This window comes from Phascolarctos cinereus, unplaced genomic scaffold (genome assembly GCF_003287225.1).
Source record: "Phascolarctos cinereus isolate Bilbo 61053 unplaced genomic scaffold, phaCin_HiC Scaffold_8;HRSCAF=390, whole genome shotgun sequence".
Classification (NCBI taxonomy): Eukaryota; Metazoa; Chordata; class Mammalia; order Diprotodontia; family Phascolarctidae; genus Phascolarctos; species Phascolarctos cinereus.
In genome coordinates this window covers 23040580-23101527 of record NW_027556291.1, presented here as the reverse complement: position 1 = coordinate 23101527, position 60948 = coordinate 23040580, and the positions used below count along the sequence as shown (strand labels likewise).

At 43.7% G+C, this 60948-nt stretch overlaps 1 protein-coding gene across 1 annotated transcript; it reads left to right on the top strand.

The window, feature by feature from the left end:
• Positions 1-14571: 14571 nt before the first annotated feature.
• Positions 14572-45970, top strand: LOC110193032 (transmembrane protein 182-like). The gene is made up of 5 exons (XM_020964587.2): positions 14572-14724; positions 18530-18647; positions 22350-22448; positions 24693-24830; positions 43905-45970. The coding sequence occupies exons 1-5, from the start codon at positions 14572-14574 to the stop codon at positions 44135-44137; spliced, it is 741 nt and encodes a 246-aa protein (XP_020820246.2). The 3' UTR covers positions 44138-45970.
• Positions 45971-60948: the final 14978 nt, after the last annotated feature.

Below are 60948 nucleotides of genomic sequence, written 5' to 3'. Positions count from 1 at the left end.
GCCCTGGATTTAGTGGGATAACTTGGCCATTTTTTTTTTCAGCTAGTAAGTGTCAAGTGTTTTGGTCTGAGGCTGGATTTGAACTCAGGTCCTCCTGACTGCAGGGCCAGTGCTCTATCCACTGCACCACCTAGCTGCCCCTGACCTTGGCCTTTTTAAGCTAAAGGTTTTAACAGGTCTCTGTTTGACTGAGGCAGCATCATTCAGTGATTAAGGTTAGGTGAAAAATGAGGCAGAGACTGGCTTCTTTACCTAGTCAAAAAAATTAATATGAGAGGCAAAGATCCTCAGCGTTTCTGGCCAAAACAGAAACAGTTGCTATTTATATTCACTCTGAGCCCATCAGTGACCAAGTGGGGCTTGACCTGGGACCTACTGTTGGCCAATCAATGAGAGCCAGAGTGATTTGGATTTAAGGCTGGTCCTTAAGGGGAAAAAAAATTTAGAGATCAAAATTTACATTCCTTTGGAATAGCACCTGCAGGTAAGGTATGCTATGTGGACAGAGAAAAGGAAAGAAAAGAAAAGAAAGGAGCTGTGTTGTCCAACTGGCCAGTTCCAGTTGGGTCCTCACTGGGCAGCTCCTCTTTCTACTCACTGAGGTTTCTGTTTGTCCTTCGTTGTTGAAGAGGACCGTGACGTCAGGGAGGTGATGCCACGACATGTAAGTGAATTGGATTTAAGTGAAGGAGGGCTGTGCAAAGGCACCAGCCTCACTTTGTTTTCAAGCCAGGTTATAATAATAATAGCTCATATTTAGATGGTACTTTACATTATTTCATTTGATCCTCATTTACCTCATGTGAGGTAGGTGATAATTAATAGCTTGTGAGTGTTGGAATGGAACCTAGGTTCTTAGATTCTACTGTTCAGTCAGAGGCAACTAGGTTGCACAGTAGATAGAGTGCTGGGCCTAGAGTCAGGAAGACAGTCCAAATTTGACCTCAAACACTAGCTGTGTGGCCAGGGGCAAGTCATTTAACGTCTGTTTGCCTCAGTTTTCTCCTATGTAAAATGGGGATAATAATAGCATTTACTTCCCAGGGTTGTTGTGAGGATTCATGAGGTAATAATGAGGTAATAATATAGTTATAGGAGGTAACAATCATAAAGCCCTGAGCACAGTGCCTGACACATGGTAGGCACTATACAAGTGCGTTATATATACATATATTTATACGTACATAAACACACAACATGCTATCAGCACCGTTGGGCTCTCAAGGAAACCTGCTCTCCCGTTGTTAGTGAAAAATCATTCTCGGGGCGGCCAGGTGACGCAGTGGAGAGAGCTTTGGCCTTGGAGTCAGGAGGACCTGAATTCAAATCTGGCCTGAGACACTTGACACTGACTAGCTAGTGTGACCCTGGGCAAGTCAATTAACCTCGATTGCCCCACCAAAAAAAAAAAAAAAGAGAGAGAGAAAGAAAAATCATTCTCCCCTGCAGCCAGAACCTGAAAGGGAAGTCTCAGGAGATGTTTCCCTCCCTGCAAGGATATGCAGTGAAGGTGGCCAGTTGTGACACAGAAATGGAGGGTGGCAGTAGATACATCAGCTTTGGAAGGGGGAAAGGAAGCAATTGTAGTTAGGTAAGTGGGTAGGTAAAGTGCTTTGCAAACCATAAAGTCTTCTCTAAATCTGAGCTGCCATTATCAGACAATACTTCTCTCTGTGATAGCTATGAGCCTCTGAGACAGTCGGCATGAAGCATGCTTGGGGCCTAATGAGATCTTCCAGCCACATGTCTTTTCTTGGACAGACCACATTCTTGTCCAATTAAGTCCATTCAGTTCTACCACTGGAGTGCTGGCAGGCCCATTTGACTCAGGGAGACTGTGGCCAGCGCTGGGACACTGTTCCCAACTGGCTTCTTATCTGAGGCAGTGTCCTGCCCACTGAGGCCTGGGTCCAAGGAACAGTTTCTTGTCTGTGTGGCAGTGAGTGGGGGGAAAATCTGGAGACCTGGCTTGGGAAGGTTGGGCAGGGAGCCCCCACTGATGGAATCTGGTTGTGCTAAGAGCCAAATGGGCTCTCCTCTGGGGGAGGAGCTTGCAAGGACCCTGTCACTGCTCTTTTAAGGATGACATTTTGAGGGAGAGGTAAGAATCTCAGGGTGAGACAGCATTGTGACACAGCTGCTCCCATCATTTTCCAAAAGGCTATTCCAAAAGAGGTGTTTCAGTCACTAGGCAGACAAACACTCACATCTGTAAAACCAGGGTGCTGGAAGGAGGGGAATTTCCTAATTTACATCTCTGAGGTAATGAGAATTGATTTGTTCCTGAGAAAATGAACAGTAGTGAGGCTGCTTTGAAATGGTGGAAGAAGACAGAGCACATGGCCCTACTGGGGAGCTGCTCTGTAGTTATTTGTGGTTTTATTTGCACCCTTGAACAATTCACATTACTCTTTGAAGCAGAAAGCCCTCTAGCTTACCTCCTGGCCCCTCATTGGTCATGATGCCCATGTGAAGGGAGCACAAAGTGGGGCCTGGCCCTTCCAACCCGCACTCACTGTGTAAGTGAGGGGCCCCTCCTATAGCTGTAAAGATGGAACTGTCTTTGCCATTGGGCCCCTCTGCTTTTCTTGGAATTTTCATGTTGAAACAACTTGCTACACTTGTCCTGCTGGTTGGTTCTGGACAGTGTCTCATTTGTGAGGAACTTGGGAGGGTTATGCAGGCGAGGCATCTCTTTGACGCATCCCCAGCATGTGGCCATCCAGTCTTTGCACGATGACCTGCAGGGAGGGCGCACCTACTGTCTCACTGTCTCCCAAAGCAACCCACTGTACTTGGTGGTCTAGGTGGATGCAAAGTTCTTTCTTATGTCTGCCTCTTTGTGATTTCCACACGTTAGTCATAGTTCAATTTAATAAACATTTCTTAAATGCTTACATTATACAATGCACTGTGCTAAATGCTGAGGCTGCCCTCAAGGAGTTTATATTCTCTTGTGGAAACATAACACGCCCATAGCTAAGAAAATACAGAATATGGCCACTTCGGCTACAACACTTGTTTTTAAGATGTAAATTTGTTCCACTGCAATTGATATATAAGGGAACAATTTGAGTATATTGCAACTTGAGCATTTACTTATGCTCGATTTCATCAGCAAGAAAGAGAAAAGAATACCCAACCGAAAAAAGCCCCAAATGCACACGTGGCCCTCAGATGTCTGCCAACGACGTCATTCACCACATGTGCTGGTTATCCTACATAGCACCACTTTAGAGTAACTCACAAGCTGCAGCCCTTCCCACACCCACTTCCACAAGCAAACTTCAGGTCTCTTTCAAGGTAAAGTGTCATATTTGTTGTTTTAATATCTTCTGGTGCTGAAGGAGCTGTGGGCTGAGGGAGACTAGGCTGACCCTGCATATTTTACGCTTCCCCCTGCCCACATACACACTTTTGGCCTGACCCTGCCCTCTCATCCCAATTCCTAGAGCCACGGTGGCCACCCTCACATCATAGCCATAAACTTTGCCAGCCTGGTGCCCATGGGAGCCAGGGTGCAGACTCAATGGTAACCTGAGGCCACTGCCATTATTATTGCAGTATTTATGCATTTCTTAACCATTTAACACGGATTAAACTGTGCTACCATTTTCATTTGGTTCCTAACTTTTTTATGTATCACTGACAAAGTTTTTGAGTGTTGTGCCCCTAACCCCATTCCCCCCCCACAAGTCCTACAGCTTTTATTGCATGATTTTTCATGGCTCAGTGATTTTTAGGAACCCATTTGTCAAATTATAACAGAACTGACTGTATGTACCAAGTCATTTCAAGATTGAGATTAGAGGTGAGGCAGGGTGAATCAGGAAAGTCCTTGTATGTGAGGTGGCATCTGAAATGTGTTTTAAAGGAAGCTAGGGATTCTACTAGGCAAAGGTGATGAAGGAGGGAGGGCATGCTAGGCTTGAGGGACCAATTGGGCAAAAGTGCAAAGGCAGGAAATGCAATGTCATATACAGGAGGATAGCCAGTAGGCCAATTTGAATGGGACAGAGAATATATGAAAGAAAGTAACCTGAAATTTGACTGTAAAATAAGGGATTGTGGAGGACTTGAAATGCCAGTTGGGAGAGCTATTGGGCCACATCTTGAATTAAAATTCAGTGGATAACCTGACTAAATGTAACTTATTCAGTTATGACCTTTAAGGTCAAATAGAAAAAAGTTTAATCATAAATGTCTGTATGTGTATATATGTATATGTATATACTGTATATGTGTATATACATCCATGCACATATGTAGATTATATATGTATATTTCTAGCCATTTATCTACTTTAAGTGCTTGAAGGCAGCTGCCACGTCTACCGCCTAGAAGGTTAGATAAGGTTGAAATAATGTTTCCTAGAAGGTGGTGCCCCAGATAGAATACAATACTCTAGGTATAGTCTGACCAAGGAAGGGTGCAGGAGGACGATCACCTTCCTCATAACGAATGATATTTCTGTCAATTTCACTTAACGGCGCAATAGCTCTTTTGGTGGCACAGTGCCTTGTTGACTCATATTGAGCTTGCATTTCCACCATAACTCCCAAGATCCTTTTCACAAGAACTGTTATTTAGCCACGTACTTGTGAAGGTCCCATCGTGTACCTGTGAAGTTGATTAAGCTGCAACATAGAATCGTAGAAAAGAGCGCCGGACTCTGCGTCAGGAAGAACTGGTTTCCAATGGTATCTCAGATAATTCTCTGTCTCCTTTGCTGGATCTTCTTCCAGATCATGCCCTCTAATCACAGATGCCCCTCGAGCTTTTGTCCTGGGTCCTCTTTTCTTCTCCCATACGACTTCAGTTGGTGATCTCATCAGCTCCCATAGATTTAGTTACTATCTTTATGCTGATGATTCTCAAATCTAGCTTTCCTGTCCCAATTTTTCTGCCGACTCTCAATCTCACATCTCCAACTGCCTCTCAGACATCTTGAACTAGATGTCCAGAAGACAACTTATACTCATTACATCCAAAATAGAACTCTTTCCCCTAAGCCTTCCTCCTCTATTACCTTCCTTGTTCCTGTAGAAGGCAACTCCATCCTTCTGGTCTCTCAGACTCTAGGCTCACAATCTAGGAGTCATTCTGGACTCCTCACTATCTTTTGCCTCTCCACTCCATATGCAATCTGTTGCCAAGGCCTGTCGATTTCAACTTTGCAACCCCTCTCAAATAAGCCCCCTTCTCTTCTCTGATACTGCCACCACCCCAGTGCAAGCCCTCATCACCTCATGTCTGAACTATTGCAATGGACTGGTGGTGAGTCTGCCTGCCTCCTCCTACTCCAATCCTTTGTCCATTCAGCCATCAAAGTGATTTTCCTAAAATACAGGCCTGATTATGTGAACCCCTATATTCAGTAAATTCCAGTGACTTCCTATCACCTCCAGGATAAAATACAAAATTCTCTGCTTGGCATTCAAAGCCCTTCCTTACCTAGCCCCCTCCTACCTTTCCAGTCTTCTTATACCTTACTCTATGACACATAGAGTTCGAGTTACATTGGCCTTCTGGCTGTTCCATGAACAAGACATTCCATCTCTCGGCTCTGGACTTTTTTCTGACTATATCCATGCCAAGAATGCTTTCCCTCATCTCTGTTGCCTGGCTTCCTAGCTTTCTTTAAGTCCCACCTAAAATTCTGTCTTTTACAGCAAGCCTTTCCCGAACCCGCTTATTTCCAGTGCTCTACCTCTCAATTATCTCCCATTTATCCTGTACATATTTGTTTGCTTGTTGTCTCCTCTGTTAGACTGTGAGCTCTTTGAGGACAGGAACTATCTTTTGCCTCTTTTTGTATCCTCAGCACTTAGCACATAGGAGGCACTTAATAAATGTTTATTGCCTATTGGCTAGATCCCACCTCCACCAGACATTGTTAGTGGTCCCTTCCACTTTAGTCTCATCTGTGAATTCAACAAACTTGTCATCTATTGGCTTTATCCATGTCACTGAAAAAAGGTTGAGCCAGGGACGGATCCTCAAGGCATTCCGCTGGGGACCTTCCTCAGTTCTTCATCAGCGTCTTATGACTGCTCTTTGAATCTGCTCATTAGTTCTATTTTGGCTTTACCTAACTTTGCTCTACTGTAGCTCGCATTTCTCTATCCTGTCCACAAAGAGAGTGTGACAGAGATAGTTGAATGCTTTGCAGAGATCCTGGTGTACTACATTTATGGTCTTCCCATCCTAGTGACCCAGTCCCCTCTCCAACAAAACAAAACAAAATGGGAAATGAGGTTATTCTGGCATTACTTGTTCTTGAGGAAGCCTTGCTAGCTCTTTGTGATCATGGCTTCTCTTGTTAAATTCAACTGAGGCATACCTTAAACAATGTATTCTACAATTTTGCTAGTAATTGAAGTCATGGTCTCTGACGTACAATTTGTATACTTCACTGTTTTCCCATTTTTGAAAATCAGGATATTTGTCCTCTTCAATCCAATGTCACCTTTTAACCTTATGGTCCTTTGTTCACAAATGAGATGCTGATGGATGGTGGTTCGTTTGGTGTTGATGATTACTACCACCATTACAAGCTTGTTTTTCAGGGGCATGATTGATATGAGTTAGATGCTGCTGCCCATGATATTTGGGTCAATGCGAAGCATAGTAGTGTGGCACAAGGGGAATGAACAGGTCTAGGACTGGCATCCAGGTCCCAAGTCTCAGCTATGCCACTAAGTAGCTCTGTGACCTTGGGCAGATCATTTCCCTTGAGCCTCACTTTAATTTTCTATAAAACAAGGGGAATGGACTAAAATGATCTTTAAGAAATTTCTTTCTGGCTTCACTACTGAAAATGTGAGAATAATGAAAGAGAGACTTTGGTTTGACCTTGTGACTACAATTCCTTTTGGCCAGATATAAGCTTGGAGCTGGTTTCTGCTGTACAGTTGAGCTGGGCCAGGTAGCAGGACCTTTGATGCCTTAGCTGTCCCCATCCTGACTAGGTTACCACCTGCAGGACTGTCAGAAAGGCAGACAGGAATTCTCCAAATATTAAGGAGAGCCAGCCTCTATGGCACACATGCAAAGAACTGTACCCACACTATCACTGCCTCGGAAATGAACAGTGTTCATCTAGAACTGGAGAGAGCACAGCAGAACTTTTTCCCTTTAATTAAGGACAACATTATTATTTAAATTAAATGCCTTAAATTAGGGTTTAATAGGATGCTACTCAGCTACATACAAATGGATGTAAATGGCTTTCATTTTCCCAAGCTTGCACTAGGAGGTAGCAGGGGTAGGAGCTGAGAAGGGCAGATGTCATGGGAGTACCAGAATCCCAGAATCTCAGTTGGAAGAGACCTCAGAGGTCATCTCATTACCCTCCCCCCACCCTACAAAGCCCCTTGCTTCAAGACTGCCAATGAGGAGGGAACCCCTCACCTCCCAGGGCAACCTGTTCAACCTTTTGGGAATTTCTTCTGGACATCAAACTTCTGAGCTCCCCATATTGCACAGAGGCTCAGGCTGGGAAGGGACAGACAGATGCTGAGGGAGAGGACCTTCCTTTCTCTCCAAAGGCAGTTGTTGGGCAGGGCATAGATATTCATTGCTGGATGGGACCATGCCAAGAGCTAAAAAGAGCTCCAGGCATTTCTCCTGCTTCCATTGAGGCAACCACACAATCCATTATCACTTATGAAGATAAGTAAGAGAATGGATGGAAAGTGCTTTCAGCTTTGAAAAAGAAAACACTGTTTGATAACAGAATGTTCAAATAGTTTCCAAAGAAATTCTTTCAGTGACTATGTAGGCTCAACCCAGAAAAACAGTGGAAAGACTACTAGGTTTAGAGCCAGAGGATCTGGGTTCAGATCTGGTTTCTGCCATGTATTACCTATATGACCTTGAGGTGAGTCACTTAACTTAGCTGGATCTTGGTTTCTACCTCTAAAATGAGGGGGATCAGACTAGATGATCTTTCAGGTCACTTTCAGCTCTAAGTTTATGATCCTAGGAACAAAGAGCAGTTTGTAAGAAGTGAGATGTACCATTTACCCAAAGAGAGAGTTCATGGCTTTGCTGATGCTCACTGGCTGCCGTAGAAGAGGAGGACATCTGTCTGGCATGCCACCATCAGTGCATATACCACATATCATAGCCTCTCCCCCACTCTTTTAGACCTGTCAGAGGACCCGGATTCAGGTCTTGATTCTGCTCCCTATTAGCTGTGTGACCTTTGGAAAATGACTTTCCCTGTCATAGTCATCAATAAATGAGGGCCTTGACTATTTGGCCTCCAAGGGCCCTTCCAGATTTGGCATTCTGTGCATCCTTCAGTTTTGTCATCTATAAAAATGGTTAAGAATCCTTTCACTTCTTTTTTTCTTAGTATTGTTAGGAAAGGGCTTTACAAATATTAAGATGTCCTATCAACATGAGCTATTCATGGAGAAGGAGCACATATGAGAGATATTATAAAGGTAGAATTGACTGGATTTGCCAAATAATTTCATATGGGAGGTGAGAGAGAGTGAGAAGTTGAGTATGACACCTATATCTTGGAGCTTAATGACTCTATTATGTAAAGTTTATCTGTGATTTCTTGTCAAGAACAGAATGCAGAATAGATTTTGGGAAACTTTCAAATAGATGGTCATTGTCATAATTCATTACTTTGATGGGTCTTCAAACTCATCAATATAGGGATTCCCTCTATTGAAGCAGATGACATTCTGACTGTGCCTTCTTAGCCTATGCAATTCTTGTCCATGTTTTCCCATAAATCCTCCATAAATGGTCTACCTGGTTTATTGGAGGACTACATCTAGATCAGATGTTCTTAGCCTGGGGTTGGTGTACTTACAAAGACTTTGATAACTCTATTTCAAGATAATTGGCTTACTTTGCACTCCTCTATATTTTGTTTTGCGCAATTAAATACATGATCCTGAGAAAGGGTCCATAGGCTTCACCAAACTGCCAAAGAGGGGCTGTGACACAAAAAAGGTTAGGAATCTCTGAACTAGATTATTTAACATTCTGTGGGTTAGAAGGTGGCATTGTAGTGGAGACTTGAAGTAAGCCATAAGCCAGGGAAATCAGAAGGCGGAGATGAGGAGGGAGAGCATTCCAGGCATGGGCAACAGCCAATGAAAAGTCACAGTTGAGAGATGGAGTGTGTTGTGGGAGGAACAGCAAGGTGGCTAGTGTCACTGTATTGAAGAATACATGGTGGGAGGGGAGTAAGATATAAGAATACCAGAAAAGTGGGAAGGGGCCAGGTTATATGTTATCTAGATTATATATGGGTCATATATGCCATATGTGTGTGTGTGTGTATACATACATACATACATATATATATATATATATTATATATATAAAAAACAGTTTATATTTTATTGTGGAAGTAATAGGAAGCCATTAGAGCTTATTGAATGGGGGGGTGACATGTTTAGACTTACATTCTAGGAAGATCACTTTAATAGCTAATTGGAGGATGGACTGGAATGGGGAGAGACATGCGGCAGAGAGATAAAAAAGTAGGCTATTAAAATAGTCCAGGCATGAGGTGATGAGAGCCTGCACTGTTGTGGCAGCTGTTGTCAGAGAAGAGAAGGGGCATACAAGAAAACTATTATAAAAGTAGAATTGACTAGATTAAGCAAATGATTTCACATGGTGGGGTGGGCATGACAGAGAGTGAGGAGTTGAGAATGACACCTAGGTTGTGAGTCTGGGTGACTGGGAGGATGGTGTCCCCTCAACAATAACAGGGAAGTTAGGAAGAGGGGAAGGCTTGGGGAAAGACATTGAATTCCATTTTGGGCACATTGAATTTAAGATACCTATGGGATGTCTAATAGGCAGTTGCAGATGGTAGACTAGAAGTCAGGAGAAAGTTTAGGGCTGGACAAATGGATCTGAGAATCATCTGCATAGAGATGATAATTGAATCCATGGAAACTGATGAGCTCCCCAAGTGTGATTGTATAGAAAAAGAAGAAAGGAGGGCCCAAGACAAATATTCATGGAGTACCTGTAGTAATCCGGAGTGAACTGGATGAAGATCCAGCAAGGGAGACTAAGAAGGAGTGGTCAAACAGGTAGGAGAACAACCAGGAGAGATCACCCTCAAAAAACCTAGAGAGAAGACAGCATCCAGGAAAAGAAAGTGATCAACAGTCTCAGGCTGTGAAAGCTCTGTCAAGAAGGGTGAAGATGGAGAAAAGGCAATTAGATTTGGCAAGTGAGAGATCATAGTTAGCTTTGGAAAGAGCAGTTATATTTGAATAATGGCGTCAGAAGCCATACTGCAGAGAGAGCTTAGAATAGAGAGGATAGGAAATAGAGCCACTAATTGTAGATGGTTTTATCAAGAACTTTAGCCATAAAAGGAAGGAGAGCTATAGGATGATACCTAGCAGGAAGGGATATTCAAGTGAGGGGTTTAAGGATGTGGAAGACATGAGACTGTTTATAGGCAGCAGGGAAACATCAAGTAGATAGGGAGAAATTGAAGATTAGTTAGAGTGTGTGGTTGATAGAGGGGGCAATCTACTGGGGAAGATAAGATGTAATGGGATCAAGGGTTCTTGTAGATTGGTTCTCCTAGGTAAAGAGAAGGGCTATCTCTTCATGTGAAATAAAGTAAAAGGGGAGGTAGTAGGGGAAGAGATCTGAGTGATGTGAGATGAAGAGGAGGGGAGAAGAGGGAGCTCTTGGTGAATGGCCTCAGTTTGCCATGCCTCTCCACTTTGTAAGAAGATCGAGCATTTGCTAGTTAAGATGGTTTCTGGGTTCATTTGGCTTCCTCATTGTAGTCACTTTTATATCATTTTGACTTCTCTAAGAAGCCATTCAGTGTCTTGACTTTCACCCTTTTCCTTTTTTAAGAGTAAACAACTCATTTAGATAATTTAGCTTAGAGCTATTATAATTCTGTGTAGTGTCTTCTCATCTTTTTCATTTCTTCTAATCTAGTGTTGATTATTTACTTTTGCTTTAACTAGTAGAAAGACAGCTGATCAACAACTGAGCATCCCCTCAATAACCAGTCATTTCCTATCTGCTAAGATAGTTTACATTTCATTTTTTGATATTTTGTGCAACTGGTGTTGGCAGATAAATTGCAGTAATCTTCCAAGCGGCCTTTTGGCATGTCTGCATCACAAGTAGTAGCTGATAAATTAATTTTTGTGGGATCATAGATTTAGGGCCAGTAGTGTCCTTAGAGACAGTTTACTGTATGTGCTCCACTTGTTCATTTTACAAAGGAGGCGACTGAGGCACAGAGAGGTTCAGTGAGTTACTCTAGGCCACCGAACTAGTAAGTATTACAACGGGGATTGGAACCCAGATCTCCATGCTCCAAATCCAGGGCTCTTTTTACTAAATCAGATAAGAGGAAATTGGCCCTCTTGCAACTAAGTCAGAGTCTGATCATTCCAGAAGAGGCTTTAAGTTGAGGTCTAGCTTTTGTTAAATATTTAGGATTTGAAACTTCAGCTGTCACCATCAAACTTTATCAGTGAAATTGGCCTTGGCCTTTAAAAGTGTAGTGAAATCAGATCTGACTGGCTAATTCTCCCCAGGCTGCCAGCTACTCAATCCTCACAATCTTATTTTAGTCACCAGCTCTTTGTCACTGATGCAGCTTCTTTTTATAAAGACTGATTAGCACGCTCAGCTGGTAACATAAGCCACCCAAGGCAGGGCCTTTGTGGCATATTGATAGATGCAGCTTTGTGTGGCAAAGTCAAGGTGTTGGGCCCAAGAGCAGCAAAACCTGGAGCCTGGTGAGGTCTCAGCTAATTGGGAAGCTTCTGGTGTGGAAGCTCCAATCTCAAAGAAGGCAGTGCCCAGGGAAGGCCCCTCTCTGCTTGTGGATGGGAGTAGTGAACTTTTAGACAAGGAACTGAAAACCCATCCCCTCCCCTCCCTGGGCCTCTTGGACACACCCTAGTGGGAAGCTCTGCCAAGCCATGGTGATCTGGGGCCATGTCTCCTTTTTCACGTAGCTTTTGCAGCTGACTCTCAGGCTTCTGGGAGGGGAGAATTCCTTCACTGATGTGAGCAGGTGGAACAGTTGGGGGACAAAATCCCTCAAGGGCAGCTGCCTGGGGAGGAATGCCCTCTCTTTCCATTGCCCCCTTCTCTGTTGCCCAGTCCATCAGGATCTGCCTTATCTGTGCTTAGTCTGGACCATTCAGATGTCACAATTCATCTGCTTCTCCTTATATCATTGTTATAAGAAATCAGAGACTCTCAAAGCTAGAAGAGATGTCAGATTATCCATGTACATGCAACCTGGAGCCTCTGTCACAACCTCTTCAAGCAGCCTTTCCTGAAGCTGGCTGGGGAGGGACTTTTCCTTGGCAGGCAGCTCGTTCCCTCTCCTTTGAGATTGGCCTAAGGGTCAGGAGGTTTTCCTGACATCAAGCCTCAGTGGACTTTTTGGCCCAGGCTCCAGCCACTGGTCCTGGTTCTGTCTTCAGGGGCCAAGGAGAACAAAGGCTAATCTCTCTTTTGCAAGATAGCTTTTAGGTATATGGAGACATCTGTCACATGGCCCTTAAGTTTCCTCTTCTCCAGGCTAAACATCCCTGATTCCTTTAACCAGTCCTCCTATGGTGTGGTCAGTAGTCACCTCTCCATCCTGGTCACTCTCCTCTGGATGGATTATGGAACATCTATGTGTTCCTAGTGAGCAAGGGATGGATATTCAACAAATGCTTGGTGCCTGAATCAGTAAAGGAACTTATTTCACAAGCTCATCTGCTACTCCAGCCCAGAGGTGTCTTTCCTGTTTCTGCACTAGCTAAGTGCCATATGTGCTATACAACTCAACCTTTGATCACAGGTTGTTTGGTTTTGTCTTCAGTTTTGTGGATAGGTTTCATTTTCCCTAGTAGACTGTAAGGTCTGTGAAACCAAGGATTGTGACTCCATGTGTCCCTGCTCTCCTCCTCCCACTTCCCTGCTTCCCTGCTTCCCTGCTCCCCTGGCCTTGGATATATTTAGGATAGGGCCTGGACTTCTTATTTCATTAGTAAAAGGAACTCCCAGGTGAGGCAACTCTACCAATGGGGGCTGCAACAATCTGCAGCTGTTGCATATGTCTTAGAGAATTGTCTAGAACAGTGCTTCTCAAACTTTCTGGTCTCAGAATTTTTTTACATTCTTAAAAATGACTGAGGACCCCCCCCCAAAGAGTTTTTATTAATGTGGGTTACATTTATCAGTATTTACTATATTATAAATTAAAATGTCTTAGTGTTATTGTAGAAATAGTTTTGACCTCACAAAACTCCTGGAAGAGTCTTTGGGATACCTTTGTGTCTCCAGACTTCATTTTTTTTTTCTGGCTAGGCAATGGAGGTTAAGTGACTTGCCCAGGGTCACATAGCTAGTAAGTGTTATGTGTCTGAGGCCGAATTTGAACTCAGATCCCCCTGACTCCAGGGCCAGTGCTCTATCCACTGCACCACCTAGCTGCCCCTCAGTCCTATTTTCTAATGGATTCCCCCAGGGTTTCCCTTTCTCTTGTTCTTGTTCTTTCTTATATCTTGATGATCCTGTATTTTCCATGCTGCTGCTTTTCTTCTTGTAATTCATTCCCCCCCCCCCCATTAGCAAACATTTATTTTTCCTCTTTCCCTCTTCCATCCGTCTGGAAAACAAAATCTTTATAACAAAATGCATAGTCAAGGAAAACAAATTCTCACATGGGTCATTTCCCGAAATGTTTGTCTCATTTCACGTAAAGAATCTATCGCCTATCTGGCAGTGGTGGGTGCTATTCTTTTTTTGAATTTTTTTTCCTCTTTTTTGGGTGATATTCTTCATCAGTACATCACATTCGTCTGTCTTGCCTCAAGTCGCTTCCCACTCCAGTCCATCCTCCATTTAGCTGTCAAATGATCTAGCACTTGTTTATCTAGCCTTCTTCATTTAACCTAATTCAATTCAACAGGCATTTATTGAACACCTGCTATGTGCACTGTTCTAGGTAAGGAAACAAAGCAAAATCCAAGTAGTCCCTGCCTTCAGTGAGATTACATTCTGTCGGGGAAGATATCTGGATTCCCATGTCCAGATGAGTAAACATACAATACAGTGTATGTAAGGCAGGACAAAGTCATTTCAGGAGGTAGAAAGCATCAACAGTTGGGGAAATCAAGGAAGATCATTCGCATTTAGGACAGACACTTAAGCTGTGCCTTCAAAGCACCTGTGCAAAGGTGTGGATTGTAGAGGTCATAAAGGGGAATAATACACAATCAGACTGCAAAGGTGTGTGGGAGCCAGCCTTCATTTGGGAAATGAATGTGCCTTTTTCCCACTGGATTCTTTGGGCCACACTTGTGGAACCTTTTGGCTAATACTCTAATGACTTGGCTGATCAGGGTCATCTTCTTTTAATAGCACTGCTCTTGGAGCTCTCCACAACTTGGACCAATCCTAAAATGATATTCATCTGAGTCTTAAAATAGGACCCCTCCTCGCTGTATCCCAATGCTGGGCAGTCCCTGACAGCTGGTCACTTCAGAGCTTCTCTTGTGGGGCATAGGGAGCAGCAAAGCCACTCATTCGAGCATGAAAACTGGAATTGGTGCCCTGGTTGCAGGAATCGTTGGTGTTATTGGCATTCTTCTGTTCCTCGTTGCCTTTGGAACCGAGTACTGGCTGCTAGCAACAGAGGCCTGTGGAGAGTTTGCATCTAAAAATGGAACTCTGGACATTGAGATGGTAAGCAGTGATCAGATGAACCTTATGAAAAGCTACTGGGGTTCCCTCTAACGGCCTAAGAAAGAAATTTGGATCTGAGGAAACTGCCACAAAAATGCTACAAGATGGCTCTTAGGCTCTTCATTTTAATTTGTGTTTTTAGTACCTGGCAATGATTGAAACTATTGGGTATTGTCAAAGCATCTCCTGAAAAACACTGCCCTTGGGAGGCCCAAGTGAGGCCTGAGAGGGAAAGAGAGGCCCAGTGGTGTCCTGGACTTGTAGACTTGCTTGGGAGTCAGGGGATCTGGGTTCTGTTCCCAGCTTCACTGCTCCCTAACATGTAAGTTTGGCCAAGTCACTTGTCTCTTTTGAGCCTCGGTTTCCCTGTCTGTAAAACAAGGGGATTGACCTAGATGTTGAAGTGTCAGGAGAGGTATTTTACTTACTTGGAGGTGATAGTCTAGGTTCTCCAAATGTTTAGGGCTCTCATTACCTTTCTTATTTCAAACGAAATGTCATATTTTCAAAATTATTTTTGGTCCAGACCTGAGATTTCATCAGTACAGGGAACTCTTTGTGTGGAAACTCTCTCCGATTGTGCACAGTGGCAATGTGTCTGCAGTTTGCAGTCTTACAGTGTTGACTGGGGCATTGAGAAGGTAGGTGACTTGGCCAGGTCCACAGTGCTGGTCTGTGTCAGAGGCAAGCCTTGAAGCCAGGTTAGCCTGACTCCAAGGCTGACCCCCTCACCGTTGTCCCACATGGCTTCTCCTCAGCTATATACCTTAAGCAACAGGTCAGGGATTTATGCATTTGAGGAATTTGGCAAAGTAAATGTCCAGGAAGGCTTACAGAGAAAAACGTATCCATACATTCCATTCATTCACTAAGGAAATGGTTTCTAGAATTAAGCTCTGAGGGAGAGCTTTCTCTCTCCAGACCTCTGAAAGCAGCCTTTGTTTGGTTTGAACTGTGGTCTACCCCAAAGGGCTCTTTCATCGCGGAGCTCAGATGCAGACTCGCAGCTTTATCTCAACAGTTCTATGGCCCTAACGTTTAATGGTGTTCTAAGGCATGGTCAGAAAGGCAGCATGGCATAGGAGGAGATCCCAGAGTCAATGAGAACTGGGTTCGAGGCCTGCCACTGGCACAATCTCACTGTCATCTGAAGCTTCACACCAGGAGGTGACCACAGTGATGAAATCATGGGTCTGGGTTAACAACAACCCGAGTCAAGGCTACTATCATATATATTTGGGGTACATATCTGTATGGGTGGCCTGAATGTCACCATTTTTCCCCTTAGTTCTGGGTGAGGGAGCTATCTGGTCTTACTCCATGGAAAAGGGAACTTAGGGACGCGGAAGTATCATAGACTTGATCCTCAGAGAAATTGGCAATCAAAACCACTGTCTCTGCTGTCTCTGTTTCCCTTTTCCATGCCATTGGGATCTTTCTGCCATATAATCTGATGCCTGCCTAACTGCAGAATTCCAGGTAAAAGCAAACCTGGTAGGGAAGGTATTTGGGAGCAGAGGATGTGGGGAGGTTGGGCTTTCCTGGCAAAGGTGGGATCACAATACTAAACACAACACCACAAAAGGATATCTCTCTCTGGTCTCTAGCTGGGGACTGTCAGTGTGCTCGAGGAGGAATTCCAGGGAATCTATACAGAATGGCAGACTCCTCTGTTGGGGAATATTCTTAGTCTCTGAGCTTCATATGTATCCTTATGGAACACAATATGTATGTAGCATACTTGCTCAAATATAGGTTGTACTTTTCCCTCACATCTGTCTTGTATAAAACCTGATTGTGGCCTACTAGCCATGGTATTTTTTAACGTCTGTATCTGTTTTTTCTTTCAAAGAGATCTCATTTTGGGTGTGCAGCCTGTTTTTAGGAGAGGCCAGTATCTAGGCAAATACAATAATTAAACTTCATTTTAATGAAAAATAACTCCATAATTCAAACTTGACACTAATCCAGTCTCACCTCCCTCCTGGTCCTTCGCAATTAATGAAGTTTGACTGTATTTTATAATCCAGCCTTTTATTCAGCCACTGCCATCCTGGCCAAGGAACTTGGAAAAACAAGCTGCCAACCCGCACTGGTGGCCCATTTTTCCATGCATCAGACTCACCTGGAACCATTCTACCCAAACGATGGGAACGGTATATCAAGAGACTAGGGGAATCCTGGATCTCTGCCCATTGGACGACCATAGAGACATAGTGGGACAGATGGTTTCACAGAGGTTTGCAAGATGTTTATTAGTAGGACTGGAGCATTGCGGTTAGTTAAACTGAAAGCTTGTGTCCAAATGGTTTTCTGATATAGCTGTAAGAAAAAAAATCTATAAATCTAAGTTGATAATGGGAAAGATATTCAAACAAACTAACATCCCAGTTTGGGAATAGAGTGTTTTAGGGAACTGTTTTTTTTTTTAATTTCCCAGGAGTTTAACCATTTTTTTAACCAGGAGTTAAACCATTGGTGGGATCGTACTTATTCTTGTCTGTAATTAAGTAGTGTTTGTGACTCCCATCTCATATTTAAGTCTCTGTGAATTAGTCATTTGACAAGTATTTCTTGATTTATAGTCACACAATCTCGGAATTGGAGGGGACCTGGGGGCCACCTAGGCCAAAGTATTCCCATCTCCAACTTCTATCCCCAGCAAGTGGGCATCCAGCTTTTGCTTGAAGACCTTTAATGAGGGAGTCACCACTGCCTCCTGAGGCAGCCCTCTCCACTTTGGGGGAGCTCCAATTCTTAGGGACTTTTTCTCTGACTCTCTCCCACAACTGTCCTAGTTCTGCCTTCTGGGGCCAAGTAGAATACTTCCTTCTTCCATACAACCACAGGTTCGATGGCATTTTGCTCCGCCCCCTGTCTCCTCCCCAGGTCTTTTCTCCTCCAGGCTATATGCCCCACATCTCCATGCTCCTTCACTGGATCCTCATATGTCATGACCCCGGGGTCATTTCTGATCCTTCTTGTCATCATCTGGACCCCCTCCAGCTTATCGATGTCCTTCTCCAAAGGCAGCACTCCAAAGGTCACACCTGGTCCAGGGCAGGGCTGTTGGCTCCCTGGGCCTGGTGACCCCAGGTCTCCAAATGCAGACTGACAGGCTCACAGTAGCTTGGGGGCTGCCATAATGTACTACTGATTTATTGAGCTTGCACTTCGTTAGCATCTCCAGAGAATTTTCAGGCAAGCTGATGTCTAGCCATACCTCCCCTGGGTTGTACTTGTAAAGTTGATTGTTTTTCAGTCCAAATATAAGACTCTCTATTTATCCCTTTTAATTTTTACCCATTGTTCCAGACTGTCAAGATCCTTTTGGATCCCATCCTTCTTGTCCCATGTGTTAGCTGGCCGTCTCAGCTTAGTGACATCTGCACATTTGCTAGGCCCTCACCTTTGTCTCTGTTACCTATAAAACAGCTAACCAGCAGAGGGCACAGTGGGGATGCCTGGGGGCCCTGAACTAGTTGACATCGAGCTATTACTAACTGCTCCTTGGGTGTGCTCTGTTTTCAGAAGACCTGGGTTTAAATCTTGGCTCTGCCAAATTATTAGCTCTGGGGCCTCGAGAATAGTACTTCCCTCTCCAAGCCTTCGTCTCCTCATCTGTAAAATGACTGGGTGATTTCTCAGGGTACACTCTGGGCCCAGTCCTGTGCATTTAGCTTGCTTCCCCCTTGCTGGAAAGCTAAGGCAGCCTTCCAACTAGTGTGAGAACTCCATGTCCAAGCTGGACTTTTCCAGTGGTAGGGCCACAGCTTCAAACGTTGCTATGTTTTATTTCTTGTAGGAAGGTGTTTCCAGAGACTCCTCAAGAGGTGTCCTCACATTCCACCATGAAGGCTTCTTCTGGAGGTGCTGGTTCTCAGGAGAGGGCACCCACGGGAACGTCTGGAAATTCTGGTTCAGTGAGTGCAACTGAGAGAGACTTGCTCATGATTTCTGGGAAGCTCTGATATATGGGGATTATAAATTGGAGGGTAGTGAATACAAGGTGCTGAGCCTGAGTTCTAAGAGGCCTGTGCTCAGAAGATACCACTTTATGTTTTCATTTACTGGTTTCTACAGAAGGCCTGTGGCCATTTGAATTCATCAGAAGGTCAAATTCTGGCCTGGCTACTCACTACCTGGGTGATCTTTGGGCAAGTCACTTAACCTCTATTGGTCTCAGTTCCATCAGTGGTCAAATGAGTGGGTTGGACTAGATGACCTCTAAGACCCCTTCTATCTCCAGGTTAATGATCCTATAACCTATAAAACTCATTCGTCCATTAATTGACCGGTAAGCATTTATCAGATTCTTACTGTGTGCCAGGCATTGGGCTAAGCCAATGTTTGTTAAGCTGGGGTTGATGGACACCTTGCTCTGTGGACAGTTCAGAGGGTTCATGAATTTGGATGGGAAAAAAGTACATCTTTATTTCAATCTAATTGAGTTTCTTTGTAATTCTATGCATTTTATTTTATGTATTCAAGAACGTTATTCTGAGAAGGGGTCCTTAGGCTTCACCAAACTGCCAAAGGGATCCATGGCACAAAAAAGGTTAAGAATCCTTGTGCTAATCACTGGGGATAAAAAGAAAAAGACAAAAATAATTCCTGCCCTCAGGAAGCTTACATTCAAATGAGGGAGCCAGCTTGTATATAAATAGGTGCATACAGGATATGTACAGAGTAGATACCCAGTATCTACTGGTTAATCCCAGAGGCGGCCTTTGAGCTGAATCTTAAAGGAAGCCAGGAATTCAAAGAGGCCAAGGTGAGGAGGGAGAACATTCCAAGCATGGGGCACAGCCAAGGGAAAGGCGCAGAGGTGGGAGATGGGATGTTGTGTGCGAAGAACGGTAAGTATGCCAGTTTGCCTGAATGTGAAAGAGGACTGGAAAGGGAGAAAGAGGCAAAGTTTGCAGCAATTTAAGTAACAGAGAAGTTTATATTTGATCTTAGAAGATAGGGAATCAGTGGAGTTTGGCAAGCTGGGGAATGGCCTGCCCAGATCTTTGGTCTGGTCAAATCACCTTGGCTACTGAGTGGAAGATGGATTGGGGGAGGGTTGGGGCAAAGAGACCAATAGAAAACCATTCTAATAGTGCAGGTGAGCAGAGATGAGATCCTGATCTTGAATGGTGGCGAGAAGGGGAGCTTTGCAAGCAATGTTATGAAGGGAGAATAGAGAAGATTTGGCAACTAGCTTAATAGATGGGGTGAGTGCAAGTGAGGGGTCAAGGATGACACCTAGGTTGCAAATCTGGGTGACTGGGAAGATGGTGCCAGTCAGAGGGAAGTTTGGAACAGAGGTGGATTGGGTGGGGAGATAAGGTGTTCAGTTTGGCACATGTAGAGTCCAAGTGCCCCCAAGTCTGGGCCTCATTTTCCTCATCTGGAAAATAAAGTACCTTCTCACCCTAAGCTTATGGTCCTCCAATATTTATTAGCTATTATGTGGCCAGCCTTCTGCTAGGCATCATGGGAAATACAGGGGAACCTAAGGAGCATAAAGCACTTATAGTCTAGTTTGGATCCAAGCTGTGAACAGACAAAAAGGTCAGCAATCCCAGATGAGGACATCAGAGGCATTGCTGGACAGCGATGTTTTGTATGGGAGGTAAGATTTATGGAATTTCACAAGAGGGCTTAGGAAGGAAGATGGTGGAGTAGGAACTGAGCCTGAAGAGTGGGCAGGGGGATGTTCCAGGACAGGACTTTGCTCATAGGAGGCACTTAAACAAATGTATCTTGAATTGAGTTGAATTCCAGGGCATGAGAAAAGATACCAAGGTGTTTGGAGGACCTGTCCAAGTGAAGCAGTGACTTTATATTAGGGAGTAATAGGAGATTAGGTTGGAATGGTAAGTTGGGACCAAATTGTGGAGAGCCTTGAATGCCAGGCTAATGAATGAGACTTTATCTTGTAGGTTCTAGGGATCCAGTGAAGGCTTTTAAGCAGAATCACAGAATTTCAGAGTTAAAAGAGGCTTTGGAGTCCTTCTAATCCAATCCATTTCTGAAACAGAATGCCCACAATGCCCTTGATAAGTGATCGTTCAGTCTTTATTGGAAAACCTCCAAAGTAGAGGCATACCTATTGTCTTTCAAGGTGGCCCATTACACTTGGCCCTCAACTCTAATTCGGCTTCTTTGTGACTTCTACCCATCACTCCTCATTCTGTTTTCTAGGGCCAAACTAAACCAGTCTAGACCATAATCCCCATGACTGCCCTTCACATACTTGAAGATATCTGTCATGTCCTCTGGGTCTTCTCTTCTCCAGACTAAATATCCCCACTTCTTTCAACATACCTTTCTGTGGCGTGACCTGGAGGCCTGATCAGGGGCATGACCTGATGAAAGGGACGTTTTAGGAAGATTAGCCTGCCAAGGGGTAGGGGTGGGATAGAAGAAGGAAAGCCTGAGAGACAGTTAGCAGCAGGGGCCAAATGCAAAAGCCATTAGGAAGGAGTTCTCCAAGGGGCTTGAAACCTTTTGGGGGTGTGGAGAAGGAGGTGTCAAGGAGGAATTCAGTTTCAAATGAGGGTGAGGAGGAGAAGGACAGTGCAGTTGGTGGAAGTGTTTCCTGTGTGAGGGCCTGGCATCCTGAGAGCCTCCTTTTCAGGTGGGTGTCTGAGCTGGGCACGTGCAGAGGCGTACTAAGAGGAAGGCAGCCTGCACACCCCATGTTTTCCATTGCACACTTCACTAGAGACTGACAGATCCTCATTCCCTTCTTTGGCATTGATTAGAATAGAAGCAGATTAGGTCCAATTATTTTGATCCCCTTGTACTAATGATAATCAATTCAATAAGAGTTTCAGAGGCATTTGGGTAGGAACAAGTGTGCCTTTATTATACTCTGCTCCTCTTAACTAGGGAACATTGGAAAAGAAGCGGTCTCTCGTCAATGCTAATTGCAGCAGTCTCATTAATCACTCAGCACTTCTCATGGCTGCAGACACTGGCCAGTCCCTGCAGCAGCCAGTGACTCAGTTCCCTTCCAGATGGTTTGGCACACGTGCCGCTGTTACGGATTCTATTTCAGAGTAGGCTACGGCATGCTCTTATCTCTTGAGTTGGCTATTATCTTGGCTGGAAGATACATAAACTGTGAACACGTCCCATTGTACTTCATGGCCAATCTGGAGTGCCGGCTTTGGGGACTTCATTGGAGGCTGCTTCCTTCTGAGCCTCAGTGTCATTGCTTCCTTCCCTCTGTGAGGATGTGTAATCAAGGGTGACTGCATTAATCCCAGCCCTGCAGTGTCTTTCCAGCTTCTAGTTACACAAATGTGCAAAAGGAACTCTGGATATGGGAACTCCCTCCACCAATGCAGATTGCATGTATCTATGACGCAGTAGATAGTTCTGCGGAGTTGCCTGAGACACGTAGAGGGTGTGATTTGCTCAGTAAGTGTCAGAGGTATGATTTGAATCCAGGTCTTCCTGACTCCAAGCCCAAGGTACTCTCCATTATACTTCTACTGCCTCTATAGTCAGGTCCTAACTAATTATTTCTATCTGTTTTGCCCGTTGTTAAATGTGTAATTTGTGGAAGCTTAAAATTTGTTGGTGGGTGCTTGTCAGAGTCTAATCAGTTTTTCTTTTTCCTTTTGTAGCTAACCAACCTCGTACCAAGCACTGCCGCCCCGGTTATCTCTTTCCTATGCCCATTGCTCTGGGACCTTTACCACATCCTTCTTATGATGCGACTGCAGGTGAGTTTGGAAAAGTATGCTTAGGCCTTGTGTTTTCTTCTCTTCTCCATCCTGACCTTTGTCCTCAGTCTCATCTTGCTTTATGCCATTTTAGACACAGAACAGAAATACGTCATACACGTGGCATGGTCCAAAGCCTATTGTCTCAATGGGCTGGCATACAGAGTTACCAAACCAAAGCTGTCATTTGGATCCTTGTACAGGCCAGTTGGCTTTGCTTTGTGGCCCTGAATTCTTCTAGCCGCCTAGAAGATATATGTCAGCAAGTATGGGAACTAATTCCTGTCATGGGGAAAATTATTCCAAACCCTTCCCTGCTAATGGATGCTAGGATTTTCCTTTCTGTGTGGAAGGTTAACATCCTCCCTCTGTCCCTAGTACTCTCACTCTGCCATCCTCATTGCTCCAGATTTAGGGCAGTTTTGTAGTTTTTGTTATTTCATAAATTTCCACAGATGGTATTCATCCCCCAAGTGGCTGTCCTTTTGGTGATGAGCCTTTGTACTTAAGTAGGCTAAGCTAGGTGGAACCTTGGAAAGCAGAGTCAGTGTGTTGCTGGGACTGTGCTTAAGGCCTTTCTAATATGTTTGAAGTTGCCAGAGCCAGGACTTTGTGTTGGATAGAGAGGACCGTGAATCTCAACAATCTTGAGGCCATCTATAACCAACCATTCAGTTAGCTTTTGCTGTTCTAAATGTGAGATCTTTGTCTGAAGACCAATAAGTAAGTTTTGCTGGATTGGCTCTGTCTTGAGGATTTATGGATAGACATGGACAAGTGTTGTATAGGATGAGCAGGCATGACTGGGGCGTGATTTGCGTCACTAGAAACAGTATCCACATTGATGAGGTCTCAGATCAGCTAGAGTGTATGGAATGCAGCGTACTTTCCCTTAGACGTCATGAATTATGCTTGAGGTGGGAGGGAGTAGAAAAGGTACCAAGAAGAAGCCTATTTACAGGAACAAAAATGTGAGGTCCTTGTCCAATGGCCAAAAAGTGGACCATACTGAGTGGCCCTTTCTGGTGGAGCAGTTGTGGGGACACACACACACACACACACACACACACACACACACACACACACACACATATATACACAGTTCAGGAAAGGCTTTGTCTAAGAGGTAGCACTGGAATTGAACCTTGCAGGGAGCTAGGGATGAGCAGAGTGTTTTCAGGCAAAGGGGACAATCTGCACAGAGGCCCAGGGGCAGGACCCAGAGGCACAGAATGTCAGGTACAGGGGATAGCATGGAGACCAGTTTGTATGAGGGGAAGTGATGGGAAATCATTCTAGAAAGATAGGCTGGCACCAGATAGAAGATCAATCACTAAGGCCTTGGTTTGGGATAGGAAAGCAGGATGCACTTCTTTTAGGGATAAGAAAATACTTTCCTCCAATGAGATAAGGGATGGCAGAGTGATTTGCAAATGTATCATATGCTATCCTAACACAGAACATTGTGATGTTTACAATTGATTCAGTGTTAGCCCTGGCCATAAGTGGATTTGAGCTCTCCTTGAAACCATCTGTCCATGTGTAGGGATCAGTTCTTGCTTTGAAACACATTCCCCAACTTCTGGTCCAGATGCTTGGCAAAGACAGAAGAGGAAGAGAATTCTAGATCTCAGTGGAAGACCAGAGATGATGAGGCAGAAGGCTAGAGCACCCTGGTCACCTCTGCATCTGGAAAGTCAGATGCAGCCCTCAAGGCCTGTGGTACTGATTCAGGCTCCAAAGTCTACTTTTGACTGAAAAGGCAAAGTTATTTGAGGAGGTATCATCAGTGCTCCATTCTACTTTGGATCCTTGGGGTTAGGGTTTGAAATGATTTTCAAATGAAAGGTGGAATTATTACTCGAGAAGGGGATTTCTTTATGGAGAAGCCATTGCTGAGTCCTCGGAATCACTTGTTATGGATTGAATCCAATGAAATAACTTTTTAGGGTTGGGCAGTCTCCTTCTGGTGTATATGTAGTGAGTCTGGAAAAATATATCATCAGGATAACACCAAAGCACTAATGCAATTCAGACTCATTTGGCTATGGGAGACAGAAGGAAGGTAAAGCAAATTGGAGGGGCAGAGACACATTAATTCTGTGTGGGCAAACATCCGATTCATACCAAGCTGCTGCCAGCTCTGTACCCGTGGCCATATTGCTGCTGGAGCTCAAGTTTGGTTCGGTAGGTGGCCACGGCCTTCTGCTGTACTCGTGTCACGTTCTTTTCTCATTCATCTAGTGTACCGAGGATTCTGGACGGTTTTCATCGTGCTAGGTGTTACTGCCAGCCTGGTGGGGGTATTCCTGCTGGTGTGTGGGGCGCCCTTTGTCAATGCTCGACTTTATAAATTTGGCGGGATCTTTCTTCTCACCTCAGGTAAGATGTCGAGTGATACTGAGAGGGCTGTGTGTCTGGGGCTGAGAACTTATGGGATAAGAGCCTTACCAAGTCAAGGAGAGCAGGAGAGAACCAGGGAGAACACACTTAATTTGGAATTAGGCCACAGGTTCCAATCCTCATTGGATTGTTCCCTACCTGTGTGACCTTGGCCAAGGCATTTAATCTCTCTGTTAAAGAAAGGGCTACAACTAGATGATCTCTAAGGCCCTACCTACCTCTAAACTGATAAAGTTTGTCATAAGTGAGTGCTAAAAATTGGCTGGGAGATTTTTTTAAATTTTGTAATGGATTTTATTAAAAGCTTTTGTTTTTATATCACTTATGTTTTTCATTGTATCCCTCTCTCCCAGAGAGCCATCCCCTATAACAGAATAAAAAAAAAATATTAAAAAAAATCTACTTTAATAAGAATAACCAACACATAGAAAAAGCCCACATTCCCTTCAGTGCTTCATGCCCTTAGCCTCCTGTATCTGCAAAGAAGGAAGGAAGATGTCTTCTTAGATCTCTTCTTTGAGGTCAAGTTTGACCATTATAATTTCATAGCAGTCAGTTTCAATGGTTTTATTGTTCTTTTCTTTAAATTGCTAATAGCCATTATAGATATATTGGGTTTTTTTTTTGTTCTATCTATTTCACTTTGCAATCAGTTCATATGAATCTTCCTGTGTTTTTCTGTATTCATCATGATCACTGTTTCTTATAGTGCAGTAATATCCCATTACATTCATGTACTACAATCTGTTTAGTCATTCTCCAGTTTATGGGCATTTACTTTGTTTCCAGCTCCTTGCTACTCCTAATATAGTGCTAATATATTGGGTGGGTCTACTAACCCACCTCAGACATTTACCACTTGTGTGACCTGAAGTAAGCCATTGAACTCTCTGCCTCAGTTTCTGCATCTACAGAATGCATTCAATGGCTTCTATAGTTCTAAAGCTACAATCTTAGCATCCTCTATCCCCCTCTGCATCTTTGTCCACACCTCTGCTTATGAGCTGATGCCCCCATAGTCCTCTGGTGTCTTATTTCAGTAGCTCTGTTTGGGTGCCCCGGTCTCCAAGGCAGGGTTTGGTGGGATGGCCTGACTTCCTTATGGAGCATGATGCTTCCATCCCAACTGGGAACATGAGGAGGAATGCTCTTTGATGCACAGCTTGGAGGTTTGAAATCCCAAGTGGAGTAATTTCTGGAGATATCATTTCCTGGGGCTGTCATGCTTTGCCCTGCCTCACCACTGACAGTCTGCAGGGTTCTAGATCCAAGGCCTAGTCAGGAAGACAACATCATTGGGTTCTCCCTACAGTATCCTTTTCCTCTGAAGTGGAGTGGCAAGTCATCTGGGACTGTTAATGAAAGGAAAGTGTCTGCTGTCTTCCCTCACTGAAATGGGGAGGTGTTCTGAGAGATTGGCCTTTGCTGTTTTACATGAGGCATGATGGGGTTTCTAAATGTCCCTCTTGGGCACTCAGCAGTGCATGTGAGATTCATTGCGTAGAATCAGAGGCTTAGAGTTGGATGAGACCTTAGGAGTCATCGAGTTGAACCTCCTTATCTCATAGACAAGGAGACAGAGGCCTAGAGGTGAAGTGACTTGCCATGCAATAATAATCCAACGATAATGGTCATCATCGGTAGAGCTGACATTTATATAGTGCTGACTGTGCTCCAGACACTGTGCTAAAGGCTTTATAACTATTATTTCATTTGATCCTGACAACAACCCTGGGAAGTAGGTGCTGACCCCATTTGATGGATGAGAAAACTGAGGCAAATAGCAGTTAAGTGACTTGACCAGGGTCTCGTAGTTAGTAAGTGTCTGAGGCTGGATTTGAACTCAGGTCCTCCTGATTCCAGGCATACTTCCCAGCATTCTATCCACTGTACCACCTACTTGTTCCTAGAAGTCACTGAACCAGGATTTAAACCCAGGTCCTCTGACTTCAAATTTTGCCCTCTTTTGATGCTATAGTTTCCCAGCCATGTGTTCTTCCTTGCTATCCTCTCCACGTTCCCCAATCCCCCACTGTCTTGGCACAGTCTCTGAAGGATTGCTTCAGAATCTGATCATCTTGCTTACCTGTGATCAGAAGTGTGACTATTTTAGTAGTTAGTGCAGAAAACCAAGATGCCTTCTGGCAGGGTAGGGGACTTCCTTTGAAGTCGTCCCTGCAGGGAAAAGTAGAGAGGCTGAATGTTATTAACAGGCAGGCAAGCCTTGGTTTTGCTTCCCACAAAAGCCACATCTCCATACTGAGTGGCTTGGGGAAATCTTCCTTAGAAGGTAGTGACATAAGGTAAGAAAGAGCTGCTTTGCACTTCTGTCCTTGCAGGAGAGCAGAAAATGAGAGGAGAGCATGTGCTGAGCCCATACAGGCTCCATTTCCATTCTTGACCATCCATTTGGTCAGCAACAGCATCCCTCCCCAGATAATTCCATCCACTATGGGATGCCCGTGCCAGTGGAAGCCGGTATGGAAGGATGAGGAAGATCAGTAGCTATAAGGGTACACTTTACGTTCAGATCCTGCCTCTTCTGCTTCCTAGCTGGATGAAGGTCATGCAACCTTTCTGAGCTTTGATTTCCTCATCTGTAAAATGATAATGATGATGATGATGGTGATGATGGTGATCGTACCCATAGTCCCCATCTCCCAAGTAATTTGTTGGCACTAGTGAAATAGAGTATGTGAAGTTCACAGCACTATGTCCACTCTGTTTTCATTCTGTGAGTACATCTTGTACCTTGAACTAGGCTAAGCCAGTATTGCCAGGAATGTTAATAGTGTTAGGTCACCCATAGGGCTTTATGGCTTACAATGACCTTTCCTCCCAAGAACTATGGGGAAAAGAGTACAAGCATTTCGATCCCCTTTTTGCAGATGATGAAATGTAAGGGACTTGCCCAAGCTTACATAGCTAGTAGATGCCAGGACTGACATTCAAACCCCCATCTTCTGCCTCTAAGTTCAGTCCTCTTTCCATTTCCATCACACTGGACTGTCTAATGAAGAGAGCTAGGGCTGGAGGAGGTTAGGAATCTCCTTAGTTTTATCTGCGGCATGAGTTTACTTGACAAACCCTTACTTCACAGGTAGAACATGGATAAACCTCAGCTCAAGCCCATGTGGGAATTATCACAAATTCTGAATTAGTGGGAGCCGAATTCAGAACTGCCACTCCTAGGATCCCTTTGCTGGGGTATCCGTCTTCTGGGGCCAGCACTAGGCTTTACTGCCTGCCACTTCTGCCCCTTGCCCCCACTTCTCTCAGAGGTTCAGAGGATATATAGACAAAAATGAAACACAAATTAGTTTCCAGGCCTTTTTAAAGACCAGGTTTAGAAAGTCGGCAGGAGTGAAAGTATCAGGGTACTGGGCACCTGTGGGGGGTCGAATGGAGAGCATACTTGGCCGTATGCTTAGGGCTGAACTTATGCCATCTTTTAGAACAGGAACACCAGAAGTGGGGATTTAGTTGTCTTGCTATCATCTCTAGGTAAGTTTCACTAGTTTGTGGAAAAGGAAGTTTAAAATGGCCTTATGCCAAGGCATGAAGGTCCCCCTCAGAAATGATCACTGAGCTAATTAGCAGAAACGCTTGGTTTCTGAGGCAATACCAGTTGAATGCACCAAGGCAGAAGAGAAAGGGAACATTCTGCTGAGTTCTTTAGGCCCTTTGCCCTTCAGGACCTTCCAAAGGATGGCCAAAGCCATTTGATTGGAAGGGCTTGTTTTTGAAATTTACCCAGAAGTCCTCCTGCCTTATTTAGTACCAGGGACAGAAGCCCTTCTCACCTCAGGTCCTAAGTGTCCTTTCATTCTGAGGCTTGTTTCCCATGAGCTCTATATCAAAAGAAAGACAGGAGTTGGGGGGTGGGGAGAGAGATGGAGTTCCCCCCTACCTTGCCCCCTTCCCCCAATCAATAGGCTCTTAGAGTTTGTTCTGATCTTGGTATTCATTCTACCCAATCATTTACACCTTCTCCATCTCTATCTGTGGTCCTGAGCAATGAGAATTTGTGTTTAGAATTAGAACTGAGGTTCTACAGTATTCTTAGTAAAGCAAAGCAAGATGCCTACTATAATTGCTAAGGCAGGAAGGGCAATTTTAACTGTGTAATAATATAATAAATAAGCAGCATGTTTATAGTGCAAGGGGTCTTCACCTTTCTTGTGTCGTGGGCCCCTTTAGCAATCCAGTGAATTATGTTTTTAAATGCCTAAAGTAAAAACACAGTATTACGAAGAAAACCAATTATATTGAAATGTAGTTTTCAAAATATGTAAAAAAACCCCCACCTTTCACAAAAACACCTAAGTTCATGTATCCAGATTACAAAACTTTATATAGTAAATAGGTCTGCATTGAAATTAGAAGGATCTACATTCAAGTCCTGCTTCTAACACATCCTAGCTGTGTGACCACAGTCAAGTTACTGAACCTTTCAGGGTCCTGGGCAACTCTCTAAGACTGTAGGTTACAGATGAGTTGTTGTACCCAAAGGAGGCAGTGTCCACACTGGGAGTTCCCTCATACAGATGGTATGGCAGGTCTAGACCCAAAAGAGAAAATAAAATGGCATGGATATCACATAGGAGGGGATAGGGCCGGCCCGGTTCACTTGGCTGTGTTCAGACAGAGCCAGAATAAGTGTTTGTCAGGGATGTGGCTCAAGGGACCTTGCAGTGGATAAGAATTTGGAGGATATGACCTTGAAAATCCCGTCCAGATCTACGATTCTGGATTTTGGAAGCAGTTTCAGGCTAATTCTCAGTTAACCAGAATATTAAATTACTCAGTGTCCAATTCCCATAGAATCATTAAAGACAACCAAAGTTTGGGTGCATTATGAGCATTCTATGGCTGAATCTTCATAGAAGTATTAAGCTGTATTGAAAATTAAAAAAAAAAACCATAGCCACTTGATTAATTTCACTTGTCACTGTGATTGAAAACAATCTGGAAACAGCATATAAAAAGGCAAACTGAGCTTTCTTCTCCTAGCTGATCTGGAGCTCAATTCTGTTCACTCCAGGACATAGTTCCCCTTCTGTTCCTCAGGAGCCATTTTCTGGGCCCCATCACTGGCTGGGAAACTAGACTGCAGTATATACAGTTGCCTGTGGCTTCTGTGCTCAGTTTGCTTTGATTAGCTTGGCAAGGCTGTTTGGGGACAACTGATTCCATACTTGGGGTCTGAGGTCTTAAGGAGGTGATCATGAGGCCTACTTCCCTGCTTAGGTATGTGGCCACCATGGCACTCAGCTAGGATACTGTGGCTGCTCCATAGAAGCTCAACAGATGTCCAGAGAAGCTTGGGCTTTGATGGGAAGCTGAGTATTCCCAATGGGAGCATAGAATTTTGAGTGCGTATGAACTTGAGAGCAAAGTTGGCCTTTAATCTTTTGAGTTATTAGGAGTTATTTGCCATAATCATGGGCCTTTCTAGTGTAAAGGCCAAGACTCCAAGGGTCCTGATCAATTGTTATTCATTTTGGCTTTTATAAAGCCAACCTAGTGTTCCAAATGCACAGATGATTTGTTTTTCCATTTCCTCTCATCTCTTTGGAATCTCAAAATTAGACATCTTAAACTTGGTCTCAGTTTTCTGCATCATTATTTTTTTTTCCTATTTTCCATTCCAGTAGCTTTGCCGTCCCGATTCTTGACAAACTCAACTTATTCATAAGGCCGCTCAGTGACATCTCCACAGGACTTCCCTGTGAATACATGCACCTGGGTCCTCAAGTTAGCTCTTCTCCTCCCACTTCCCCTCTCATGAATCCCTTAGTCAGAAATGATAGCTCCTTAGGTGCTCTCATGACACTTGGTTTGTACTTCTCTTATGAACTTCTCACATTTATTTTGTCTTGGCATCATCTGTGTATATGCCTTATCTTGGTGGGCACTTAGGCAATCACAGCCTCTCTGGGTCCCAGTAGCCTGGTCTGTAAGATCAGGGCATGATTTCCTGTTCCTTTGATTTCTCACTAGCTTTAGAGTGCCTTGAGGGAAGGGTCTGGGCCTTATTCACGCTGGTCTAACCCTCCCAGGGTTTAGCCCAGGGGTCTGCACATGGTGAACCTTTAAGGAATGCTTGTTCAATGAACCAATGGTTTCCAAGTTGGTAAAACCGCTCAAGTTGGTATTCTTTCATTCTTCTTTTTGGTGTAGATGTCAAAAGCTGCTTAGGAAAATATTGAAAGTGCTGAAGAACCAATTGATTACATAATCTGCTCTATGACACTATCTGCTTTAGGATTATTTAAGGCATTTCTCCCCAATTTAAATTTGTTAATCCAAGAAGCATTTGTTATTAGAGCTGCTAACACCTTTTGAAATAGACTTTCAAAAGAGGGGAGAAGTAAAAACAAAAGTACTTCTTATATTTAGTGTAGTCTCTGATATGCATGCCTAGCTGAATGGAAATGAAATCAGTTTTTAGAAAATGATATAACTAATAGCAGTTGAATTTTCCTTCCTTCTTCCCTCCTTCCCTTCCTCCTTCCCTTCCTTCCTCCTTCCCTTTCTCCTTCCCTCCCTCCCTCCTACCTTCCCTTCCTTCCTTCTTTCCTTCCTTCCTACTTCCCTTCTTCCTTCCTCCCTTCCTTCCTCTCTCCCTTGCTTCCTCTCTCCCTTCCTTCTTTCCTCCTTCCTCCCTTCCCTCCCTCCCTCCTTTCTTTCCTTCCTTCCTTCCTTCCTTCCTTCCTTCCTTCCTTCCTTCCTTCCTTCCTTCCTTCCTTCCTTCCTTCCTTCCTTCCTTCCTTCCTTCCTTCCTTCCTTCCTTCCTTCCTTTTCTCTCTCCTCTTCCTCCCTTCCACATTTTCACATTTTTGAAGACAGAGACATAGAGAAGATGAAAAGAAGTGGTGGGATGTCAGATTGACAAAGGAGTCTGGAGCATATAAAAGAAGGACTTTAATGCCAGGCCAGGGAATTTGGACTTTATTTGCTAGGCAATGGAAAGATGTTGAAAGTTTTAGAGTATGGGAGTAACACAGATTAGAGCAATACTCTAAAAAGATAATAGTACTGTTAATATTTCCAAGACATTCTACATGCATGATCTCATGTGATCCCTTTAAGGATCCTGCCAATGCAGTGGCACCATCTCAGTTTTCCAGATGAGGACCCTGAGGTCACCTGACTTGCTGTGGCCCCATCCTGGGTGTTCCAGGTAGAGGCTAGATGAGCATTTGGCAGAGATGGGGAGAACATGAGAAGGGGAATTTGAGGTCAAGGCCTTTCCTGACTTCAGGCCCAGCATTCTTTCAGTACTGTAGCAGCGTGGAGTGCACATGGGAGGGGAAGAAGACTGCTGCTGTCCAGGGAGGAGGCCCTGAAATTCCAGAACTAGTGTACTTGCAATGGCAGTGAATAGGAAGGCCCAGAGGAACTGAGAATGTCAAGTAGAGCACACTTGGTGCCCGGATGTGGAAGATGAAGAAAGGGGTTGGATCACAGCTGATTCTGATGCTTTGAACCCTGGTGATTGGGAAGATGGCAGTGCTCTGGACAGAAATAGAGGCATCCAGAGGAGGAAAAGCAGGCCCTGTCCTTTCCAGTAGATGTTCCTGCTGTTTCCCTTGGATGCAAGGCCTTCCCCTCTCCTTTCCACCTGTCTTTCAAGACCCCACCTGCTCAGCTCCATGTCCCCAGTTCACAGTGACCTCTCCTTCCCCAGAATTCCTTCTGAACTGGAAGTTTGAACCACTCATTTGGTACTTCTGCCGTGGTTTATACATCTATGTAAATAAAACATGTAAAAGTAGCTCTTTATCAGGAAAATATTTGTCTGTTTACGGACAAGCAACCATTTCCTGCCCTGCCTTCTGCCACCCCCCCCCCCTCCCTAGGTATGTCAACATGGACCAGCCACTTCCCCTTTCTGAAACACAGTTTCCATATGTGTAAAACATTGATACTGTCTCTAGCATATACCTCATAGAACTAACATATGTCATATATATGAATATAGATTCAGAGTCAAAGGGACCTTAATGGTCATCTGGTCCCACTCCCCAATTTTACAGATGAAGACACTGAGTCTTGCGGAGCTTAAGTGACTTGCCCCAGCTAGTAGATGACATGTAAACCACTTTGTAAACTTTAAAGCCCCATATAAATGTCAGTTATTGTTATTATTGTTGTTATTATCATTATTATTCATTGTTATTATTGCCTTCCAATGAATACAGAAAGGAAGAAAATGCCTGGTAAATGGGGTCTTAAACTTTCCAAAAGGCAAGACAGTAGTGGAGAGGCTGCAAATTCATTTTTCTCAGCTCTTTGTCTGGGGGCCCATAGGAGGCCCATTTTATTTAGTCCATTACAGTAGGTATTGTATGTTAATGAAATAGAAATTGATTGGAAGAAGAATGCTTACCAAGGCTCACTTGCTAGCCAATTAATTTCATTTTAAATTACACAAGCAATAAAGGCTTAATTACATTCTTATCAATATATTGTATTTTGTGAAGAATGTGTGGCCATTTATATACACACACTCACACACACAGAGTAATTTTGTTATAGCCTATTAATTGGTACTTTATGCCCATGTCCATCATATACAATGTAAATTATTTGTTTGTGACCCTTATTTTCAAGTGGTCCCCCACATTATCATGGACAGCAGTGTTTAGGATAGATAACATTTAACCCCTTGGCTACTGACCTTCATCAGAATGGAATTTCTTTTTGCCATGAAACAAACAAAATGAACAGCATCTCATGCTGTGGGGTCACAGGCACAAGACAGGTCCCCTGGGGTGGACGTGATTTAGATTTATCTGAGTTTTAAAACTCACGCCCATGTCCACTGGCAGAGCTTGAGAAGAAGCCTGTGATAAATAAGTCTGCCAAAGAACACAGTGAAATAAATAATGCTGCTAGTAATGAGTTTTTAATGCCCTACTTGGACATTGTGCAGGCCTGAGACTGGGTTCTGGGGAACAATGAAGGCCCTTTTTAGTTCTTAACCTAGGGACCCTGAACTTGGTTTGTTTTTTCCTAAATATTTTGATAATTCTATTTCAGTACAACTTGTTTCTTTTGTAATACTCTGCATTTAAAAACATGATTCCAAGAAAGGCTCCATTAGCTTCCAACAAAGGGGAAGAACCCTCACTCTAATCATTTGCCTTATCAAGTCATCACCAAGTATTTTTTAAGTGCTGACTGTGTGTGAGGCCCTTTGTGTGTTTCAGTAGACAACGGCATGGGGTAGTAGGAAGGTCACTAGCTTTGTGAATTGAAGGATCTAGATTTGAATTCCAGCTCTGGCTTCTTCTAGCTACATGACCTACCTCTTGGTCTCAGTTTTCTTAGTTGTAAAATGAGATCCTAAAACTAATACTGAGAAACAAGGTGGTAGAGTGTACAGAGAGCTGGATTCTGGGTCAGGAGGACTGTGGGTTCAAGTCCTGGCACTTATCCAGATTGGTCATGTGGCCCTGGGCAAGTCTCTTAACCTCTTAATACCTTGGACTTCTCTCTAAGACTCTTAAGAGAATAGATGCAGGTAGTCACTGATAAAAGTTTCCTCATCGGGAGGTCCCTGCACCAAGGAAATCACAGGTCTGGATGAAAAATTGTGTATCTTGTTGACCTCAAAGGATCATTTTGGGCAAAGAACTTGACAAGCCTCAGGTGCTAGAGAATATGAGTTATTATTGTCATGGATTTGGTATTGTTGCCATGTGCTCAAACCCATTTATCTGTGTTCTACAAGTATTGCTAGGAATATCTTACATTTATGGGACACCTTTCAGGGTTTCAAAAGTTTTTGATTTCCCATTAACTAGTTGGGACAATGGGCAAATCATTTCCCTGTCTTTGGCTTCAGTTTTCTTCCCTGTAAAATGAAGGGGGTAGTTGGACTCTATGGCCTCTAAGGTCACATCCGGCTCCAGTGGTCTGTATTCTTTGGTTTCATTTTAATACCTACAATACCCTGTCAGGCCCAAAGAGTAGGGGTTATTCACCTCTTTTATAAATCAGGGAACTGAGGGCCAGAGAGGTTAAGAGGTGATGCATTTAAGGAATGGCAATGATGGAATTAGAAGCCATGTCTCCTGACTCCCAGCACATTTTGAGTAGACCATAGTTGATCAGGGCAGCTAGGAGGCGCTGCAGCAGATAGAGCACCAGGCCTGGAGTCAGGAAGACTCGTCTTCCTGACTCCAAATCCAGCCTCAGACCCTTAAGCTGTGTGATCGTGGGTAAGTCACTTCACCCTCTTTGCCTCAGTTTCATCATCTGTAAAATGAGCTAGAGAAGGAAATGGCAAGCCAACCCAGTACCTTTGCCAAGAAAAACCCAAAAGGAGTCACAAAGTATCAGTCATGACTAAAAAAAGACTGAGCAACAACATAGTTGATCAATTTTATTAACAGATATCCCGATTCGTATAAAATGTAAAACTTCAGTTTATCTTCCCAGTAATTTTTATAAAATCAAGATATGATTCTTATAAAAAGTATTAAATAGAGGATAGATCACTGGATTTGGAGTCAAGAGAGACCTGAGTCTGAACCTTGAGTCTAACTCTTATTAGCTATGTGACCTGAGGCAAGTCCCTTAAGCCCTCTAGTTTCAATATCCTGATCCGAGGGCTATATGACCTGAAAAGAAGATAAACTGGTCATGTAGCAAGAGCAAAGGAGATCTATTCATTGGACAGCCTGTGTGTTCCATTGGCATCCACACTATGCCAAAAGAAGGAGAAGCAAGCCACTAGCATTTGGGAGGACCCTAAGCAGCAGATTGACGAAAGGCAGTGGACAAGAGGTGTTGATGGCTCACTGGCTGCGCCTTTGCAAGGAGTGTTCATTTCCATGAGTTCACTGATGCCACAAAGTGCAGAAGCATCTAGGGAAGTAGTGACACCCCTCCCCCAATGAAAGAATGAGTGGATGGGCTACGACCCTATAGCTCTAGTGCTATCTGTCAGAGGTCTGCTGTTGTTATCAAAGGATTAGCTATTTTTTACTGTTGCTTGTTCAAGCACAAGCAACCTGAAGCATACCAGTGTAGAAAAGGAATTGCCCAGTCAGTGTCTGACTGTGTGCATGGTTAGTCTGTGAATTATCCAGGACAGTTTTTAATTCCAAGGTTCTTTGTCCACGATCCCCCAGAAAAAATATTCACTGCATCCTCTGGCAGAGGTCAGTATATGCTGAATTCAGTGAATGCTGATTCATTTCGCTCTTCTTGAAAGGAATAAATGGAAATATTTTAGTTTGGAGAGATCTTAGAAATCATTGAGTCCAACTCCTCTCAATTAGCAAGCATATCTTAAGCACCTACTATGTTCTGGGCATATTATAAAAAAGGCTCTGCCCTCAAGGAGTGCATGTTCTATTGTTCTCCTTATTTTTATAGCTGAGAAACTGAGGCCCTGAGAATTTAAGCAGTTAAGCACAATGTCAGAGTTGGAAGGGAACTCAGAGGAGGTCACATAGAAGGTGGCAGAGTTGGGACTCACACCTGGGTCTTTTTTAAGTGATGCTCTTTTTTAAAGGATCATTGTCATTTTCTAATGAACCCCCCCTCTCCACAAGAGAACCCTCCTTGTAACAAAGAAATATAGTTCAGCAAAACAAATCAATGCATTGACCACATGTGGACAGCATTCGCCTTCTCTAGTGCCCATGATCTTTTGACCCGTGGCTTCACCGTCAGGCTTTTGAAGTCACATAACTTGGGCATGGAGTCAGCTTTCGATTGGTGGAGAGGAGGGGAAGCAAAGGAAGAATTTGAGGTAGTCTTTGCTGGTACTGGTGGGCTCTTGTGTTGGAGACAGATCTTAGCCCCTTGGGGCTGCCAAGTTGGACCCGGAGATATTGTGACAAGAGAATTTCTCACAAGATGGAAGCTGATTCTGGCGGCTGCTCTCAAGTCTCCAGCTTCTGGGCTGCCACGGAGTGCTTTGCACGTGATTTGTCTGGTAGCCCGGGAGTGCTGCCAGCCAGAGGTGTGGAATGATGTGAGTTTCATCCAATTCAGGGCCAAAGTTGGGGCTGGTTCTGCTCTCCGGATTGCTTCAGCTAGTCCTAGTCTTGACCCAAGCCATCAGGTGAGAGAGGAGACTGGCTGGCTCCTCCTACCATCCTCTCTGCTTCTTTTCCTGGAGGTGACTTCCTGGCATGGACTCTACCATGCCAGCTAGTCTGTGGCTGGCTTACAGGGGCCACTGTCTAACACTGGGGGCTGCAGTGGGATGGGGCTTAGGAAAATGAAGCGTTAAGGCAGCAGATTGTGCCCAAGGCAGCATTTGGCCAATGCCAAGATCACTGATGGCAGCCAGACTGTGTCTGACAGATCAATATGTGCTCACAAGTACTTCCCACTTGATTATGCTTGTATCCCGACTCCGGGTCCATGAACTTGTCCTCAGACCTTCCCTTTTCCCACTCAGAGACTACTGGGGGCTCAGAACTTTGCCAGTCACATGTTTCTATCTGCCAGAGCACAGTCATCACAGCTCTTCAAATGCTGATATCACTCACTCCCTGAGGATTGGCTCTGAAGCCTACAGCCATGGCCTCTCTAGCCCAGTTGGGAAGATGGGGCAATGCAATTGCCTACCTTTCCTCAGTGTTCTCAACTGTTAACCAGTTCCAGCTGGTTGGATGAGTCTGAATCTGCATTCATTTACTTTTCCCTTTGCTATTAGTCTCGTGGGACCAGAGCTCATCATTTAATCATCCTTATGAATGAGTTTGCAGAGTCAGCAAGCTTCTTGAGGGCCCAGTCTACCCTGATGCTGGGTTCTGTGCAGATCAAAGATGAATAAGACCCAGGCCCTATCTTATTCCTTTTTGTTCTTTGCAGCTCAGGGAATTATCGACTCTCTCAGCTCTGTTATAAATTAATAAAGTAATTCCTCAACTTTCCAGCAATATTATCTACCTAGACTACAACTGAGAACCAGAAAGTAACCTAAAAAATCCCCCAGGCTTAAGAGCAGATGCAATGGATGTTCATATGCTAAATCCAATGTATTTTACTAATAGGAGAGACCCTCACTCAGAGCCTGTTTACTCTTACTTTGCACACAATTAAATTTAGCTTTATGATATGGTTTTCCCACCCATAGGCATGATATATAAAGCAAAATAGAAGGGAAGAGAAGGGCTATCAAAGGCAAGTATACTGGCAGAAATTAGAAGTAGAAACTGGCAGCAAGGGGGGAGATCCAAGGACTCAGAAGCAGATGCAGGAACTCAAGAAGCCCAGCAGCCTGGAGTCATTTAGCATAGGCAAACCAGCCTACATAGACCAAGAGGGAGTGTGGCATAATGGAGCCAGCCTCAGAGTCAGGAAGACCTAGGTTCTAGGTCTGCCTCAGAAAGATAGCGATTATGTGACCCTAGGGGAGTCCCTTAACCTTTCAGTGCCCCAGGTGTTCTCTAAGACTACAAATTGCAGAGCAGTGGCTGATCTGCTTTAGTAGAGGGAGTTTCTTTACATCAATGAAATCATATACACTCCCCCCAACACACAAAAATCATCTCATTTTTACAGATGAAGAAACTAAGGTTCAAACAGTGAAAGAGACTTGCTCAAGGTCACGCACAATTCCTAAATGGCAGAATTAGAACACAATGCATTTTCCTAAATGCCAAGACTAGTGATCTCTTCATCTTACCATGCAGTCTCCCCAGAAGTCCTACTAGACATGGCAGAAGACAGGCAATTTTCCAAAAGGGGAAAAGCCATGTTTGATCTTGGTGGGCATCTGGCCAACGTGGATTGATGGTGAATCCCAAAGGTTCTATTTTTTTACAATGCTCCCTTGCCCGGCCTCAACCAAAATCAGTAGAACTGAGTGGCTGCTGCCATCTGGGAACCGAAGCTGTTGTGTGAAGGGGACTTGTGACAAGAGAATGATAACAGAATTAGGATGAAGGGAAAACCTGCCGACATTTGGACTTTCCATAGCATGCTCTGCCCTTTATAACACTAAAGAACACGGGATCGAATCAGAGAACCCCCAATTTAGAACTGAAAGGGCCCTTATAAATCATTTAGTGCAAATCCTTTATTTTAAAGAGAAAGAGGGAAAGGGAGAGGAAAAAGGAGGGAGAGAGAAAGAGAAGAGTGGAGAGAGGGAGAGACAGACAGAAGAGAGGGATGAGAGACAGAAGGAGACAGAGAAAGAGGAGAAGGAATAGAGAGAGACAGAGAGAGAAGAGGGAGAGAGAGGACAGGGAGTAGAGAGAGAGGGAGACAGAAAGAGGAATGGAGAGGGAGGGAGAGAGAGGGAGAGGAGAGGGAAGAGAGACAGACAGAGACAGAGGAAGAAAGAGGAGAGGGGGTAGAGAGAGACAGAGAGACACACACACAGAGGAGAATGGGAGAGTCATGGCGGGGGAGAGGGAGAGAGAGAGAGGAGAGGGAGTAGAGAGAGACAGAGAAACACATAGAGAGAAAGGAGAGTGGGAGACAGAGGGAGACAGAGGGAGAGAGAGGAGAGGAGGTAGAGAGAGATAGAGAAGGAGGAAAGAGGGGAGAGAGAAAGAAAGAGAGAGAAGAGTGGAGAGAGAGGGAGAGATAGAGGAGAGGGAAGAGAAACAGAGAGAGGGAGAAAGAAGAGAGGGGGTAGAGACAGAGAGGGAGACAGAAGGGAGAGAGACAGAGACCAGAGAGAGACAAGAAGGGGAGGGGGGAATGAAGTTTGCTTAAGGTCACCTAGGCAGTAAGTTTCAGATCAGGGTATATGAGGACAATGCCACTTCTACTGATCTGGACTAGTTGTGACCTGTTTAAGCTCCTTCAAGCCTGTGATAATGGAGAGCATTGTTGTAAAGCTCTTCATATTCTTAGAAATCTTTTCCTATTTGTGAATAACTGGCTTCAGGGAAGTTGAGACAAGTCGAAACTTGCCAAACCTTGTTTTATCCCTTTTTATTTATTTTTACCAGTGATTTTTAGCGTGATTATAACTGTAATTCGTTTTCATTATTCTGACATAGTTCCAACTAATTATGAACGATTTACGCTATGTCAGCTGGTTAGAAAACTTGTTTGTACATGTTTAAATTCATTCTGACCTATGATCCTTCAAGTTGATGATAATGATTTCCATTAATTTACTGCTATTATAAGTTCAAAATAGCCAGTCTCCAGGACATTTGCAGGTTACTTTGGAAACCTGTGTGCAGTAAGGGGGAGGGGGTATGCTAATGAAGTTCTGGCTCTTGACACCTAGAGCCCATTGCTCTCCTGCCTTCTCTGGCCAAACAAAACAAGTCTAATTCCTTAAAAACAGGGTCTAACTGCCCAAAGACACATTCTGTTCTGGGCCCAGTTTATAGTCCACATGTAGTGTCTGTTTAAGATACACAGACACCAATGGACCAGCTCTGGATGCTGTCCATCCACCTGCATATCACAATGTGCACAGTAGGCATTCTTCATCCATTTGTTTTGTTCCGGTGTGGACAATTAGGCTGAACCCTTCAGAGCAATTGCCAATCTCACTCAGGAGACTCACTCCCTAATGTTCTAGGTCTTGATTTTCTTGCTGCACAAAGAAGCATTGTGGTGATTGTGTCCACAGCACCTCAGCATCTATCCCTTTTACATTTGGACATCATCCATGAATGTGAAACTGTCTTCTTTTTGTTTTTCTTTTTTCTTTGATTTTAGTGTTCGGAGGATTATCAAAATTATATCCAATGTTACATTCATCATGGAATCTGCATTATCTCAACATATGCATGGGATGTAACTAGGTGGAGGAGAGACTTTTAAGGCTGCATTTTGCTCCTCTGAATCAAATACTTTTTTAAAAATAACCAAACAATAATCACTGGAGCCTTATGTTCTTTGCGTTTCAGCCAAGCATGGGACTGTAAAGACGTGGTTTGCTGTAGAATGTCATGTGCAAAGGATTACCTACTCCCTTCCCATCTTTTTATCATAGATGCCTTTGAAACGTATAAATTATTCTTATAAACATGAGAAAGTAGACACTCTGATCTCTAATTATTGATATCCTCTTAATCCCCCTTTTCAATAGTAATAACGTCTATGTTTTCCTTTCTTTTGGATATCTTGAGAATTCACTCCTTAATACTCTCAGATTTGTCACTTTCAACATAGATTTCTCCTGGGTTTACTTGGTTTGGACCAGCTATTTTCCCCATCTTTTTTAGGGCCATTTTCACTTCCTCATGTAGCACATCAGGGACATGCCTTCCATATTTCTGAGTTTAGTGACTTGACTGTCATTTTTGAAGGAAATTGTTATAGAAATCTTGGTTTTGGGGTTTTTTTCCTACCTGTTTGTTATTCTTCCAGTTTTATCCTTAAATGTTCTCTGCATGATATAGCTTAATTGGATCTCTTGAAATGTTTTTCCTTCTACTACTTTGTTATCTTCCTGCATAAGATTTAGAAATAACTTTATATTCTAAACTGATTTTGCCCTTGTCTATCATATCACTTCCCTTGGCAAGAAAAGCATGTGTTTTCTGTCCCAGGCAATTTGTAGACTTTTTGGCTTCCTTTTTGGGTTGTGATTACTTTACATTGGTTAAACTGCTATAGGAAATAGTGATAGTCTGTGTTGATATCTGTTCCTTTTTCTAGTTCCCAATTTTTTCTGTATCAATAGCTTGTTTAAGTTGGTCAGGCAGGAACGATTTTTATACCTTAACTTCTTTCTCATTTTTATTCTTTTTCCTAACTTGGTATTGACTTGGGTGCTTTGTAAGTGGGGCTGGTCTTTGAACACATTCAGAATGACTTCTGGCAAGACTTGGGATGACCCTTTTGAGAGAGTTTTGCCTAAATGAAGCAAATATAATATTCTTCTTTTTGCCAGATGTAGATCTTTCTCTTGATAGCAAGCCCCTTTCTAATAGCTGTTATAGGAGAGGATAAAGAAATCAATTACAAAAATATAGAGGCATTATATCATCCACTGTTACCTGCCCCAAATTGGGCATACATAGTATTTTGAGTAACTAGTTCCATCTCAGCTATTGCTGCAAAATGGCATATACAATGGGGGCAAGTCTCATTGTTGCTGCAGGAGACCCAGTTCCTACTTGAATTATGCTGATATCTTGATACAGCGCTCTTCTCTATGGAGCAGCATTCATATAAAGCAGCTTTGTTTCAGAACCCATTTCAGGGAGATTTTCTTTTTCAAGTCTTCCTTAAATCTGTGATTTTAGCCAAGGGAGTACTCCTTCCACTGGTCCGTATTCTCCCAGAAATCTTCAACTCAAAGGAGTGTCCACTTAACGTCCTAGAGGCCATCCTCTAGGCCTTTTTCCATTTCATGGGCACCAGGGCAGTGCCTGGACTGTTCAGCTCATCTCTTACTCTTGCCATATATCTGATCCAATTCCTCTTTCAACCAAACATCTCCCTTAGACAACATCTTGCACGCAGGACATCACTGGAAGTACACTGCAGCATAATTATGCTTTTGGTGCATCTCTCTTTGCATCCTTTACAACTTGGATTCCTCAGAGAGGGCAGAAGATGAGTCTTCATTTTTGTGTGCCCATTGACATTGATTATTGTTTGCTCAATTTAATTTTGGTGGGCAAAGCTCTTTACGGTATTGATTTGAGGGAATGAAGATGAGCCTCCGGTTGTAGGATTTTTGTGTTTTCTAGATTCCATGACTGAGCGTCTGAAATAGCAAGGTGCTGTAGAATTCCACAAACATATTAAGCACCTAATACAAAGATAACAATGATAATTTCTACCTGGAGAAGCTTACATCCTACTATGGAAGATATTACATGACCACAGGCAAGGAGAAATGCTTATTGAATAAGAAACATGAGATGCAAGAGTGGAGTAATGGGGTGAAGGAGAGCTACAGCTAAAGTATACTAGGGAAAATGCCATTAAATGTCTTTGATGCCTTTTTGTTTATGTATACCACAGTTATTTCCTATTAGCCATCCCCATCTCCCATTGAACCTTCCTTTATAATGAACAATAATATGTAGAAACAAAAGATAGAGTCAGGTCTGACAACATGTACCCATTGTACGCCTGGTCCCTTAGAGGAGGGAGATCATCTTTGGTCACTAGGATTCATCAGAGTTCAGATGCCCTTTAGTGCAGTTTTTGTTTATATTATTGTAGCTGCATATATTGTCCTTCATTCTGTATCAGTTAATGCAGATCTTCCCAAGTAGTTTTGAATTCCTTATGTCTGTAGTTTCTTATGGTACAATAATATTCCATTGGGTTCTTATGTCAAAATTTCTTCACTCATTACCCAATTAATGGGTACCCACTTGTTTCCAGTTTTGGCCAGTGCAGAAAGTACTGTGATAAATCTGTTGGTGTATGTGGGGCCTTGCTTTGCCTTTGACTCAAGGGTATGTGTGCAGTAGCAGGGTCACTGAACTGAAGGGTATAAAGAGTTCATCTCCTGCCTCTGGCACACTTCCCATGTGACCCTGAGCAAATCTCTTAATCCCTATGAAATCTATTCTAGCTCTTAACCTGGGGTCTTCTGATCCCAAAAAATGGAAAACCATAAAAGTAGAATGTTACATGTACTCTCAATTTAGTGACTTTTCTCCTGTGATGCCAAATTGTTTTCTGTAATGCTTGCACCAATTCCCAGCCCCTCTAGCATCAATGGGTTCTAGCATTTATTGGTTTTACCACTTGGAAGATGTGAGGTGAAGCCTTGGAATTATCTTTATTTGTACTTTTCTTATTATTAGTGACATGGAACAATGTTTCATGTGGTTGGTGATAGTTGCCAATTATCCTGAGAACTGTTTGTTCATATTCTTGTCCTAGAATAATTTTGGGGGGGGCTCTACCATATATGTGTGTGTGTCTATGTGACTTTATACACATATGAAACACATATACACATATATAAGTATATACTATATACACATATATCAGTATGTGCATATACGCATATACACACATATGAAGCTAGTAATAGGAAACTGAGTCATAAATAGTGTTTTCTTTGTCTTGTTTACCTTGTTTTCAGAGAGGAACATGCTTACAAATTCTTCCTTTTGACCTTTGTTCCAGGGGGCTTCTTCCTCCTCCTCCTCATCCTGTTTGTGCTGTGGAAGGAGTGTGCAGCCGATTTTCAGAAATATATACTTCTGGAAAGGAGTGACAAGTGTGTCCCAGAGAATGCCCCCGTGAATGTGCATTATGGCTGGTCTTTTATATTTGCTGCTGCCGGCACACCCTTGGTTTACCTTTCAGGACTTCTGTTTTATTTGATTGGCCAGAGGAACATGAAAGTCCCAAAGTGAAAGAAGGGAGAGAGGGATATACCCCCACTCTTCCAACACCCTCCCCCACAATACTTACTCGCATACATCTATACACTTACACACACCTACACACTCACACACTTACACATTTACACGGTAACACACACACATCCCACTGAGAAACTCCTTGAGCATGTTTCCCATACTGACTAGAAGGAAGGCCTTCCACCATCTCAGGGTTTCACTTTGGCATACTCTTCAAGCCTTTACCCACCATAGCAGATGTTGATCAAGAAACAGTGACAAATGGTACTTAGGGAGAAATGTTGGAAAGAGAAAGGGAGCACTAGACTGAATTGTATGAAAGGGCCCAAGAGTAGGTTTTCATTGGCCTCAGTTTTTGAGACCAAAGAGGCTGGCTCTGGCTTCCCTAATGTTTTTATAAATCGCCCTCACTCGGCAGCCTCATTTGTATTGGAGCTGTTAGTTCATTTCCAATCTCTCCCAAATCCAACTGTGATTTACAGTAAGATGTTTCTTTTTGAATAGAAATTGAGTGTGACTTTTTTTTTTTACGGGGGTTGAGCAGAGGGGTGGGTGGGAAGAAGAAATTAGTCATAACTGACATCCTAGGCCAGCCATGACTATTTCTCAGACAATTTAAACCTGAGGAAGTTGAAAAAGTTATGCCAGGAGACAGAGAGAAAAAGAGATTTTTCTTTTCCTTTTCGTTTTTCTTCTTCAGATAGAATTTGGAAAGTGAACCCAGTGTGAATGCATGCACATTTTAATGGGCTGGAGAAGAGATAGCTTATATCCAGAGGCAATCTAGCTCCCATTTCCATGCAGCTGACTGTACATCCTTCCAAGCAAAGAGGGCTGTATTTCACTGAGAGAATTAGTAAAAAATATTCAGAACATAAAAGCCTACACTTGGGTAAGTGAAATAAAGAGCCAACTTTTCAGCCGTAGTACAGGCCCTTCTGCAGAGGCAAATGGACTACATTGAAACACCACTGCCTTTGATTTTGCCCTGGAAACATATTTGTATTTTGTGAAGCAAATACAGCTCCTGGTTTAAGATTAAAGTGGGGAGGTAGAAGGAAGTCAGTGTCTGGAGGCAGGAAACATAAATAGCACATTCATTTATTAGAATCCTCTTTAAGCCTTCACTGTTAGCCATAATAATTTGGCTGCTTGGGGTTTAATGGTTCCCATCATTTTTGGTCCTTAGAACCAATCCCTCTTGCCTTCTTCCGGTAGGAGACCATGCTGGCTTACCAGAATTCAGAGAAAGCCTAAGGCTACTTTGGAGCAACCAGGGAGGGATATGCTAAGTTAGTGGTTCAATTATGTGGGAATCAGAAACAGAGAATAAGCTGTCATCTTGTAAAAACAGTCACGTGGCAGGAGGTCTGACCAGAGACTCTCAAGGACCCCTCCGATTCATAGCTTGTCCGTGAACCACCCGCTGCACACAGAACCATTACATCGCGTGAGCACCATTCGGAGCCATTGGTAAGGTAAAAACGTGCTTGCATTTCCATGAGTGGGATTCAATTCCTTGGCTTGCATTTCAGAGGAGGGACTTACCCTCAGTATTTTCAAATACCAACACTTGTCCTCAAGGCACAGAAGCCTCTATAAGCTAAGAGTTATTACATAGCAGATCCATGAGCCAGTGAACATGTTAATTATTCTTTCCTGTCTCCGCCATTGTCTCCTGTGAAATCATTAGCTGTGATGTATATGATTTTGGAAAAAATGGTCCTAAATATTGTAGATTTAACTTGAGTGATCTCACCAACTATTGTTGGTGTCAGTTTATTTGTTCACTTAAAAACCTGTGTTAATAAAATACATTCTGATGTCTTCCTGGCTTCTCATTGCCTCATGGGGAGAGGAGCTCGAGGCTAAACCACCTTCATTGAGGTGCTCCCCCAACTGTGGAGGTCTGCTTGGCTGGCGCCACCTTCACATTCTGGAGGATCAGAGTCATGTACCTTTCTGGGCTCCAAGAGTGTGGGGGTTGGGTAAGGAGCCTGCTGGGAAGTCAGTTGGCATATGCCGTCACATTTTCTCTTCTCTAGGACCTGCCAAACACAGTCCAGATAATTGTAGAGTGACATACCCACTCATCGATCTCCTCACTCAAACTGGATCACATGCCCCTAAAAGACTTTGAGGTTGGTGTTGGGGTTGGAAGCATATGTGTGTGTGTAGTGTGTGTGTGTATGTATACATTTAAACACAAATATACGCACACGTACACACATATATATACCTGCCAAGGTACTCACTGTTCCCCAAAAAGTGTGTTGAGACACCCTAGTGAGTTGGGAAGACATCCTTGGCATGTATAGTGGGCTTTGCTTAGGTTCTACCACAACACTGCTCCCCCCAACCCCCCCCTCTACTAAGTCCTGATTGATGTATATAAATCTTGAATGAGGAGATATTCCTCAGGCTGGGGGTACCAGGCAGAAGCAAAAAAAAAAAAAACAATGTGAAGGTCAGAGGAGTCCAGAAAACCAGGACTATAAGATAAGGGAGGAAGAGAGTTTAGAGCCATCACAGCCCCAAGTTCCATAGACCAGGTTTTGACAACTGCCCCCCAAATCCCTGAGGCCAATGTGGCATTTGGGGCTAAATGTAATTGTATGGAAAAGAATGACTGCTCTTCTGGGAGCCTGTCTAACTCATCTCCTTGATTCTTGCATCGTTGAATTATTCTCAGTAAAGGTATAATTAGCACAGTGTTCCTCCTGGGCTGACTCCAGAACCAGAGGCCTCTCCAGGCTAAGGCAAAGTACAGTGATTTCAATGAGAGGGTACACAGGTGTGTTAGGTATGGTTCCTGTGGGGAAGAGAGGTAGGTGGGAGAATGGCTTGGGTGAGCTAGAAGATAGCTAAATGGGAGAGGCTTTGAGCACAGTGTCTCAGCAATCCCACAGGATTATTCTGAACTGAAAAGAGTTGAGAAATACTAATCCCCTTCTGATTGTAGCAGGGCTAAGTCATGTTCCCCATATATTCCTCATCTATAAGGATGAAAAATGTAAACAACTAAGATAGTCTAGACCAGGGTTTTGACTGAGTCCAAGTTTTACAGAACAAATCCTTTTATGAAGGGGATTTGTTCTGTGAAATTTGGATTCCGTCAAAGGGCCGCACTTGAGGACCCAGAGGGCCACATGTGGCCTCGAGGCCTCAGGTTCCTCACCCCTGGTCTAGACAGTTACTATTTCAGAAGATAGGGATACCTTGCCCAGTTCTATTTGTTTTGCTAATGGATCTTCAAAGAGGAGATGATGCTGTTTGTTTTCCAAGAAAGAGGTTGAGCCTACTTTAGAAATGCCAGTCGCATCTGAGAGAGGACCCAATTCAATGCAATCCAACAAGCATTTATTAAGCTCCTCATATGTTCTAGGCACTATGCTGAGAACTGGTAATGCAGACAAAAATCAAAAAGTTCCTGCCCACAAGAAGCTTACTTTCTGTCAAGCCCAGTGGGTAGAATTGTGGGCCCAGCCTTTGAAAAGTGTTGAGCAGTGAGTTCTGTGACATTGGGAATGATGCCAGTATTTAAGAGTTTTATTTAAGTCCAATCTTAAGTGCTTTTTAATGATATCTCATAGGGTTCTGCATATGGTCCATTGGCTCTTTGAGTGGTAATTCCTTCCTATAAATTGTCTCTTTGGATAATATTTTTGTCATTTAATTATCTATTCAATGTAGAGATGAACACTTATGACCAAATAGAATAAAAGTATATAATCTAGGAGCAGAAAAGGTCAGGATTTACAGTCACTTGCCTCTCAGTGTGGCCATAAAACAACCCAAGTGTGTAGAAATTATAGTCCCAGAAGGGATACTAAGGGAGAAGCACCAGAATGTAGCCTGAAATCCATCAGGCTTACTGCTATCCATGGTGCTGAGGATCCCCGAAGTTGGGAAATAGAAGTAGATTTTCTGTCACCAAATGAAATGTCGATTAGCATCTTCCATCTGTTCTTTAAAACATTGACTCTAATGTCATCAAGGCACTGATGGAATATGTTCATCTCAATCATGCATGCTGCCTTAGGGAATAGCCATCTGCAGAGACTTTCTTATTCTTGACCACATCTAGGACTAACACCAGTTTAAAGCTCAATTGCTATTTTAGAAGACTTGCAACTTCAACCCATTTTATATTAAATCATATGGTAAAATGCAATCTTGCTGGCTGGCAGTGTGGATGAATCCAGTCTGATGCAGAAGTGTCAATCCTGTTGGGTTATAGGCTGATGGCGCCTTATTTCCCAGTGGGTATGAGCATTTATTAAGTGCCACATTTGATGGCATCTGGCTGGTCAGATTGTTCTTCAGTCAGGCTCTATCTTCTCCGATGGGTGACTTTTCAAGGCGAATCCTTTGGGTCAGGTGACGTGGTCAGGAAACAAAGGGGATTACTGTGTTTTCTTCTTTCTGAGTTATTGCTGGGCTTTTGGGGATGCTAGAGCAGAGAGATTAAAGGAACATATGACAAGATTAGGAATGGATTGGATGGATTTGGTCACTCTGAATTCTCAGGTCTCTGCAATGCTTGCTATACTCAGTTCTTAGGAGAAAGGCAAATGACAAGGAAACACAGTCACCTCAGAAACGTAACCCAAATCATGACTTCTGGGGCTCAGGACACATGCAGCACGAACTTCTCAATTTTCTTCATCTCTCCCATATTGTGGGATTTAATGTTCTGAATAGCAAAACTTGCAGGATCCTTGGTCAGTGGGAAAAAAAACCTAATATGATGTTCACTAGATGGTAATAAGGTAGGAAAATGTTCGTAGGCATTTTAAAAAGAATTTCAAAAAAAGCACAGAAACAAAAATGCACTTTAGGTTGGCTTTCCATTAGTAATGGTACTTCTGGGCTTGTCTCGTCTGCCCCAGGGTCATTTTACATCTTCCTTTTAGCTCATCCTCCCAGAGGAAAGTCTGACTAGAAGCAACCAAGCCTATGTCTGAAGTTAGGGGTGTGAGTTTCCTGAGTTGATGCTGAAGAGAAACTTTACCAACTTCATAGTTTTGCTGTGGACTGGTCAGGATGGGAAGAACACAAAGAAAATGGAAGACCAAGCCCATGCCCCTGGGAACTGCATGACATCTGGTCTGATCCTATCATTAAAGTCAACCAGTGTTTATTGAGTACCTACTATGTGCCAGGCACAATGCTAGGTGTTGGGAATACAAAAACCAAAATAGTCTCCTGTCTCAACAGAGTCCCCTGAACTAAAACTTCATTTTACAGTAGAAGAAAATGAGTCATAGGACATTTAAGTGACTTGTCTAAAGTCATATGGTAGCAGTCAACAGAGCTGGAATTTTGACCCAGGTCCCTTGACTCAAAAATACAGTGGTTTTTCTGCTATGCTAGATTCTTAGGCAAGAATGTCACACGATCTCAGTAGTTTAGAGATGAATGGGATATCAGACACCATCTTGTCCAATTGGTACCTGAACAAGAATCCATTGTACGACACAGCCCTACAATGGGTCATCCGCTTTCACCTTTCTTTGTATCCTGAGCACTTAGCACAGTCCCTGGCAAATATAAGTACTTAATAGCTAGCTGCTTGTTGATTGATTTGATTGATCTAGCCTCTGCTTGAAGACTTCCAGTGGAGAAGAAGCCACTTTCTCCCAAGGCATGCCAGTCCACTTTTGGACAGCTCTAATCATTAGAAAACTTTGCTTACTGTCTCAAATATAGGGAATACTAGAGATAATGAAGTGACTGGAAGAGATGGCGTCCATTGCATGCCTGTACTACTTGCTTACTTACTACTACTCGATAATACTTGCCTACTAAGTAAGCTTGGACCGCCTCTAATCTCGCTGGCAACAGATTCCCAATCTCACTGATTTGGGTATTCCTTCCAATGGGACAGATAGTAGATAACCCATCTGTGCCTTCTCAGGCTGGGTGACTCTTGTCATATTCTCCCTTAAATACTTTGTGGGTCTTCACCCATGCTTCTGGAAATCCTTCTGTAGTTCTCTTGACATTGGCAGGATACGGGCAAGGCACATGGGCTGTCCGTGGTCATCCCTTGATCTCGGCACAAGACCCTCTATCCTCCCATAACTCAGAAACACCCAGAGGCTTAGAGTTTCTTTGCTGATGGCTGGGGCAGAACTCTTTTAGTCCTGCTCACTAGCAGAAAATGCTTGACTCTCAAACCACTGTGATTTTCCTGTGGAAAGCAGTATCTCCCCCCCACCCCACCCCATGAAAAAGGGAAGCTTAGCCCTGGGTCTCCCACTGTGTGGCAGCCCCCCTCCCACTTCCCCAATCGAACTTATCCTGACAGTCTCTGCCTGTCAACCCAGTTATCAATGTCATCCCTAAGATCTGCAGGGAAGAAAGAGGAAGTGTCCCACGAAGAAGGATTGTGCTTCCTTCTCCGTCTGCTAGGCCATGCCATGGCATTGCCTGCTGGGTTACCTTGTTTACTCCTGAGATCTCTCTTTTTGTCTTTTAAGGCTTTGACTTATTGAACAAGGAGCTGACTTTTCACTTTGAACCTCCCTCCCCTTAGTAGAACTGCCTGAGTCAAAGCATATTGCTTGGGGAACTTATTCCCTAATTAATTTTCTCTTTTCTTTCTTCAGCTTGAAAGTATGGTAATAGGAAGCTGTTCAGCAAGACAGTGGTTCTCTTTAAGGGCTGTCTTTCAAGGCTCAGTTCAAATCCCAGTGCTGCCACAGAAGCTTGCTTTCATGAGCCCATTTCTCCATGGGCTAGCCTGATGTCTCCATGGGCTACTCTTCTGGTCTCCTCAGCTGAAGCACAAGCTCCATGATGGAAAAGACCTTTCCAAAAATTCTAGGTTGGAATCAGAACTCTGCTCCCTACTACTGGTGTGACTTTGGGCAAGAGCAGGAATCTCTCAGAGTCTCAGTTTCCCATAGATTTGGATTAGGTGACTTCTAAGGTCCTTACAGCTCTAACTCGATGAGATCTCTTAGAATTTTCAAGATAGGCATAAGACAGGATTCTGACTGGCATGATGTAGGTGTATATTGTGATTAATGTTCTGATACTGGAGGGAAGGGACAAGCATTTATGTAGCGCCTACTCTGTGCCAGGCACTGTGCTTGGCACCTTGCAGATATTCTCTCATTCAATCCTCACAACAACTTTGGGAGGTAGGGACTGTTATTATCCCCATTTTACAGTTAAGGAAACTGAAGCAGACAGAGGTTAAGTGATGTACCCAGGATCACAGAGCTAGTAAGTGTCTGAGGCCAGATTTGAACTAAGGACTTCCTGACTCCAGGCTAGGAGCTCTATGCACTGTTCAATCTAGCTGCCGTTTTTGGAGGAAGACATGGCATAAAGTGGATCATTGGATTTGGAGCTGGAAGACACCTTAGTCCAGGGGTAGGGAACCTGTGGCCTCGAGGCCACATGTGGCCTTCCAGGCCCTCAGGGATTTGTGCTGGGAAGTTTGGATTCAGTTAAAGGGCCTCAAGGCTGCAGGTTCCCCAGCCCTGCAAGTCTGACCTTATCATTCTCTGGAATCCCTGAGAGCTCAGTGACTTTCCTGTAGTCCCACAGGTAGAAGCTGTAACTAATAGCTGGGGTTTGAACCCAGGTACCCCGACTCCAAATTTCTTGCACTCTCCACCACACAACAGTGGTAAAAGCTAGGATTTGGCATATGATTTTTCTCCTTAGATTTTCCATCCTAATTATATTTGACTTAAGCTGATATTAGTGTGCCCACAGCAGCTGATGCAAGGGGAAAATGACTCAGAGGTATGTGGAAGGTGGTAACCACCTGGGATTAATTCACAAAGCAGAGGATTGGAATGAACCAAAGGAAATATTAGATGGGAACGGTTACAGTAACACCTTGGTTAGCCATCACCCAGACAACGGGCCCCCTGCAGTTGGCGCTCTACCTAATCCCTGAATCTAAGTCACAATCCCAGGGGAGCCTTGGTAAGTGGGAGGGCTGCACTCAGTCTGCCTGGCTAGGGTCATTCTGGGTCACCTAACTGACTTTCAGGTCATGGGAGTAGGGAAGGTAATAGAGGGTGGCAAGCCCACGTTTCCCCTAGAGCTGTGTGGCAGACACAAACCTGCCTGACCAGGACCTCATTGCCTACGAGACTGCTATTTGGGTATAGATGATACTGTCTTGAGAGGACGAGGCAGAAATCTGGGGAAGATCCAAATAAAGAGGCAATAACTCAGGGTGGGGGGGCCCTAGAGAAGAGGCCTAGACATGGAATCTGGGGAGTCCTAAGCTGCCGGGGAATGCTCTGAGCAGACTCTTGGTTATGATGAGCTTCTGAGATTTCTAGGGTCTTCCAGTGGCATATAGAGAACCTCCCTAGAGCTACTAGAGGCCAGGCATATGCCTTGGTTTTCCCACTTTGTGGCAGTAACCTGGATGAGAGAGAGCTGTGTCTGTCTATGTGTCTGTATTCTCTATGTCTTTGCTAGGAAAGAGGAAAATGGGGAATACGTGGTTGTGAAAACATCTCAGATGTCTTTGTATTTCCTTTTCTATTCCATTGAAATGCTTTTGCTGATTCTATGCTCTTGTTTGTCTAGGGTCCTGTTAGCAGCTGAGTTTCTGGAAATAACTGGGCATGTAGAGCCCAGTTGACTTTAGAGGCCACTGGTTTCACAGTAGGATAGCACTTAAGCTACTTAGGCCAGAAAATATTACCCACAAATATGAACCCAAGTCCATGAGGAGCAGCTGTTGCTGGTCTCCTAAGTACCATTGATAAAATAATCCTTTAAGGTTTATAAAACACTTTACATGCATTATCTTATTTGATCTTCCCAATAGGTATTGTCATACCCATTTTATAGATGAAGAAATAGCGGCTCAAAGGATAACCTCCTAAGTGACTTTCCCATGGTCACACAGCTAGTAGGTGTTTGAGGCAGGAATGAAGCCCAGGTCTTTGCTGACTCCAAGTGCATCACTCTTTCCATTAGGTCACATTGCCTCAGGCAACCATGGCTTGAATCTCCACTGATCTGCTCTGATGCCTTGTGGTGATGGAGGTGGGAAAACTGAGGCTGAGAGTGGTTAAGTGACTTGCCCAAGTTCACCCAACCAGCAAGTATCTAAGGCTAGATTTGAACTCTCTCTGCCCCATGCTGCCTCCCTATCTACAGGTATGTATGTTCGGTACAATTTGAGGAAGAGGGAATGAATACTAATACTGAGGAGACCAGGAAAGGCTTCCCAAGAAATGTGGTAGCTGAGCTGAGCTGAACCTTGATGGAAGCCAGGGATTCTGAAGCAAAGGTGAGGATTTTAGGGAAGAGTAAGCAGGCAGGCATGTTGGGCTGGAATGTAGAATTTTGTAGAATGCACAGAAGGAAGTGACATGAAAGAAGCATGAAATGATTTGTTGCAGCCAGATTTTGAAGGACTTTAAAATGCCAAGCTGAGGATTTAAAACAAAATGTCTCCCCAAGGCAATAGGGAGCCATTGAAAGTTCTTAAGGGGAATGCCATAGTGAGACGTAGCTACACCTTAAGGAAGATGATTTCAGTAGTTATATGAAGGATGTATTGGAGGAAGGTGAGGCTGCAAGGCGGGAGTCTAATGAGGAGGCTGTTATAAGAGTCTAGGAGAGACATGAAGAGAGCCTGAAGTGGCAGGCTGCCCATAGCGGGCATTGGAGAGGAGGCCTACAAAAGATATTTGCTGAGAGACCCACCAGTCTAGCTGGGCCCACACTTGGGAAGGAGCCTTCCATGGGTCATCTTCAGCCTGGACGGTGGTCCCTACAGGCAACCATGTAGTCAGCAGGTATCTAGTAAGCTTCTATTGTGTATCAGATTCTCTGCCAGGTGCTGGGGAAGGATCTCAAAAACCAAAGTCTCTGCCCTCAAGGGGCTTCTGTTCTGAGTGGGGGATGAGGGGAAAACCATATACATATGCGAGGTGATACCAAACCCATATAAAATAAGTCTAGGTAATTTTGAGGGGGCAAAGGATCAGCAAGGGCTTCATGTAGGTCACAGGGGTGGGGAGCCTGTGGCCTTGAGGCTCCATGTGGCCCTCTAGGTCCTCAAGTGCAGCCCTTTGACTGAATCCAAACTTCACAGAACAAATCTCCTTAATAGAAGGATTTGTTCTGCAAAACTTGGACTAGGAGGTGGCATCAGAGCTGAGTTTTGAAGGAAACAAGTAATTCTAAGTGTGAGAAGAGAGAACGCTCCAGGGATGGGGGAGAGTTAGCACCAAAGCGCAGAGAAGGGAGCAGAGAGTGTCACGTATGAGGAGCAAACATTTCTATGGCACCTCCTATGTGTCAGGCACTGTGCCAAGCATTTGCTTTTTTTGGTTTTGTTTTGTTTTTTACAAATGTTATCTCATTTGATCCTCACAACAACCCTGCAAAGGTGGGTGCTATTATTATCCCCATTTTACAATTGAGAAACCAAGGCAAGCAGAAATTAAGTGACTTGTTCAGGGTCACACAACTAGTAAGTGCCTGAAGGCAGATTTGAACTCAGGTCTACCTGATCCCAGGCTCAGTGTTCTATCCACTGCGCCACCTGGCTAACCCAAAGAGTGACCATATATAATATATACCAAAGTTGTAAAGGTAGGTTGAGACCAGAGCTTTATAGGTCAAATAGAGGAGTTTATATTTAATCCTAAAGCCTCTGGGGGTTGTTGAGTGATGACATGGCTTGATCACCTCTAAATTTAGCAGCTACATAAAGGGGGGATTGGAGTGGGGAGAGACTTGAGGCAGGGAGGCACTGGCCCATTGCCTCAGTCATTTGAGATCACCAACAGGTTTGCCAACAGTCCTTTGCCCTTCCTTTGGTCTCCATTTGCCTGAATATGGCATTCTTCTGATATTAGCCGCAGATGTGGAAATGGTAGCCCTCATCCAACTTCTGGGATTAGGAAAATCTCCAAGGAAGGGTCACTGCAAAACAGATGATACCCAAAGGGTGTCCAAAGGCTAGACACAAGACGTGTTGTAATACAGTTCAGTTGTCCCAATTACTTTGGCTAAGTATAATAAAGGAAGGAAAATAAAGAAATAAAGAAAGGGAAAGAAACATCTTTCCAGAAGGGTATAACGTAGAAAGCTTTAGAAATCCTCAGGAAATGATAGGTTGGTTTGTTTTAAACTATTCATTTTTTTATAAAATTGCTACCGGTAAGCCCCATCCCCAACCCCCAAGTGAAGGCCTAGGCATAGTCTTTCAGAACCCTCTCAGGGGTCATAGTTCTTCTGATTTTGGTATTCAACATGAGAATCAGTGTTGTTTAGGGGCCAGAGAGCTGGGTTCAAGTCCCATGTCTGACATATACTGGTCATGTGTCTCTAGGCAAGTCACTGAACCTCTCAGAGCCCCAGGCTGCACTCTAAGACTTTAAGTTGCCGAAAAGGTGCCAGCCTGCATTGGGAGAGGGAGTTTCCTTGCCTGAGGCATCTCTATACCAATGATATCAGAAATGGAGTCCCTATCCCTAGCCACATAATTCAACATTTCACCTTTTTCTTTGGATACAATTGGACATGAGTCAAGTGAACAGAAATATAACTCCATATGAAGTCATTCAATTCAACCAGCATTTGTTAAGGATATCCTATGTGCAGGGGATACAAAGAAAAAAAAATGGAAAACAAAAAAAAAATCCCTGCCCTCAGAGAGGTTACATTCTTCTGGTGAGAAACAACGTTTATACAGATAAGTAAATGCAGAGCAATTAGAGTGAAGAAGGCCTAACAAGTCGGGGGAGAGAGATCAGGAAAGGCTTGCCATAGGAAGGACCACTCGAGCTGAGCCTTGAATCAAGCTGGTGATAGCAAGAGAGGGAGATGGAGGACAGCCAAGTTTGTGTAAAGACACATGGAGCAGTGAGTGGACCCATTTGTTTGGATTGTAGAGCATGTCATGAGGGGTTAGGTAAAATGGGCGAGAGGCAGATTGTGAAAGTCTTTGGCAACGTGGGGGTGCACCTGGGAGAATGTACTCACTTCTCCATCTCCATGCTCCCTTAGCACCCACCCCCATCACACACCCAGAGGAGGCAACAATGAAGCAGAATGTGAATGATCAATGGGCTGCTGTGGAGCCCTGGGCTGGGCTGGGCTCCAGCTTGCTTCTATTTACAGAACAGGAAGGAAACCTTTCAGATGGGACCCTTCAGCTCCTGTTTACTGAGGTGGAATCCATCACACACTGCCTGAGAGCCAATAAATGATAGCCTATGAAGTGAGATAGGCTTCCTATCAAATCCTCCCGATCTCCGAGCAAAGGCCAGTGTTTACTGAGGCAAATCCGAATTAGCCCTTACGTCCTCTCAATAATGAATCCAATCTACCAGCCCAGTGCCCATTCTTCCTATTCCAGGATTGTAGTGAATTAGATATGCTCCAAACAGATTTCTGTGCATACTACTAGCTACGGATGGAAACCCTTGGCAGCAGAGTCTCTCTCCCTGTTTAAAAATTCTGCATTCGCATCACTAGGGATGCTGCTGAAATATCATGACCAGGTCCTTCCTGACCTTCCTGAGGCCATGAGAGTCCATAAACTATTTTTGAGTAGTTCTCTGGGTCATTGCTAAACCTTGTAGAAAGTTTCTTGCATCTATCTTCTCAGCTTCTGCTTACTTCTCAACCCCCTGCAATCTGGCTGCTGATACCCCTATCCTGAGAAGGCAACTCTCCTCCAAGATCAGCAACGAGCTTCCCCTCGAACTCATGGCCTTTTCACACTCCTCATCCTCTTTGGCTTCTTTGTAGCACCTGGCGTCGAACACTCCTCCTGGACACTCACTACTCCCTTGAATGCACAGTGAATATGTAACAACTGGCTGCCCATAATAATGTGCTTACAGCACATTTGTTTAATCTCCATTATTCACATTTTCTCCATCACTGTCTTCAATCTAGACAATCAATTAAACAATAAAGCAGACCCTGATTTGTAGTGTTTGCTAATTTCTGAAAGGCAAATAAATCTTCACACTGAAAATTTAAAAACCAGCTCTCCTGAGCAGGTATGAGCTGGCTTCAGCATACCCCTGGCCAGACACTGCTCCTTTTTTTTCGTTCTCCTCTTGTCTATTTGCTGATTCCTCTGTTCCCTTTGCTATTACCCACCAGCCAAGGCTGTCCTAGGCTCTCTTCTGTTTCTGGGTGATCTCATCAGTTCCCACGGGTTCGGTTATTTCTAAACAGATGACTTCCAAACATATACATGCATCATTCATCCCGTTCCTGGACTCTACATTGCCAGCTGTTTGTGAGATATCTGTGAACTCTAATTTCGTTTGTGTGTAATGATTACTATACTACATATGCATGTGTCATATGTGTATATTATTTATAAATTAGTAAATAAATAGTAAATAGTTGGGGTGGGTGCTCAATTTTCTTTTCTTTTCTTTTCTTTTTTTTTACAGTTAGGAGTGTGAGGTTAGGGGACCACTACTATAAATCAACTTGTCCAACCCCCTCATTTTACAGAGGGGTAAACTGAGGCTTACAGAGGGGATGAGACTTAACCAAAGTCTCATGACTGGTCTTCTTCCCACTCTACTAAACTAGCCTCTCCTACCAGAGAGAGGAGGGATGCATAACATCCCTTTGAAGTTATGGAAGCATAGATCAGTGTCCAAGACTGGGTTTTGCCAGGGGACAAGCAGAAGATAAGAACAGAGGTGGACTAGTTAGGACTGGAGGTACAGACTCTGGTGAGGATGAGGGGGGATGACTGCCATGAATGAAGAGGCCTGGGGCACCTTAGGAGAAGTGCCAAAGACAGTCAGTTGCTTCACAATTTTACTCTTGGTAGGGTCTGGCCATAGAGACCTGAGCACATGCCTTATTGCCCTCTGAAGGGAAATTCTCCCTTGGGTAGGCTGAAATTCAAATGCATTGCGGTGATAGGAGCCACTAGTGCGTTAAACACTATGTATGTACATGCGTTTTATGGAGGAATAAAAAATAAAAAATTAAATTCCCCATGATATACCCCTTTTTACCCCAGGAACCTTCCATCATTATCATCCTCCTCTTCATCATAAATATATAGCACCTACTGTGTGCCAGGCACTGTGCTCAGGGCTTTACAAATATTATCTCATTTGATCCTCACAACAACCCTGCAAAGGTGGGTGCTATTATTATCCCCATTTTACAATTGAGAAACCAAGGCAAGCAGAAATTAAGTGACTTGTTCAGGGTCACACATCTAGTAAGTACCAGAGGCTGTATTTGCACTCATGTCTTCCTGACTCCAGTATCTATGCCAAGAAGACCCCAAAATTGGGTCACAAAGAGTCAGGACTGAAAATGACTGAACAAGAGTAACAGCTTTCCCATTCCTGGTCCAATGCTCTATCCACTGTGCTACCTAGTTGCCTATCACAATAAAGTACAGCCCATTTCTGATAATGTATACCTCATTGCACCCCTGTAGTCCACCACCTTCCTACTAAGGTGTGGGAGGCACCATCGACCCTCTAAAGTCAAAGCCAACCAAGAATTTCTGTAGAGTTAAAAAATGTAAGAAAGTATGGGCAACTGGGAAAAAAAAAAACCTTTTCATCAGTCCATAAATGAGCCTAGATTAAGTGACTGACCAGGGTCCGAGTTGTGCAACAGACTCTAGAAATCATGGCTTTGTCATCACAAGACTTTGGAAACACCATTTATCAACTTAACCTTGGCAGAGGTATCATTCAAAAGGAAAAAATGCCAGCAGAAACAGGAATGGGGTAGATCGGCAGGGCCGGTTTACCTGGGAGGAGAGAATCCTTTTGATTTAAAAATATATCTGGATAAAGACATCTCAGCAAAAAAAAAAAGACTTATGTCTGTTCCTCAGTGCTTTGAACACTTGCTAGTTGAGGTGCTAAAAATAGCAGGATAAAGTGACAAAACACAGTATTTATCATCCCAAAGATCACATGGATTTTTTAAAAAAATGGTAATGAGCCCAGCTGTCCTTTTGTACAAAGCCTCTTCTTTTGCATTTGGTCCTTGGAAGTTACCAAGGGGGGGGGGGTCTGGCTGGAGCTGAGTGTAGTCAGCCATGCTGACAGCCTTTTCCTTTGAGGGCTCAGACAGTGCCTTTGGTCCTCTGAGGGTGCTGGAAGGCCCCGGCTGTAGGGCAGTACCTGAAGAGGGTCCTGGGGGGTGCAAGGTAGGCTGAGTAGGGGGAGGGTGCTACAGACTGGTCTTTGGTGGAAGCTATGTTTAAACTGGTAGACAACCGAAACAATAGGCCTCCATCCGTCCGTCCCTCCATCCATCCATCCGTTAGCATTTATGAATCACTAAATATCAGTCACTGGCCTAGGTGATGGAGATAAAAGACAGGATTGAAAAGACCGTCCCCTCAAAGGCCTTCCATTGTATAAGAGGAAACTACATGCAAATCCATGAATGGAGGCTGTTTGGGGGGCAATTCTAGGAGTCTATGAACTGGTTCTGTCATCCAGGTTAATGTGTCCATTCATACCTAGAAACAAATAGGCCACAGATATCTTTTCTTTTCGGTGCAATATTTACCAAAATGTTCCTTGTGATGACTTTGGCAGTAAACTGTAAGACAGTTTTTCTTCTCAAGAACTCATACCTTGAGAAAGTCCCCTTCACAATGGAGGGCTGGTCTGGAAGGCCCCAGCCAGCTCTGACATTGCACTGTTCTTTGTGTGTGGGATGAGTAAAACACTTTTCCTATGTCTATGGAGATTAAAGCTTGGATGATGAAGCATTTCAGCTGTCAGAGAGAGTGTCTGTTACTGAATTTCATTTACCAATCCTCCCCCCCCACCTGCCCCCATCCAATTATTTTGTACTTACTTTTTTTCATTAAAAAAATTTTTTTAAAATTTTGTTCTAAGATAATTTGTACAGTGAGTTGGAAATTCATTTCCTTTTTGGGAACACAAGACAAAATAAACCTAGATAAAGCATAAGAAAATGGGCAGTAATTCACATATGGTATTTTACATGTATTATCACGTGATCCTTGTAACCCCCCTGAGACAGGTTCTATTCCTATCCCCCTCTTACACTGAGGCTCAAAGGGGCTGAGTGACTCACCCCAGTTCACTCAGCATTGACAGGGTAACTGTGTGGTTCGTAAATGAACTCAGAGGGTCTCAACTCCCAAGCCTAGCTCTCTAGCTACTGTGCCACGCTTCCTCTCTAGAGCAAAAGATCAAATGGATGAACTGGGTGTGTTGGTAGCCGTCTAAGGCCTGGGTGACTAGGCCTCTTAGTCTGAGAGGCTTGAGCCATAGGAGGAAATGGTTCCTGTCTTTCATCTTTCCTCCCTCTTATTCAACAGCTGTTCCTTTTATATGGGCAGGGCGGTGGGGGAGGATACTGGTGGTTCTCACTTTGGAGGTGGGATCAAATGATATATCTATTCCGTCCTTCGATGATAGTGCCTCCAATAATCATAGTGCCTCCAATAATCAACAGACGCTTCGCCAGTGCCCACACCTACTTATATGTAAAGCCTTGTGTTTATGTTGGGGGATTAGAGGTGAGACAGACATTGACAGACAAATGTCCTAAGGGGCTTGTGATGAAATAGGGGAGACAGATTGAACATGGATAAAGAAATCAGAATGCACAAGCATGGGGATAGATAGGCTAGGTGAAGTGATTTCTTTTTTTTCCTTGCTGTGATCCCAGAAAAAAAAATTTTTAACCTACTGTGCGCAGGTTGCAATGAATATCAAATAAGGAATTATGCAGGAGAAGTGGTATAAAGCATTTCATCAGACATGTGTGACTGGGAAAAAATATAAGCCAGTCATATAGAGAGA

Excerpts from the sequence above, each read along its gene's own strand:
- LOC110193032 (XM_020964587.2), top strand. The coding sequence starts at position 14,572 with ATGAAAACTGGAATTGGTGCCCTGGTTGCAGGAATCGTTGGTGTTATT. Across the intron at positions 14,725-18,529 it reads GAACTCTGGACATTGAGATG|GAAGGTGTTTCCAGAGACTC; the intron begins GTAAGCAGTGAT and ends TATTTCTTGTAG. Across the intron at positions 18,648-22,349 it reads CGTCTGGAAATTCTGGTTCA|CTAACCAACCTCGTACCAAG; the intron begins GTGAGTGCAACT and ends TTCCTTTTGTAG.